Source organism: Amphiura filiformis, chromosome 18 (assembly GCF_039555335.1).
Source record: "Amphiura filiformis chromosome 18, Afil_fr2py, whole genome shotgun sequence".
NCBI lineage: Eukaryota > Metazoa > Echinodermata > Ophiuroidea > Amphilepidida > Amphiuridae > Amphiura > Amphiura filiformis.
In genome coordinates this window covers 38528910-38600998 of record NC_092645.1, presented here as the reverse complement: position 1 = coordinate 38600998, position 72089 = coordinate 38528910, and the positions used below count along the sequence as shown (strand labels likewise).

Here is a 72089-nt window from a genome sequence, read left to right as displayed (position 1 = left end):
GTCTTTGCATTGCTAAATTGATCTATATTAATTTGACAAAATGCATGCCAATCCGAATGATAATGTGCACTTTCTTTTTCTGTAAAAACGTTGAAATTAAGCCCTTCAATCACAAAAGGTCCGCTTATGAGCCTGTCGCGCCCCATTGCACTTTTGCAGGGCCACAGTGTCGCCCTTCCCTCGTATCTCCCTATTTTGCTTCCTCCTGTCCCCCTCTCCCCATGATCAGGCTCCCCACTCCCTCACCGGTCCCTACTCTCTCCTCTTGAGCTTTCTTTTTCTAGCCTTTCCGTCTCTCCCTCTCCTCTCTTTCTTCCTCACCCCCTCCCACTCTCACTTGTTCAGTCTCAAGTATCTCCCTTCCTCCATCCCCCTCCTTTGCGAAATTTATCAGTATGATCCATGACTGAAAATAAGTTCTGCAAAAATAAACATTTAAAATAAACCCGAGTCATGCATATAGGCCCAACCAATTGAATATATGAATACAAAACCCACCCAAGTCCATACGTTGGCCAAATTGAGTTAAGCATGGGAACTTGTTGCTATACATAGGCCTGTCATATGTATGAAAGAACAACTCAAATTCATCATCTGTGTCTATTGAGCATGTGAGAAATAGCATGTATGAAAGAACCACCCAATTCCATGATTTGAGTCTTGTAACACATTGATTGAAATCCAGTATGTATAAAAGTCCACTTGTAAAACATTCATTGCTGGAGAGTGACTGTTGGAAAATAAAATGGGTTTAATAAAGGAACGTGTGTGGTTTATATTACATGGCAGAATGCTTATCAACATTATACATACCTGTGTGCTTTATTTTGTATTATCTTACTAGTGGTAATCTCATTCCAACGTTGCTAACCTTGTATATGATTCAAACAAATACCCAAGTCCAAAATTTAAAATGAACCCTACGAAGTCCCTGAAATGCTAATCGTTATACTTTATACAGTTTAACCCACTCATTTGCACGTAAAACTTACCATATTGACCAGGTAAATATAACTGAAGGAATTAAAATGATACACATGTTTTTCTCTCAAAATCACTTCCCATGGACTTGGGTGGGTTTTGTATTCATGTATTCAATTATCAGATTAGCTTGCCATTGGTACGAATAACTAGAATACATTATCTTTGCTCCAATGCAATTCTTTTGTATTGCATTTCAATATAAAACATCATTACCAAATCACCACTTGTACGCGCCTCATTGGGAGATATTTGACTATTTCAGACGCTCGTTTCATCGCCAATAAGAAAGACTTTTGCTTATAACTTGGCAACATGGTTAGTATATATTTCAATGCAAGACAATTTTTACGAGCCACTTACGTCTAGGCGTAAGTGCATATACACCAAACACAAGTCAATTGAAGCCGTACAATTTACCGCGAATTTAGGACCGTAAAAGTTAGACTCTTCTTTTGTCTAGATTAGCACCCAACCGCACATCTCAAGGTTTTACGTAAAAAATCAATATAACTTACCAAAACGAAAACTGAAATTCACGAGCTTCAAATTTTCAGTAACTAACAAAAGGCTAGAATAAAAGATTGGTCACATCTGGGAGACTAACACTTCAGAATAACAATGACTTACAAAAACGGATACGGATACGGAAACAGAAACTGAAAAGATAAAACGACGGCATGATTCATTGGGAGAGGATTCAAAAGATAACCTCTGCCCCAATAATCCCAAGCTATTGTCTGAAATTGTATTTGTAATACTTACACATGTTCTAACTTAAATCTATGAGCAAACTGTCAAATTCGCCCTATTTGTAGTAAAACGGGATGATTTTCTGTTGGTCCGACATAAAATCATATTTTTTACGCTCCCTCCACATGTGGAGGGAGCGTAACCAAACTGGCCGCGTAGGAGACTAACTCTGAGATCGCGCTCGCTGTCCTAATCCAAATAGTGCGAGATGTTTCGAGTGATAGAGGTGAAGTTTATGATTTTTTATTTTTTTTATTTTGACGAGTTGTCAGGCATAAGCCTTTATTATACATATTACGAAAATCACATATTATACATATTTAAATCATTAAATCACACATTTTCAGAACACACAGATTATTGCATTACACTATATAAAATATACAAGTATAAGAAATTAAATTGAACAATTAGATATATTGCGAATTTTGAGTTCATTATCAAACAAAAAGAGAAGATTGGGGTGGTTACCATATCTATATTTGTTAATACAAAGCTTGGCAATTACAATTACATAGTTGACAAACAAGTTGTCTTTGCTGTGTGAACCATGTTCACCAAACATGACATTTTTAACATTGAGAGAGATGTTATGTTGGATATTCAAAGATATCACTGTTTTGACTTTATCCCAAATGGGATTGATTTTTTGCAATAGTAAAAGAAATGATCAACATGATCAATAACATTACAGGTTTCACACATATTAGAATTTTCTTTGCCCATTTTATACAACATTGTTTTTGTGGGGTATATGTTGTGAAGTATCTTCCAATTAAGAGAAATCAGACGAGCTTCTTTAGTGCATTGGGGACATTATTCCAAATAGAATTCCAGTTAAAATGATACCTGGGGAATTTGTTCGCCCAGAATTTGTAACACGTTAGTTGTATACATCGACCTGATTTTAATTTCTTTAAAATCTTTAGCGATGCATTTTTGAATAGGGATTTTATTAAACAAGATGTCAGAGCGTTCTTCACAAGGCTTAGGATGAGTTTTCCAATCTTTAGGAAGAGCATTATGAACAACAAAGTAATCAATGAAGACTCTTGGATTTTGAGGGATACGACGCTGAATATCTTGAACAGAAAACATAGACCCTTGATTGTCAAAGAGATCGTTAACTCTTATGAAGCCTGCTCTGATCCAGTCATGCATAAAAAGTGATTTACTGTTAAGTTGAATAGCATTGTTGTTCCATATTATTTCAGTACTAGGCATATCAATATCCTGTTTGTAAACAACAGGTTTTGTGTTAAACCAATTATTTGATTACAGATGAGTAAAACTTGGGTAACTTATCAATGATATTGACACAATCAATGCCCATGGTTTTAACAGAGCAGTTACATTTAAAAAGGTCTGTATTAAGACCAATCTTAGACACATGATATAAAGCAATATTTTTCCACACAGCAACCTCATTATTGACGAGTTTCTTTATCCAAGACAACGTCAATGATTCAAAAAAGATGTTACATGAAACATTTTTATTCCTCCCATATCAAAGTCAGAAATGATTGTTCTGCGTTTTACCGCTTCAGCTCTATTCCAAACAAATTTTATAAACATGTTGTTGATTTTTGTCACCACTTTGTCTGGAATAATAATCGTGGAAGCAATATTATGTGAGCTGTGATGCTAAAAGAGACTTGACAATTAAGTTTCTACCAGTCATTGATAATCCTCTCATTTGCCATGCACGGATAGAACTCTCGATTTTTTTCATTTTTTCATCCCAGTTACAATTGAGTTTTTCAAGAGGAACGTTTGGGCTAAAGGTAATACCAAGGATTTTAATAGTATTATCTGGAGAAAGCTTCCAAATAACATTACCAATTTTAAAATCGTTGTTTTTGAGAGAACCAATCCAGATGGCGTCACATTTATTGTAATTCAAACAGAGACCAGATAGAAGCGCAAACTTATCAAGAATGACTAGAGTATTTTGGAGTGCCTCAGCAGAATTGATAAAAATTGTTGTATCATCAGCAAAGGCTGAAATTTTGACTTCGTTGCGTTTATGATGTTGTTTTTTGCAAATTCCCAATGTTTTTTCGCGTCCAAATGTATTGGGAACTTACATAATGATTGCATATTATCATTTTGGAAGAAAAAAAAACATCTAACAATTTAAAAAGATCGTACATTAAGGCTTTAAGAGTAGAGATAATAGAATTTTTTTACCAAAGTAACATAATTATTCTTGTTTATACCATGATATTGTTGTATCTCAATACTATCACAACTTCAGCTGTGTAACTTACCTAAAAAGTGGTTCTTTTAATTAAAAATACAATAAATAAAATCACTCTGCGCTTTTAGTATTGACCAGACTATAGTAATATTGTTTTGTGTGTGCACACGATACAATATTATGCAATACTAGCAGCTAATATTAATCATGCTTCAGTGGATGGGCAAGTACCTCTAACTGGTATTGAAATTTGTCTTGTCCGGGGGAAGCTCAGTGGCGTTATTTTCTATGGTTTATGGTGAAGGTGACTGATGCGTAGTAGGCCTATGTAGGGCTGTAAAAAGCCTGTTCAGTGATTTCAACCGGAGAATGTAGAAATCCATGAATCAGCAAAATTTAGATTTTAGCACCTTGCCCAGCACCTTTGTTAGTGTCGATGTGCAAACATTAAGCCCTGCATTAAAGACAAAATAAGTTATTTTACATTTTTCTCAGTAGAGAAATTAGCTATATACATGCATTTAAACGGGGCTTCAACTTTATCAATAGGGCCTACTGCTGCTTTCCTCGGTTCTTGCCAAAACGTTTTAAAATATCTAATGACAATTTTAATGATTTATCCTTCACTTTTGGGCATTTTATATACAATTTAAATTTGTTTTACCATTTTATACTTTCGCTGGGATCACCGAATAACCCTTAAATTAAGACCCCCCCCCACATTCGCCATCACCCAGAACACATGGTTTGCCATCCACCACCCCTCTCCCCCACCCCCACACACACTTTTTTCCCATTAGATCTATCGTCATCCTGATTCAGACGCTTTCATTGTTTCATTTACAACTTTTATTATATTTATCATTGATGATGTTGCCGAATAGTCTTTTGAAATTAGTAGGCCTCATTTATTTGGTAGATCTCATATAATTGAAGTGCTCCCCCGAATAGCAAGATAATGACACGCTTATGCTTAGTTTTGACATGTAAGAATACAAAATGATTTCCTGAGTTCTTAATGGGGAGTTATAAGCTCCATTGCAAAGTGAAAGCAGAGCGAGGTGTGTGGATGTGAGGGGCATGTGTTGTGTTTATGGCCCGGGGTTAATGGGGGAGGGGTGGGTGATAACGGCTGCCTGGTATCATTCAACATTTCTGATACTGTTACGGCTTGAAATTTGTGATGGCAGCGGGACATAAGATACTCTCAGGAACAACTTTTACCACCTGATGAACAATCTCAAATACTCTACTTTGCACCAACATGACAGTATAGATTAGGCCCATGAAAGTCTATCGTCACTTTTTTTTCCAGGTTGGTGAGGTGACTTTTTCATTTTTCATTATTTCATCAGATTTCATTATTGACCTGAAATGCGTGTTGATTTAAACCCAAACTCATACATGTGATTTATAAACATGTTTTTATATGGGTAAGGACTAGAAAAGTTAGAAAAGAGCATGGTTTTGCTTCCAAGTTATGAATATATGTTTTACAAAGGAAAATATATATTTCCAATTGCTAAAAATGGTGAAAACACTGATACTTTGGAAAAATTGAATTATTTATTAGGCATTTTTGAAAATTTGACGCGGGTATTTTTTTTTTTTATAAAGTGCCGCGGGCGGGGGACGATAAACTCGGAATCGACTTTCACGCGCCTTATAGGAAATATATTCCATCAGTTAATGGTTTTATAGTATTATTTCGGTTTACCAAAAATGAAGAAATAATATCAGTAATAACTGTAAAAAATGGTTTATGTCCAAAATAATGGGATGAATTAAAAATAAAACGCACTATACTATATCTTGGAGCTGTGCATAGCGATATTCCTAAACCAACAAACCTATAACTCACGATAATAAACTCTCTTTATTTCCCACTCATTTATCTAATGTAAATAACAAAGAGACGCTTATTATACGCCAGACTGAGCACAGCTGTTGCAAAATTGATCAAGATCCAGGTGGTGGTCGCCGTGCATTCTCTAAATTCAGTAAATTTCCATCGTCAACCGTGTAATTGAATGGGATTATTTTGAAATTTTAAAACGCTTGAAATATCACAAACAAATAGGCCTATGTTAATAAATAATATAAATACATGCTAAAACCGTTGGGATTCGATAAGAACCCCACAAAACTAACCGAGTATATGGAAAATACCATACGGCCGGGCGGTTTCACAAGTTGCCGGCTCTATCTATCATGCCACTCGCCGCCTGTCAAGATCCAAAACTTCTGAACACATTACCAAGGGGTGACACTAAATTCACGGTTGTTCTATTAGCAACGCAAAATCTTTGAAAAAATCAGCTGGTTTACTAGCTAGAAAGTGAGGCCAGTTATCGATCCGTTATAGCTCGTCATGAATAATTCATGTTCGACCCCTTGGATCATGTTAATTGAGTTTGGCAAATAACAACGTTGTTAGTTTTGCGCACTTTGCCTGTTCAATGAGAGTATAGCGCGCCCCCAATACATCTGGGCACAAACCAGGCGAAAACGATCCAGTTTAATGAAATGGCGGACGTGTATTCCCATCAGGCACCAGTGATATGTTTTTTCAAAGAAAGTCTACTAATTTAATATGAAATGACATTTTGCAATAGCAAAGTCAAAATTAGGACTTGCTGTCAATAATATGAAGGAAATATGTGACAGAGGCAAGGTGTGAAATACAAGTAGTATTTAAGTTATAATAACCTTTGATACCCGACCTGACCTTCCATCATGGCGCCGTATTCGTCTTATGTATTTCTATTATGCTCTCAAGTAAAATAAAATACCAATCTGCACTGAGCAGAGAGAATGTTACTTGGCTCCCAGCATGAATTATTGATTTTATACGGAGGTAAAGAAATGCACAGTGTATGTGCAAGCCGTACACCAAAGGCAACAATACTCCAAATATTTACGGTAAATCTGAATAGTGGTCACATGTTGACATATCATGTGGTCGGGAAATCACGTGGCAACATTTTAAGATTTCAGGATTGTTTACTAGTTAATTGCCATTTGTACTCTTTATTATTTATCTTTGTTAATTAACATATATTTTACATGCTGATAAATCGTGGTTGGCTGCCCATGATATCTGTTAAATTCAATGTTTTATGAATATAAATCTACCACACAGAGGGGGTCACGCCGCAGAATTTCACATCACCTGACTTAGCTAGATTTCGAAGCTCTGCTGTTCAAATTCATGTAAATTTCAAAGTTTATACATTTAATATATTTAATATGATACTAATTTTTTGTTATAACCAACTGGTACACGAAATATACTAGCTTATTACCTATACAGAAAGGTAATTATCAGCCTTCACTCAGCAAATTGACATGCCCGGCATATGCAGCCATTCTCCGTCTGGATAACATGACTGTCGCCCTCAATACGTCTGGGCACAAATTTAAATAACAATACGCTATTTACATATCAATGTGGCCTCATGCTAATTAAAGCTGCCCCATCCAGGAGTTCATCTATGACATTACCACAGACATTACAGTAGGATCAAGGACGCTGGTTCGAATCAATTGTTTAAAATCAATCAATATGGGAAAGAAATAGAATTCCAATACGCTCACTGCATTCTGTCAGAATCGGAAAGGACAACATATGACACGTTAACGTATGGCTGGTGGAGTGCTCACTTTTGCAATATTTTCGCCATTTTACAAAATACAAATATGCTCATAAGTTGCCAATAGCAAAGATCAAGGATCTGGAATAAGTCATAGTCAAACCGGAATATATTTGCCAACTATGTTCTACGTTGGAGGTAAGTTCATAATGTTCTTCATAGCAAGAACAGAAAAACCACTGGCAAAAATGCAACTTTTTACTAAAACGCCATATTCCGCGATAGTCCATATTTACATGACTTTGGCGAACACTTTTGGTTCTCGTTTAAATTCTACCGATAGCACAGTCGATCTAATGTTATCTGCGGTTAGAGGACAGTTTAGAGAACTCTTTTATCTGGATTCAAGCAGGCGACCCGCATGGTGTGCAAAAGACGTTGCAAATTGTCAATGAAAGAGCTTATAAATTAAAATCACGGACATTAAGCTCCAAAATAGGCATCTACATTCCAAGCGGAAACGCTTTTCAGAAACATACCCATCTTTTTCAGCAATCGCTGAAACCTAACAATGCAATACCAGGCGATGTGTAAAAAATAGCGTCAGCATATTTGACTATGAACTTGGGACACCGAAATAAATATTTGCATTTGTGCCAGACCTATTATAATGATACGATAATTAGGCCACCAATAATGGCTTTCATTTTAACCGTTATTTATTAAACTGAGATTTTTACTTTTTGAGAAATTAATGAATTTATCGAAAAACTTTTCGGAGATCGTCACCTTAGTTGCACCATCCCTTAACTACCATAGCAATAGGTGAAAACAATTTTTGAATATGCCGCACTGCACTGGTACGTGGTACCTCTGCATTGAACCATGTCATGCTGAAACTCGCACCTGTAAGATTAGTATCTTTGAAAAGACCAGTGTTGTATTCTCCCTACGATTGCAGACATCCACAGGTGATGAATTCAACCTGCTTGTAGTGCAGCGCGATATATTCAAAATTGTTTTCACCTATTGCTATGGTCCCCGATTTATTACGTAACTTCGCCAGCGTATACAACAACCAATAGATAAATGACTGACTATCATTGAATACTGAGTGTTGCGATTATTATCATTATGTGAATTGAGTTCTGAACCAGGATCATTGGTAACTGGATCACGCACCTTTTGGAATTGGTAGTACATGACATACACTTTGTGTTGCGATCATTTTGATCGTGGTGCAGAACTCATAAGCGTGATCCAGATGACATAGTGATAATCAGATTACACGTAACACTTCGTTTGCGAATAATCGCGATACAAAGAGAGCTTGATTCCGATACCACGGAGTTACGTAATCACTTCATGATCTATAATGGTTATATGATCATAGAGCGTGTTTATAGTGAGACAATCTTTCCGTTATTTAGCTGAACTACCGCGTAGTCTAGATTTGCAATGGTTAGTAAAACATAAACAAATATAGACTGCGTGGCAGTCCAGCTAAATACCGCATAATCTGGCTCACTATAAACACGCTCAATGGTCTGATCTACTTTGGTTCGATCCTTTTAATAAAAGGAAAAAAAATCAGCTGAGCATTTATAATGCATAAATGAATCAAGTAATGTAGTTACATAATTTGAAACATTGAGGTAACTGATGCCGTTCTATTTTTCAAGGGTCATGGTCATTTAACTGTTATATGCAGTGGACTATGTCACGCATTGATCGGTAGCAGGTGGAGCAAATGTTGTCCTACCGCGGTTTTTGTTGCCGTTTAGAATGATAATATTTAGTCCCTATTTATGTTTAAAAAATGTGAACATTAAAATAAGATTTAAAAACAAATCACAATATTCATGCCAAAAATAGGGACACAACCCAAACACATTTTTTTGACGTTTCTTCACATAATAGTGGGGCAGTAATCAAGATTTGAACTAGTACCCTTCATCATTCAAGGCGTACGCTCTGCCCACTGAGCTAACGCGTCAGACAGCAGAACGGTGTAATTTTGAAATGAAGACTATTCACAAAATAGGAAGAAAATGTTAGAATGATTTGCCAAAATGAGTCTATAGCGCCATTAGGCGTATACTGCAGTTACTGTCCGTTTTCCTATACACAATACACAGTGCTCTTTCCCATTGACGCGTGACCTCTACAAATAGCCCTACGTTAAAAGTATGGGGATATGACTAGTTAACGTCGCTGTGTGAAAATAACCGGCCAATATGTCCTAAATTTTTAGCTAATTTAGATGTTTGGAAATATTCGTACCTTGGTGTTTTAGTTAATGTTATAGGTAATAGTACATTGCCTAGTTAACAATATAGTTTTGTAACATGTCCTAAAATTTTAGCTAATTTAGGTGTTTGGAGAGGGTCGTACTTTTGTGTTTTAGGAAGGATATGTAAACGACAGATAACACCAAAAATATGAAGAAATTATTTCCAAACCGTGTTAAGTCAACAATCACTATGTTGCTCATTTTCAAGAATGCTGGTTTACAAAAAGCACGCCATTGTCTCATTTCGTGAACAAAAGCACACATACCATTGTTTCCTTTCGTTTCCTTTATAATCGGTTACCCAACTGAAGCTATGATACAAACTTTATTGCGATATCGCACATGAAAACAGTCACATGTGCACAGCCAGAGAAGATCCGATTTAATCAGTTGAGCTGTTTCAATGAGTGTTATCTTGGTTTAATAGCTTTTAATGGGGTTAAGTCCTGCAAAGGTCGAGATGAATTCTACTGTAGACATGACTGCATCATGGAACGTTTACGGCATGTGTCTTCATGGTCTTTTTAGGCTTGAATAACGTGCAAGTTAACGTTTTCTCTTTTCTTCCTTTCTCTTCTCTTTTCTCTCCTTTTTCATGTTTTTTTTTTTTTTTGGGGGGCGTATCCGCGCCTGCATTAACTAATTTATATAGTATACCTTCAACAGGTCTTGCTCCAGTATCAACGTTAGGGTAAAGCCAGGGGGTAAAGTGATGTAAACCTTGATCTTATGATGTTTATTTTTCCATAAAATTTGCAGAGATCTTTCACGCAATACCATTTCAAGGCTAACAAGTCACGCCTTTCGAGGTTTACCACAGTTGAAAGTATTGTAAGTCATACGCTTGTATCATAGTTAACTTTTAGGAACATTTGAAATGTAAAGTTTTACTAAAGTTTGAGCAACATAGAAATGGGGAAGTGGATTTGAAATGTATCGAACTCCATTGTCCGCCACAATGTATTCTTTTCGAAATGTCATATGTAGATTGTTGCCTGATGTTTCCTATTTCAATCAATATTACGGAAAACAATAACTATTACTCAAAGTTGAAATTTGCTCACCTGAGAGCTTTCGGAGTGTAACACTATTTCCTTGTTAACTCGGTTGATGGACTGGTGAAAAGAGACTGTCGGACCGTGACGTAAGTCACGTGACATGCTCTGACGTAGTAAGGAGTTGTTAGTTCCCGAAAGTTTCAATCATTAATACTTTCAATAATATTCCTTATTTCTGACAAAGCTCTTTAACCTGTTCTCAACCTTCAATATGAACACAATGGTTTAATATAAAATATATTATAACAATTCATCCATTTAATTATTACCACATATTTCATCAAAAGAATTGAAATGTTCACATAATTGCTTTGCAAGTTGACAACGTATTTGGATTTTAATTGAACGACGTAAACCGTAACCATAATCTGGTTATTAATATGAATTTATAATATCTAATTCCAAATGTTATTTTATCAAGCAATAGAAAGTTAAACTAACATGCGCCAAAACATTCATTTCAGATACTTGTCGGATGTCCCAATATCTACGATTCAAACCAACACATTTATTGATACTACTAAACTTGAGATTTTGTAAGTGTAAACATTTCAATCTGCAGTTAAAGTATTGTCAAGAAGTTGTTTTCCCGGTTTTAAAAGTTTTATGTTAAACAGGGATAGTCCCGATTTTTGGCGGGAAACCTCTTTTGTTCAGGGCAAATTCTGATTGGTAGCCAAAATCCTCTGGATTGATCAATCTTTTGTTCAGAGCAAATCATAGGCCTGATTGGTCACGGAAATCCTGTACCAATCGATTAGGGCTGTTCCGTTTTGTGTCCAAACTCCCTGGCCAGGTTGTTCGTGTTCATTTTTTTTATTCATGTACGGGAACAAGTGATATTGACGAATGTCCTTTCCTCTAAATATTGAGTCAGTGGAACTTGCCCTTTCACAAATAGGGAGGGAGTAAAGTGGAAGTAAGAGCGACGAAATCGCCGAGACATCCGGTCGGAACCAGAGCAGATGAGTTCTGTTGGGTCGTTCGTGGGCGAAGGGCATGCCTCTGGTTTTGCTTTAAAAAATGTTTCAATTTGTTTTATAGGTTTTTCATCAACAATTTAGTGTGAGAATAACTCCACCTTGAGAGTGAATTCCCAAAAATTTAAGCTCGATCAACGTCGAGAAAGCAAAAAGAAATGCGTTTTAAAATATAAACACGTGTGAAATTTTGAGATAAAAAAATGGCGTCCAACATGTCCAAGGCATTTCGCTACATACAGAATTGATGGCTTGGTAAGTGTCGTAAACCTTAAAATCTGTTCCACTGACTGACTGCCCCTCCATTTATCCATGTTTGAAAATATTATCCGAGATGTGTGAGGAATTATATTGGCGTTCTATTACGGGACACAAATAGAAAATGGGGGAAAAGTTGTTGTTTTGCGAGAAATTAAGACACCGTTGCCTCAAATTTTAAAAAGTCCACGGCGTTGTGGTATGCTGTGGCATCTTCATTCGGTGATACCGAAAATTGACTTGCGCATATTTTGATTGTTTGAATTTATTGATGTCATATTTTCGTTAAGCTTAAGAATTGCACTTTTTGTATTTGCCTCAAAATTAAAAAAGTCCACGGCGTTTCGAATGCTGTGGCTTCTTTATTCGGAATTCCGAAAATTAATTTGTGTATTATTTGGATGTTCTGAATTGATTGGTGATATATTTTTGGTAAGATTAAGATTTGCATTTTTTTGTATTTGTACCATCCGCGGAAGCACATACAAATTATTTTGTGGTCATTTCGATGTGAAGTGACACTTTGGTTGAAAAATTTAGTTGCGCAAATTCAATTTGAATAATCAACAATGTCATGATGTCTTCATGAATGTTGGTGTCTGGTTTTCTCGAGAAACAAATTAACCTCGGGTGCTGAAAATTTTAGCACATGAGTTTGTGGCCGTCACAAATTTGGGTAGACAAGAAAAAATGGTTTTGTAAGCTTAAACTTTGTTTAAATTGAAAATTGATTGATGAATAATTTTCATTAATCAAGTTTCATCCAAATTTTTGAAAGGGAATTGATCGATTCAATTGATCGGTCGGGTTGATTGATTTTATTGGCAAGGTATTTACCGATCACTTGATCGGATTGATAATTAGAAATTGATTGATCAATAATTTTTATTACTCAACTTTCATCCAAATTTTTGAAAGGGAATTGATCGATTCAATTGATCGGTCGGGTTGATTGATTTTATTGGCAAGGTATTTACCGATCACTTGATCGGATTGATTATTAGAAATTGATTGATCAATAATTTTTATTAATCAACTTTCATCCACATTTTTGAAAGGGACTTGATCGATTCAATTGATCGGTCGGGTTGATTGATTTTATTGGCAAGGTATTTACCGATCACTTGATCGGATTGATTGTTAGAAATTGATTGATCAATAATTTTTATTAATCAACTTTCATCCACATTTTTGAAAGGCAATTGATCTATTCAATTGATCGGTCGGGTTTATTGATTTTATTGGCAAGGTATTTACCGATCACTTGATCGGATTGATTGTTAGAAATTGATAGATCAATAATTTTTATTAATCAACTTTCATCCAAATTTTTGAAAGGGAATTGATCGATTCAATTGATCGGTCGGGTTAAAAAATCATTTTATGGCAAATTTAGATGCCCTGTACATATTACACGTACAAAATCTGTAACAAACCCGTCAATTTGTGAACTTTGACCTAACAAATGGGCGATTGCTCTGGTTCGGACCAAGTTGCACATACCCAGCAAGTCTGAAGGTCATGCGACCTGTTAGATATTATATGGATTTTCTGCCCCCCTGTTTTTGTCCTGGTTCAGCCACCCCCCGTTAGTAATAATTAACAGCCCCTAAGAAATGTTAGTTTGAGAGATAACATCATGTGTGGGTAATGTGATGTATATAGTTGAAGATGTGATGACAATAATATGAGGTACTCTTACAGTTTAAATTCAGAACAACATGACAATGTTACAATATACATAACTTTATCTTGACTTCTTTTAGTGACACTATACAGTAAGTAAAACAATTAAGGTAACTGTATATCTTAAACAAAGACATATATGTCAAAATTGGAACCAGTAGGCAATAGCTGCATCTATTAGCTTGTATGTAAGACTCTATTTTTTGAAATTGTTAAAATATTAAAGACACAATGATCAAGCGCAGACCCCTCTTTACCTGAAGAAGGTAATTTTTATAACAATTCAAAATTACGTACGGAGTGAGTGGTAAGCCGGAACGCATGTTTATTTTATACAGCCATAGTGTGCCCCAGTGCTCTAAACCTCACATTAACTGTGGACCCTAAACCCTAACCCTAATGGAATATTATGGTTGCAGAAAGATATTCAGCAGCCGATACACGCGACTAATCAAAACAACCCCGGTACTTGGGGAGTATAAAACCACAAAGGTCAGTCGAGGTTAAAGGTCAGGTAAAATTTCAAGTTGCTCTGATTGGGCTGTAACTCAGGGAAAATAATTCCCGGTACTTGGGAAGTAAAAAACCAAAAAGGTCAAGGGTCAGGTCAAATTTAAATTCCTTCAAGGTCAGAACTAATCCAAAGTTACTCCGATTGGGCTGTAGCTCAGGGAAACACAACACACCGCCACAACCCTACCATCTCTACACACACCCCACGTACCCTCACCACAGTCCACCACCAAAATCGAACACACCAACACACCCCTACATATCAATAAATTAACAATGCTGATGATCGGTCTCAAATCATAATTATACGAAGCTAATCACAGCAAACCCCCTGTAATTAGTGAACCATGATGCAATATAGTTGCTCTAATACCAACAGGACTGAATGAATATTTTTCTCGTTTTAGAGTATTGATACGAGAGAACGGATTGGATACACCAGTAGTTGTTGAAAAAGGAGGGTTTCGCGGTCTGAACGGTTTGAAACAGCTGTAAGTGAATCCCTATTATTTACTTTAGTGGTCAAGTGAGCTGATTCAAGGGAAAATTGTATCGAATTATTGTTTCTTCACACGAAGAATCAGAAAGCATATAGTTAGCCATATTTACAATGTAAATATGGTAATAAAACTATTATAGGTCAAATGTCAACCACTATAAGTCAAAATACGCAGAGATACATTCTGCTTCCAACGCATTTTACAGATTTATAATACAATAGCCCCTTTTTGAATAATGGTCATTATTCAGGGGGGGGGGGCGGTTAGTTACTTTTTGAGATGTTTATTAAGATATGGTATAAAAAAGAATAATGTTCTTTTAGTCAATATTTCTATGTCTATAACCTTAACAGGTACGTTGATGATCGTTTTTTGTGCTGTCACTTTGATAGCTTGGAAGAATGTGTCATCCTGAAACAGCAGCCTCCACTTTTCAAGTGTGGAAGTCTCATGCAGAATATCTTCCTTCGTGTCTCCATGTGGGTGTTTGGAATCAGTGCTCTTATTGGTAACGTATATGTTGTTGCAGTGAGAGTTAGGGAAAAGAAAACATCAGACATTCAAGCTAAGCAGTCTTTCTTGATTGGCAATTTGGCAGTTTCAGATTGCCAAATGGGAATATACATGCTAATTTTGGCGTCTGTTGATTTGTATTATGGCGATGAATATTTCGTGTATTCAGATCAATGGCGTTCATCCAAATTATGTAAATTTGCGAGTTTTTTATCCCTTCTCTCGAGTGAAGCTTCTGTTTTCTTCATAGCATTGATATCACTTGATAGGTTTATTTGCATTGTATTTCCCTTTGGTAAATTCAAGTTTCGTAGCGTGTCCACCAAAGTAGCCACAGTAATCATATGGGCAATAGCCTTCGTATTAGGTTTAGTCCCTACTTTGCAAGCGGGACCCCAGTCTGATTTTTACGATCTATCGGATGTCTGTATCGGCCTTCCGTTGATTACCCGACCGTCAAGTTACAGCATTCAATCAAGCGACGTTGGTGGTCCTGGTTCTGGTCGATCATTTGATCTTCCTGTTCCAGACAAATTTAAACCCGCTTGGTATTATTCCATTGCAATTTTCCTAGGCATCAACCTCGTTTGCTTTTTGGCAATATTTGTATGTTATGTTGTTATGTTTATCTCTGTGAAAATGTCCAGCAAAAAAGTTCAGAAAAGTCAGTCACAACGGGATGATATCAGAGTTGCAATAAAAATGGCGGCGATAGTTGGTACGGATTTCATATGTTGGATGCCGGTGATTATTATGGGTGTCCTCTCACAAACGGGGGCCGCTGTGATTCCTCTAGAGATGTATACGTGGTCTGTGGTATTTATTCTCCCTATAAATTCATCTCTTAATCCGTATTTGTACACAATCGCATCGCGGATAGCCGATATGCGACAGAAAAAACAAACACGACCATCGACCCCGAAAACAGATAGTACCAACCCATCAAACACAGAAAGATCAGAAACCAACATATAAAGCTAGCCATCCAAATATATTAATGATTTGATAACAGCCGCTTGAGTTGGGCCAACTAAAAAATTATATCAAAAGCGATATTGATTGATTCCGTGGACTCTGACACAGACAAATTAGGCAGATTATTTTAAAATGTTTTTTTTTTTGAATAATTTTCGTGATATCATACATTTTCATGTCTTTTGGAAGAAAATGATATGCATTATTTTGGTAAACTGCAAAAAAAAGAAAGAAAAAGACACACCCAAAAATGTTCATTTGCATGAAGGCATTATTGACAAAAAAAGTCTTAATACACATTTGTTCCAAATAAACATCACATTTTTATAATCAATTTCAAGAAACTTAAATCTTATTATGTTAGTTGAGACATTTGACTACCAGAAAATTACCATCAGTTGTAATTTAAAAGTTGTAAAATCCACCCAAAATCACGATTAGCTTAAATAGAACATGGATTAAGAATCTATACCCTCCCCCATCTGAAATAAATTGCAGGATTTTTACAAAGGCTTGGTGAATGGTACTGCCTTAGCACAACTTTTGGCTTTTAATATGTCAGGATCCAGTCAATCAGGATACCATCAAGTAATGGCGTAACCCAGATATTTTCAGGGATGAAATGGAAACGGCAATTTTTTTTCAAGATAAATTGGATCAGTTAAAATACACTAGCTATCTATTAAACACGGTTTTTATACCAGGAGGTGATTGGCTGTCTGTAGAACTGGGCCGTGTTTTATTTTTGTTTTGCTAAACCTAAAAGAGGTCCGTTCATAAACCTTTCACCGGCAATGAACAACATACCAATCCAGGTTACCCTGTAAAATTAATAAAAATGCTGCAAAGTATTTTTATGATTTCCGTTAATTTGAGAAAAGATCAATTTGACACGCTGTAAATGAGAGCAGATCATTTTCCAATATTCATTTTAAATTATTGTGGTTATGATAAGGTGTGTATTGATAAGAATGAATGAGCCTAAATTTAGCCATTGGCTAATATCATGTACTTCGTTTGCATTTTCGATACATAATATTATAAGAACAGGAATATGTATTCCGAGTGGCCGACAGGATTATGAATGTTAACTAACTGTTCATCATGAATGTATGTTTACATAATACAATAACAATCAAATCAAAATTAAGTGAAATAAATGACTGAAAGACATTTTAATCCACTCAATCCAAAGTCGGAAATATTCAGTGATAATTGATCTCTTTCTATTTCTAGCCTGCTCAGTACCTGTGGTTTCTAGTGTTGAAATCCACATATATTTATATGTTCATTTTATATGTTTGTTATAGTTTTTTGTTCGTTATCTTTGCCTGTATCTCATCTTTAAGCTTCTTTACCAACTTTGGTCTGATTGGATGAGATCGTGTCACCGGTATTCATTTACTGCACACCTGTTCCATGTTAAAAAATACACATTGCCCTAAAATATTGTGTATATTATGTTTGTACTATTAGCGAAATAATAATAAGATAACCTTTGTCATGAACTCTCTACAGCCTGTTTAAAAATATTGTGCAAGTGAAAAGCGCCCTCTTTGGCAATTAGAAAATACCGGTGTGACATAATGCTTACATCAACGTCAAGGGCGTAGTCTTAGCTCTCAAATGCCGTTTTAATTGCCAAAGAGGGCGCTTTTCACTTGCACAATTTTTTTGAGACAGGCTGTATAATGAAAAAAAAGTTTATAACTTTATTCATAATAGATACATTCTTGCAAAGATTTTAATTCTTTCAGACCAAACATTTTCCATGCATATAGCTTTGCAATAAATGTGGCCGACAGGAATGTAAATGTTCATGATTTTTACCAAAACATACAAATAAAATTAGTAGAGATGTTTGTTCCTCTTCAATGAAATGTTTATGTACACAATAAGATGTAAGGCACTGTGTTCTTTTACCTAATGTATTCCATGTTATAACATGTAAATTACTTTAAAAGATTGCGTCTATATAATTTGTGTACTCAGAATTAATCATTTGTTAAATTGTGTGTGTAAGTGTAATATGGCACTGGTGATCATCCATACGTAATAATATCAAAACAACAGCCATTGTCACGATTCTTCAAGAACATATTATTTAAATTTGCTTGTGTGGTTTATGTACGGTAATTCCAAATATCTACACGCAGGGGTCACTTAAATAAGATTGTGATACATTTCACAACTTCTGTGAGCGCCCCCTCGGGCCTTACGTTTTTTACATACATAATGAATGCGCATGCATTAGGTAGGATGAAGATTTCTGACAGTGACTTTTAGTATATTAGTATAACCTATTCAAAATTTGTAAAAAAATATTTCAATGTCTAATTAACGCTTAAGAAGGAAACAAAGAAAGTCTAGACGATGCGTAGTTGGTATTAATGGCATTACTGAGAGAAATTATCTTGCAAAGATTGTAATGCTTTCTGGCATACATTTTGAGAAACCAACAATAAATTATGATCCAGTATTTATTCCTCAGAAGCATAGCTATATAGTGATGCCAGGTAAATTCGCATACTATTTTCATTTGGTAGAGATATCTGTATCAGCAAATCATTTAAAAGGTAAAAAGTAATTTGAATGGTTATGTACAAGATGGCCGAACTAGCGCCTCTGAAGTATAGCAGTATTGCCATTTGCATGACTTTAAAGGAGACTTAATTTGGACCCACTTCTAACCTTTTTTTTTTTTTTTTTTGTGATTGTTTGCAAGAAGATTATATCCACTTCGATGTATTAGATAATGAAACCTTCTATGTAAAATGACTATTATATAAACGACTTTACTCTTTCAAATATTTATAATATTACGGTATATATTATTACGATATATCGTCACCCGTCTACGATAATTGCCTAACTCACTTTTCAGCCGAATTAAGATTTCTGCCGTAATCATGTCTCTATGAGCATGTGCACCTGTTGTAATAATGCCATTGACATTGACCAATCATAAAGGAGATTTTGGGGTAAGTTTTTACAAGTGACAAATTGTGAGTTGGAATTTTAACACCAGAATTTATAACTTTTGATTCTGATTTTGTTCTGATTTTGCTTAAGTCATAGGCCAAAGTCACTGAAAGTCACATGTATCAGTTATGTAATCACTCTAATCGTTTCGGATGATTCCTTTTATTTGTCTCATTATCATTTGTTCGAAAGAATGGTGAATACACATGTTTATATGTGTGCGTGAATCATATATTGGTACTTTTTCTCAAAACTACCAAAAAAATGAGTTATTAATCGCAATTATCGCAGCAGGGTCCGTGACGGTATACTGTTTTCGGAATTGCGCTAATATTAAGTAATGCTTACTCGACGTTAACTACAGTGTGGGCCAAAAACAACTTTACCCAATTTAAAAGGTTCATATCTCAAAACTAAAAAGTCTGCTGCAAATTATTTTCACATATTCGTAAAGAACATCTTCTTTAGAGTATTTGGTGAAAAAACTATCCAAAAATGTATTAAATTAAAAACGTGACGCTAGTTTTAAATCAAATAGTCAAAATTAACTTTGTCCACGCGAAGGCCTACTAGCTGTCGCGTCGCATCACTTAATGGTGAGTTCGATATAGAATGAGAACCACTCAGTATACGCACAAATTTGTTCAGCAATTTTATATAACACAATCAAATAAATCAAACATGAACAACTTAAATTTCAAGCTAAGATATTTCATCATGATATGCAGCTTTCATGCTGCAAAGACAAACGCAATTCCATTCAAATATGTGCAAAGCAATTGTAACCTCAGACCTGATTTTTTGTCATTACGAAATGTTATCTACAAGAAAGTTTAAGTAATTGAATTTAATGCGTTCGTGGTATGTTCGGCAAATTGTTGCGTCGACAACTGACTCTGGGGTTAGCTGCAAGTTCCCTTTGAAGCGCTGCAATATTAGCAGCTGAACGAACAGTTCTTGGACGTCCGCTCCGTGCTTTGCATCTATTCATCACACTTCCGAGGTTGTGAAAGTTGTTCGTATTTAGAGTTATGGTAGATTTCGGTGGGATCTTACGTTCGGGAAACGAATCCAAAATTGACGCTGCACTACCAAAAAGCTTTCTGTACTTAATTAAGTATACCTCTGCCATAAAAGTCATCTCTTGTGTCGTGAATTGCCTTATCTTGACACCTTGCAAACCTATTTAGAAATAAGCCACACAGTCACAAAATGCACGAAGGCCTATTTAAAATTCAAACATTACGCCAGATAAAACCTTTGTAATTGTGTAATTTTTATGCTAATTGTTGGTCAATGACAGGAGTGAAGTTCAGTACATGACAAGTAAATGGGGTTAAAATCGATTGTATTTGTTTCATGCATGTAAAACAATCATCACTTTTCAAAGACAAGCCAAACGTGTTTACCAATTACATGTATGCCTAACGCATATGTATGCCGTACTCTTAGCATCGGACACATACCATTGAATTACGTGTGACAAAGTGATTTTTGACCCTCGGACGTAAAACTAGCACCATTTTGTTAATTTAGCTTCTTTTGCTTTCATTTCTTCATCATTCATATTTTTGGAAATATATACATTTAGAATATGTAACAATATTATGAATAGCTCTTCTACAATTCGAGCAACCACCCTCTGAAATTGGGTAAAGTTGTTTTTGGCCCACACTGTATATCATATTGCACTAATTATAATATTGCACTACACTATTACACTAACGAAAATATTTACATGTAATAGTATAGTTTCTGTCTCAATTACTATCTAAACACGTCATAATATTTTGTAGAGAGTTTAATATTAGCATAAATTGAAATTCGATGTTCAATGTTTGTTTCCTAAAACAATCATCAAGCATCGATTTTGTTTATTGCAAGTTATAAACCATTGTTCTTCTAATTATGTTATTAGTTAATGGCATATGTATGGCATTAATGATGGCACATGTATCAGTAATAAAGAGTTCTTACAGTGGCTTCGAACTATATACACATTTTCAATTTCTAATTAGCGATTTAGAAGGAAACAAGAAGGAAGAGTCAAGGTGGTGCAGAGTTGACAATCACAGCCGAAATTCTTGCAAATATTTTAAGGGGTCTAAAATGAGCGTTAATTGCGTTTCGATAGTATTTTTTGTGGCACATGAGAGCACCTCAGACCTATCGAATTGTATTCTGAATACGAAGCATGTCTTTCTGATATCAAATAATTTTCATTTTTTTGAAAATCACAATATAATACAAATTTTATGACAAATTATAAAAATTTGATATTTTTCAAATTTTTGATATATAACAGTCCTCGAAGTAAATTATATAAATATAATGATATATTCTTAAAGTGTATGTAGCAGGGAGGAAAAGCCGACGGTCAATTGAAAATTTTGACCTTTCATATTGAAGATATGGATTTTTTCCCAAAAAGACCTAATTTTGTTTGGTGTTTTGGGAAAAAAAATCCATATCTTCATTACGAAAGATCAAAATTTTCAATTGATCGTCGGCTTTACAACCCACCTACATACACTTTAAGTATAAATCATCAGATATATAAAGTTTACTTCAAGTACTGTTAAATATCAAAAATATCAATTTTCAATGATATTTGATATCAGAATGACATTCTTCGTATTCAGAAAGCAATTCGATATGTCTGATGTGCTCTAATGTCCCAAAATAAATACTGTCCAAACGTTCATACCCCAGCCCTTAATACTTTCAGGCATTAATTTTGAGAATCCAACAGTTCAATTTTAATACAGTAATTATTTTCTAGAATAATAATCTATTGGGTTATGTCATGTATACTCAAATACTATTTTCTCCGTTGCAAGATATTTCTTTATCAGCAAATCATTTAAAAGCTAGGAAGACATTTGAATGGTTGCGTACAAGCTTCATGCAAAGAGATTTAATTTGGATACATTTCTAACTTTTTCTAGAAATTCATGAGACTGCATAGGTTTATATCCACTTTGATACGCAGATAATTAGACTTCTATGTAAAATTGCATACATTCATAAAAACGGTTAGTTAAGTATACTCTTTCAATTGTTCATATGAAGCCATAATGTGTGATTTGCATAAAGAATAGATTCCCGTTTACATGTTTGTTTTCACTGATCACATTGCCCCTTTTAATTTCGAGCCAAACAAATGAGGTTAAACGAAGAAAATTGCTTTTTCATTCGTGTAGTTCGCCGATCGTATTGTTATCATGAATATAGGCGTACCTTCACACAGCTAGGACGAACAAATAAGATAAATTAGGCATATAACAAATAGCGACATGCACCGTCGTGAAACGTAAGACGAATAGCGCTTTTCCCACAGTTTATACGTCACTGCTTTAATGATTCAATAATTCACATGCGCGCAATAAAACCAGAGACCTCCGATTTTATTAAAAAACTTAAAAGTAATAAAAGCAATTCAAACTTAGTACACCATGACATTACAATTAATCAAAAATTGAGGGCGTCGCTTTGGAGCAAATAATACATTATGGCTTTAAATATATTACGGTACTGTTTTCCGAGTTAGAGTAATATTAGAGAATTTGCGGAATGAAGTTTGAAAATTTACTTTATCTGGAACGGTAATTTCAGAAATATCGATTGGATTTCTTGCTCAAATTTACTCCAACGCAAACGTATGGTTGGTTACTACAACAACAGCGTCTTGTCGCTTAAACTCGAGACATGTGTATCAATGTGCGTTCAAAAGAAGGGCATGTGTAAGAGCTTGTAACCGACTACATCCAAATGTCTCTCTTTTGTTTAGTCAAGTGGTTATTAGTCCCAAAGAGCTTTTAAATAGAAATAGAGTCGCAATAGATTATATAATCTTTTGTTCGTTTGATGCCGATTAGAAGTTGCGACATGCTATTCAGTATCGAAGTTACGTAATGTTACTATGTCAACGGGATCACGCGCTAGAGTAATGAACCACGATCGAAATGATCACCACATAAAGTATATGGCACTCGAAGGCATACCAAAGTAGCGTGATCCGGTAACCAAGAGAATTACGTAACCACTTCGATGCTGAATTCTTAAAAGTGGTACCATTGTTTCGAATAAAGGGGTTCCGCCATTAAATTGGTCACTGATCCGGCATCATATTAACGCTCTACACAACAGGCGAGTATCAATAAGTGACCACACTACAGTCATGTGTAAGGGCAGTCATGTGTAAAGTGGTACCATTGTACTCAATGTATCCCAAATGTGTGCTTGTGTGGGTCTGAAGACTATAAGGAGGCTTTAGCTGTCGATGCAATCATCTTTACCACCCACCTGACGATAGGTGTTTCATTTAAATAAATTGAATGCTCTTGGTGATCGATTACACATTAGAATGTATGAAGGCTGCCATTTCCATATATCTATATTACACTATAATGGTAATCGCTATACGTATACATGTAAGTATAAGTATAGGCCTATAAAGGTTGTTTTTAATAAATTTCCATTTAATGTTATTTTAAGAAGGAGATTGGTATAGAAATAGTGGCGTACCCAAAGAGGGGAGGGGGTTGGGGAGGGACAGATTCACCTCTGTGAGAAGTCTTGGGAGGGGGGAGAGGGGAGGAGGGGATATGGAGAATGAGAGAGGGCTGGAGGAAAGGCAAGTAGATACATAGAAATATAAGGAAAATTATGGGAATGAGAGAGGGAGGGTGAGAGGGGACAATGAGAGCGAGGGAGTGATAAAATGTAGGCCTAGGAAAAACTAAGTACAGAGAAGGGAAAAGAAAGGAATGATGAATACATTTAATTATTAGGCCTATATAATAACTAAACACATAACAGCACTGGGCAGCCATTCGACGATGTCAATGCCTTTATTCGTTACGTAATTAAAACGCCCAGTCAGATGTATTTCACACCTACCAAACACAACTCACCCAATTTCGCAAACTGGACGTTGAATGTACACTCTCATGAATATTGCTTGGCAACATTTTCCAATATGTCAGCGCTCTAATCGGAAACAATAGAACAATAGACCCTGCAGAGCGTTGATTAGTCCCACTTCAAGACAAAAGACTCTACCTTAAGAGCTTCGTTTGAGTAAACATGAATGAACTCGCGATACCACTCAACATGGATCATGTCGGGACCCAGCGTTAATCATCTTATCATATTATTTTGAAACTAGCTATACGTTTCAATTAATATTCTTACGATAGTTATAGGCCTATAATATATAATATTATTTAATAAAGGCTCGTCAGCTTTGTCAATTTCATATTCCAATTGAGGGCTCAATATAAAAACGACCTATCCCACATTTTGGTAAAAATAGAGGGCGCTGCTGAAAAATATAAAGGTCACCAAAGGTCATTATTACAAACATGAATCATCATGAATGTAACTTGGTAAATTTGTTTAATCAGTGTTTTAAGATGTGAAATTGTTATGTATTGTATTGAAAATTCGCACACAAAAGTCCTGTTTTCTCAAAATAACCCAAATGTGGGATAGGTCGTTTTTATATTGAGCCCCTCAATTTACATGCATATTCTTTATTTCTTTCCCCTCCTGAATCTCTCTCCCCTTCCCCTCATGTTTCCCCTTCCCTACATTCTCCTTATTTTCCCTCCTTCTCCCTCTATCTGTACTCGCTCTCTCAAACTTGACCTCTCCTATAATTACCCACTGCACTCCTGTTTCCCCCTCCCAGTGATTTTGTCAGGGTTTTTCTGTTAGGAGGGCGTGGGCCGATTCTCAAAGGGAAACGTTTTTACAAAAATGGGATTACAATGGCAGGACAAGGCCTAAAAGCGTAAAATATCACGGCGGCCATCATCCAAAAGGGGAGGGTTAAGAAGGAAGACAAGATGTCCCACGAGGGAGCCCCCCCCCTGGCTACCAGCAAAGCACCTCCCTGTCCACTTCCAATGCCCTCCCTCTCCTCCTCCCTACCCCCTCTCTTACCAGGCACAACCTATGACACGTTATATAATTATAAAAATGTTATGCACCTGCTTTACTCTTCCAGAAGTATCATATACTGCTGGCTCAAGTAAAACCAGACCATTTTACGGGAATTTAATCCCCTTGGCGTTGAAGTCAACCTAAAAACTTGGTTCCGCAAACTGATTTAGTGTGCGCCATGAGCACACACAAAAGTATATATCAAGTGTGACGTTTGGAACAAAAATTATTTTGATCTAATTCAATCAATAATTTTCAGCAACATGTAGCATGTTTTTTACCCAAACCAAATTAGATTTCCAATAATTGGTCTATTAACCCTAACTCCCTAGGGCTTTTTGGCGACGGGAAGGGAAAGAAGGAAAGAATGAAGAGAGAAAAAAAAAGAAGTTGTTTGCTGTGGGTGGGATTCGAACCCGAGACCCCTCGCATGCCAAGCACTCGGTCGGCGACACCTTGCCTATATATCACTTACGGCGATTGCGTCATCACACCACGTGGGATGCACGCACGAACAGCGCATATATCAAGTAGTATTTTGTAGTATGATACAGGCGGGTTAGGGTTAAAGGAAAATACATTTTTTTATGTTCTTCTGTAGTTTTATGGGTAGAAATTGTCGCGTTTTCTTTTGAACGAATGTTGAATCTGAACTTTGGTAGTATTCGCTTCGTGTCACCAAAGTTTACTAGGACGAGGCTGGTGGCACGAATTTCGCTGGTTTCAAAATCGGGGTACCGTTACAGCGTAATAAAAATACATCGGGTATCAATATTGCAGCCACCATGGATCGCAAACTCACCGCTAATCGTCGTAAGGAATTATGAATTTGGACGTATATAAGCTTGGGACTTTTACTGTTTGTAGTTTTTATTATTGCTCCAACTATATAGCCATTGATTAGTTTATGGTACAGATTCCCTTTAAGGGCTGAGGTATGAGCGACCTTGAAGTACAGGTATCTGGAGAAGGGAAGCAACGAGTTACCCCAAATCACAGCGACAGGTAGTGACTGGGCCGCCGAGTGCTAATATATGTTTATTTTGGAAGGTTCGTGTTTGTTTTAAATTTTGGGGCGTTTTTCCAAAATTTCATATATTTAACGATATTTCAAAAAAGCGACATGCCAAAGACAAATCTTTTGCACATACTTTGTTATTGCTAATACAACTCTTTTCTGCATACATACGTTACAATTCGTTGTGGTGATTTAGTAATATTTACAATTTTGTGACTGCATTATGACGTTTTCGATGCGATTTTAGGCTTACCGTGATTTAACGTTGATATCTGGTCTTGCTCCTTTTATAATTTTACTTTGACCGTCGGCTTTTGTAAATAACAGAATGTAGATTGGCTCTGAATAAGTATCGTAGTCCTCTTGGTGGGTTTTTTCATGATATAATTAGTTTGTAGTTGCATGTAACAACCCAAAATCGACCTCTTATTTTTCCAGCGTAGGGCCTAGAAAAACTAATTTATAATTTCTTTTTGTATTATTTATTTATTTATTTATTTATTTATTTATTTATTTATTTATTTATTTATTTATTTATTTATTTATTTATTTATATTTGTTTATATTTATTTATTTTATTTATTTATTTAATGATGTTTTGGGGCTCGAGAGAACGGACACGTTTATTAATTAATTAATTAAATATTAATTAATTAAATATTAATTAATTAATTAATTAATTAATTAAATTAATTAATTAATTAAATAATTTTAATTAATTAATTATTTATTTATTTATTTATTTATTTATTTATTTATTTATTTATTTATTTATTTATTTATTTATTTATTTATTTATTTTATTTATTTATTTATTTATTTATTTATTTATTTAATTTAATTTATTTATTTATTTAATGAGGTTTTGGGGCTCGAGAGAACGGACACATTTATTTATTTATTTATTTATTTATTTATTTATTTTTCGATTGATTATTTGATGATTGAGTGAGCAGATTTATCGATTGCTACTTTAGTTGTGGGACTTCTATTTGAGTTTGAATGACATCGTACATTAGTATTGATTTTTCCGTTAAACATTATCAAGAATTAATATCACAGGTTTTATTGCAGATAGGAAGTTGGCTTAGTGATATTATCTGTTGATTCAGAACCGGAAGGTGCCGGGTTCGATTCCCACCTATGTCTATTTTTTTAAAGACTTGGAAAATTACTGTAGTAAGTTTATCTGGCGATCTCAGTTATTCATTTTCTGATGGCTGTGCCTCTTACAGGCACCCTCCCTCTGGAATCCAAACAACGGTTCGCTCATAACACCTCCCTTAAGGAAGCATATATTGAGTTTCGATAGTGGTAACCTAACCCTAACCCCCTAAGGTCCGTATGCACAAAAGAGTTAGACCGGGTCTAAAGTTAGACCTGGTCTAAGTGGAATTTAATACCAGGAGAAAGGACATTTTCCTTTACATTTTCTTAAGTTCTTTTGTATTATTTTTGAACTTTGCATTTAAATCTTTAAAATTTGCTAGCTACTTAGGAAAGAAATAAGAGTAAAGGTCCATTCCTGGTGGAACTAAATTCTGCTTAAACCAGGTCTAACTTTAGACCCGGTCTAACTCTTTTGTGCATACGGACCTAAGGGCTTTTAGGCTTCGCTGGCCAGCGAAACCGTGCCTATATATGTGTCTATGAGGAAATATGCAAACTATTGTTCTAAATTATGACGTATTTCATCATAATTTACGGCACGCTAAATATTCTCGCGTTAACTTTAACTTCAAGCGGCTTTAATGGCAGAGTGGTTTTGAATACATAATCCTCTTTTATCCTCTAGACGTTAAAGTTTGTGGTTTCTAACTTCATTTCGCAAGGTCTCTATTAGGTAATATTTACGTGAAGTTAACTCTATCATATTGCACTAATATTGCACTACACCATTGCACTTAAAACAAATTACAGGTAATGGTATCTTCACATATTTTGGTTTAATATTTAATAATGATCAACTTCCAACTCCCAGCTGGTATCAATGAATTGTTAAAAACGAATCAATCACTTTGGTTTTAGTGACTAATACGTACTAGTTATTGCAATTAATATAATTATAGTAGTCATCACATGTTTGCCTCTGCCCAGCTTTAGACTACTCAATGGCAACCTGTCGCATCGCACCCATGGATACCCTTTCAGATAAGGCCAAGAAAAAAATGGTTGTCTGTGACCGACAGACCCTTATTTGAAAATCCTTCCCCTCCTTTTTCTCCTTCTCTTCTTCTTCTCCTTCTTTTCTGACATCTTTAATTATAACACATACAGTTGTTGAACAGGTTATCCACATTTATAGTTCTAAAATTTTTGACTGAAGTGATACAAGCATACAATTTCCGAATTCACACATTATATGACTATTTGGTTAGATAGTGGTGCAAGTTGTAGACTTGATTTTATTAAAGGTTTTCGGAATGACCCAACCTACTCAAGAAAAAGTTGTGGCGGACAAACATTTTTTCTTGCCCTAGCGTAACGGAAGCTAATGGGTTGCAAGTTGCAGACACATCATGGGTGCATTATACAAATTTATAGGAGCAGACACCTTTATGTTACTGGTATATTTTACTTACTCATTGAGCTTCTTGAATGCTCCAGAAGCACTAAACTTCGGCTTATTCTAAAAATTGACCAAGATAACTAGTCAATTTGGTAACAAGCTATTGAGGGAATGTCATATACGCTCACATACTAGTGAATATCCACTGTGATATTCAGATAATATTACATTCATTTAAAGGGCATATATATTGCGGAATGAAGTTGAACTCTTTTGAAGGAAAATAATTATGACATTACTAGTTGACACTTGTTGCAATTTTTTATTCGTATATTTCCTGGAAAAAAAGACCAACTATCCCAGCAAACACAAAACGTTTTCGACATCATTCGCAAAAGGTTATAAAAGGTTGTCAGAAAACGTTTAAATGTCGGGTTATATAAAGGGTATAAAAACGTTTTAATAACATTCCAAAAACATTCTTGAAAACTTGATACTAAACATTCTAAACAGAATGTTATTTTGGGGTTGAAAAAAATTTTGCGAAAAATGTTTGCCCAAAATATTTTCAATAACGTTTTACAAACGTTTTCATGACCTTTATATAACCCGACATTTAAATGTTATTAAAAGGTTTTGAAAAAACATTTCAAGAACATTTCTGTGTTTGCTGGGTTAAAATATTTTAACATAATGTTATTTAAGTATTGACACAATATTTGGCAAAATGTTTGCAAACATAGTTTGCAATAGCATTTTTTGAAAACATTTAAACATATTGTTGTAGTGTGTTTTCATACAAAACGTTTTAAAACGTTATCATGACCTTTATATAACCCGACATTTTAATGTTATTAAAACGTTTTTACCTAATACAAAAGCCAAAATATAACTTATTTAAATGTTTATGAAACGTTTTTGTGTTTGCTGGGATGTTGGTCAAATTCTCGCTCGTACGGCCCCTTTTCAACGTTCGAAGCAACACATTGATTTCCAATGCAACAGACTGATGACGTCATTATATTTCACATAACGGGGATAGGGATGTAGTCCAATCACTAAAAAAACCTTGACAAATTAACAAGTGTCAAGCTCCACTAAATGAATAAATGTTTATGTGAAGAGTTCAAATGTTGGGAAGCAATTCATCAAAGAAGTATAAGAAGAAAACACGCAATTGAGCAAGAATCGTAGCCTCCACATCAGCCTATAGTTGCGTAGCAACTAAACCCTACTATTGTTATAAACGCCCTTGCTTCAAACCTTGTGTCGGAACAGTATATGCTAGCTGCTCGCGTTTGCTAATATTCGAATATAAAATTTCCGTGATCTAAATTTGAACTTGACCCGACTTGGGCAAAGTTTTTTTTTTTTAAAAGGTCATACACACTAAGAAATGGCAATGAAAAACACGGCACAAACCACATCAGATCACGAAACGACTCGACTTCAAGTGAAGTATGAATTAATTTTGAAACGTGGCAAGCTGAACGCGCTTTTAGCTACAAACTGACCAGCTATTGCTAAAACTTTGATTCGCAACGCTGGCCGTGTTCATATCATGACGTTACTGTAGTTTAAAGTACAAATCGTCCGTAGAAACTCACTCGCTTACAGTTCGATTTTCATTGTCCTCATAATATTACTTTTCCAATGATATGATGTTGGCCGAGCAATATATATGACCTTTAACTGAAGTCTGCACAAAACTATTGTTATAAATACGTCTATAGCTTCAGAAATAATATTTGTTGAACAAAATATTTCTACATAGAAAGAAGGATGATTTATTTATTCGCATGTTGATACCCCATTTGTCAAATGTCGTTCAATATTAACATCACAGTAGTGCTTTTAAAGAAAAATACTCGAGTTTAATAGTTGCAGTTTACAGCGATCAATGGTTATTACGCAAGCATTGTGGCACGTAAAACCCTCTTTATCTTCGCACTGACTTCAATCCAATACAAATAGCAGCAACTTTTAAATTGATGTATTTTTCTTTAAAAACACTGCTGTGTTGTTAATATTGAACGAAATTGGACAAATGAGGTATCAAAATGCGCGTAAATAAATCATCCTTCTTTCTATGTTCCTGACGCAATATGCGTATTTATAACAGCTGCGTTACTTTTGTGCAGTATTTATGTTATATCTCTCAAATATTCATTATACTATATATATATAGTACCGATAAATAATGTTGTCAGTGTCCAAAAAGACACAAAAATGTTCTTAAATCGTATATTCAAAATGTATTAATAACATTCGGGTTATATAAAGGTTATGAAAACGTTTTAAAATCGTTATTGTGAAATATATTGGGCAAACATTAATTTTGCAAAATAGTTTGCCAACACTTAAACAACATTCTGCTTAGAATGTTTTGCATCAAGTTTTCAAAAATGTTTTTGAATGTTATTAAAACGTTTTAACTTTTGGAGTTTGCTGTGTGTCGCTAATATTAAGAAATATATACCCTCAACTTACCTATCATATTGCACCTTACTTGAGCACAAAGTACAAAATAATATAATTTACAGATAATGATAGTATTTGTCTTAAATTAATTAATATCTGAACATGAAATATCATTTTACAGACAGTATAATAATCAGTATAAGTTCCATTTCAATGTACAATAGTTGACTAAATTATAATTCTATAATTCAACTGGACTTACTATTTATGATGGCTACGGTATCACGTCATATCCATGACGCATCATAAATAGTAAGTCCAGTTGAATATAATTATAATTTAGTCAACTATTTGATCTACCTGGACGATCGATAATATTCATAAATACTTCAATGTACAATGTTTGTTGTCTAAAAGCTTATATCAAGAGCCAGATATTGTCCTTCTAATCATGTTACTTTTCTTATTGGCCAAGTGAGATATACATTTGGGAACTAAGAACAATGTTGTCAGTGTCCAAGCAGACACAAAAATGTTCTTAAATCGTATATTCAAAAGGTATTAATAACATTTAACTATCGGGTTATATAAAGGTTATGAAAACGTTTTAAAATCGTTATTGTGAAATATATTGGGCAAACATTAATTTTGCAAAATAGTTTGCCAACACTTAAATAACATTCTGCTTAGAATGTTTTGCATCAAGTTTTCAAAAATGTTTTTGAATGTTATTAAAACGTTTTAACTTTTGGAGTTTGCTGTGTGTCGCTAATATTAAGAAACATATACCCTCAACTTACCTATCATATTGCACCTTACTTGAGCACAAAGTACAAAATAATATAATTTACAGATAATGATAGTATTTGTTTAAATTAATTAATATCTGAACATGAAATATCATTTTACAGACAGTATAATAATCAGTATAAGTTCCATTTCAATGTACAATAGTTGACTAAATTATAATTCTATAATTCAACTGGACTTACTATTTATGATGGCTACGGTATCACGTCATATCCATGACGCATCATAAATAGTAAGTCCAGTTGAATATAATTATAATTTAGTCAACTATTTGATCTACCTGGACGAACGATAATATTCATAAATACTTCAATGTACAATGTTTGTTGTCTGAAAGCTTATATCAAGAGCCAGATATTGTCCTTCAAATCATGTTACTTTTCTTATTGGCCAAGTGAGATATACATTTGGGAACTAAGAACAATAATATTGATACTAATAAATTTGAGACAACGAGTTATATACGAGTTATTGTTGCAATAATCACTGAGTAATATCAAATAGATTTATGTCGTCGAGTGACATGTGATAGACCATACGCATGCAATTTTATTAGAATAGACTTTTTAAAATTATAATCTTCATGAAACTTATTCAAACCCGCTCTGGCCAATTTTAAGAATTTTTTAAAATTTTCATGAAAGTTATTCAAAACTTTTCTAGCCTATTTTTATTCAACAATGGAATCCATCGTCTGAAAATCTTGTTATACACTAATAAAATAACATATTTTGGCCTGATAATGGTCACCTTTCCCGACTTCCTATCCATAAGAAGTAATGCAGTGCTGGTATCAATTAATTGTTGAATGCGAATTAATCAATTTGGTATTACTGACTGATAATAGTTATTCAATTATTTCAACCGTAGTTATCACAATTTTGCCTCTGCCCAGCTTTAGACTGCTCAATGGAAACCTGTCGCATAACACCCATGGTTACTCTTACAGATATGACCAAAAGAAAACTGGTTGCCTTTCAACTACAGATCCTTTTGAAAATTCCAAATCTCTTCTTCTTTTCTGACATCCTTAATTACAACACATACAGTTTTCGAACTGTTTCTCCACACTTTTAAAATGTTTTACTGAAACGATACAAGAATACAATATCCCAATTCACACAATCTATGACTATGGTTAGATTGTGCTCGTTTTTGGCCATGAGGTTTTCGGACTGACCCACGCTACCCAAGAAAAGATTGTGGCGGACAAACAGTTTTATTGCTCCAGCGTATTGGAAGCTAATGGGTTGAAAGTTGCAGACACATCATGGGCACAGCACAGGGTGCAAATTTGAGATATATTATTGGAGCATTAGTATACTACTGGGGCATTTGACATACTCGTTGAGCTTCTTGAATGCCCTAGAAGCACTCAACTTTGGCTTGTGCTAAAGCTTGACCAAGGTAACTAGTCAATACTTTATTGTCTGTATATTATTTTTAATAAAATAAAAGTTAAATGCACTCACATTATGGTGTCAAAAGCGTTGTTATTTGTCTCATTTCATGTGTGAATCATGATCCTGAGTCTGCTGATAGACGGGTTAGAATTGTGCTTATTTAAGCGTCATTTGGCAAGTATGGGTAAAAGAAGTTGGCAACAGACTTATTGCTGTTAATTCGGGTATGCCAAACTCGAATATTTTATCTGCCAAGCTGTGTCATCCTACAAAAATAACGACCCCCAAAATGCCCCTATACGGGAGCAAAAATTAAACACACTCCTAGTTCACTGAAAAACATATTATGTCTGGTCATGTAACATTTGTGTACGTGCTAGTCTGACACTGAAAGCCACTCCGCTGGTCCGAATCTAAAAATACTGCACTACATAGGACGGGGGCATTAACGCCAGATTGAGAAATGTGTAAAACCTTTACATGTATTTTTTCATTAAAGATTTAACAATGTATTTCCACCCCCCCCACTGTACCTCATATTAGGTCCTTCGTTGCCTCTTGTGAAAGCACAACTTGTACGTCACACGACGTTTTGTTGGCCAACACGCGCTAAGTATTGCAAACGGGTGCTTTTTACAGGAAGACTCACTGCGGCCATGGCCACATTTTTCAGTAGTATGCGGGCAACTACCCTCGCTGACGTTTTTCCGCTTTCCAAAAATATTCTTGCTCAACCTCGTGATTTTGATCCGCTGTTGCCCATGGTTGATGAAATATCATATACCCACGGTTGTTTGATGTGATAATTTATTAAATTTTCTAACAAAACAGTATTATGTTCTATTCTAGACCTGGACAATATAACAGCTATCATACTAGGGGTGGGCACTGACCCAAATTTTTTTCAGGAAGCAGTTTTTCTATGGCCAAATTTCATCAGGAAAAAGAATCTGTCAAAAAAAAATTCACCAGATGAAGTCTTATATCGGGTTTTGACGAAAATTCAAAATGGCCGCCAAAATAGGTGTTTTTTAGGGATTTTACCACTATTAGTATAGTTTTAGGCCAAAAGCACCAAGTAATATGTCTTTCTATATGTTTTTGAGGCTGCTGATTCCATATCTGCCATTAATATAATGGCCATATGAATATCTAGATGGCTAAAATTCAAAATGGCCGCCAAAATAGGTGTTTTTCAAGATTTTGCCACTTTTGTATAGGTTTAGGCCAGAAGCACCAAGTAATATGTCTTCCTATATGTTTTCGAGGCTGCTAATTCCAAATCTACCATTTCTATAATGGCCAAATGAATATTTAGGTTAGATAATAGTACAAATTCAAAATGGCCGCCAAAATCACCTTTTTAAAAAAGACTTTCTGCGGACAGTGAGCCATTTATATTGATATATTGACTAATGTGTCTTTTTAGGTGTTTTCATTTCGCAGCCTATGAATCTCTACTTTATAAGCGATATGATTAATAGTGGCAATAATCACCTCAGATAATACATTTTATAATGGTACACGAGGCACCATTATGTTAAATGTACCGCACCAAGGCATTTGTTTTTTATATTATTGGTAGGCACGACTGTATATGGTGTCAATTGTGTCATTTCAGCTTCATAACAGCTCACCATATAACAGCGGAAAAGCAAATATGAAGCCATAATATCGCTAAAGTGTTGCTGGATCACCGGGTAGTTCAGCTCTACAGCGAGGAATGCATGGTTAAGGCTTTCGCTAATCTAAGAAATGGATCCTTTGGGATCGGTAGAATAATATTTCAGTGTCCAAGGGCTAAGGGGAACAATATGGTGCCAGCCAAATTGAGGCAAGTGAAATGACAGAGGACTGGATCAAGAAGAGTGTCTAATGACAGCATAATCTCTGGGCAAAAGAATCCTCGCTGACTATGACCAATTCAAATCTCTACTCAAAAATCTGAAGATTGGTTTGATAAAGTCGGGCAATTCAATTGGGATATGAACGAAAATATTTAGGACATACACTGACATACGTGCAAAAACAGATACCTTCTAAAAGAAATAGAAGCAGAATTTGATGTCAAAAATGACTATAAAGGACGAAAATTACATGGACAATTGCATCGGGGAATACTTTTTACAAAGCTGCTTTCAATGCTACTGTTTCTAACTCATGGATCCGAAAGAATAAACAAGGAGCATCCAAAACCGAATCGGCTGAAGGGCTACATGTAGAGCATGTAGAGAAAAATGCGAGAATCAGAAAGAGAGCGAGAGAGAGAGAGGAAGGTGTTGGTAAGAGACTGCAGATGTAAGCCTTGAATTTTCGACATAGCCATTAGCCAGTGGTCATTGTATTTCTTGCTACGCTACGCCTAGACCCATCGACCATGTGGTCACTTACCTATCATGGCATTGAGCTTGTGACCAGCAGCTTTTGTGTATCGTTAAGTTCTGCGGTGACAACATTGTCTGCTCTATCGAGCGAGTGTTGGAGATTGAGATAATGTCACCCAAGTAGCGGTTCATGGCTCAGCGACTTGAAAATACATATGTGTTAGGTCTCCATTTGACCTCCATTGTTTGCAAGTGGAAGCAATATCAGCTCTGTTTGGCCCAGGCTCTGCATCATCACTGTCAATAAAGTGTCACTTGTAAAATCAACATTTTCTTGTTCCTCCTTACCAAAGACAATGTGTGAAATATGATGCTAGTGCTAGATCATCCAGACTGACTTCATAGTCTGGTAGGCATGACCATCTATCTGGATTTGATTTACCAAAGCTTAACAGAGCTCGGAGTACTTAATGGCATGCTTCTTGTAGTCTAATTGCTAGTGTATAGGCATTCAAAGTGCTCAACTCTGACAAAATATTGAAGTCAGGGTATACCAACTTGTTTATTGGATTCAAGGCATGCATCCTGCATCTGCAGGCTCTTAGCAACACTTTCTTCTTGAATCAGTCCTCTGTTAGTTCACTTGTCACAATTTGGCTGACATTGATTATTTGCGAATATTAGCTACTGTCTCTTTGACACTGAAATATCACTCTACCGATCACAATTCAAGCATCCATTTCTTAAATTAGCGATACACTTGAACTTGCATTCCTCATTGTAGGGCTGATCTACCCGCTAACTCAGCAAGACTTAAATAGCGATATTGTGGCTTCATGTTTGTTTTTGAGCTGCTATGGTGAACCTGAAATTACACAATTGACATACAGTTGTGCGTACTAAAAAACCTTGGTGCAGTACATTTGCCATAATGGTGCCTCTTGTACCATTATGAATATATTATCAGATATTGCCACAATCATTAATCAAATGTGATTATTATCAAGTAGAGATTCATAGTCTGCGACATGAAAACACCTAAAAGACATATTTTTATTACTCAATATAAATGGGTCCCTGTCAGCAAATTCTTTAAAAAAGGTGATCTTTTTGGCGGCCATTTAAAATTTGTGCCATATTTGATCTAGATATTCATATGACCATTATATAAATTATATGGAATCAGCGGCGTCAAAAACATATGGAAAGACATATTACTTGGTGCTTTTGGCCTAAAACTATACAAAAAGTAGCATAAACTTGAAAAACAACACCTATTTTGGGGCCATTTTGAATTTTAGCCATCTAGATATACATATGGCCATTATATTAATGGCAGATTTGGAATCAGCGGCCTCAAAAACATATATAAAGACACATTACTTGGTGCATTTGACCTAAAACTATACAGAAAGTGGCAAAATCTTGAAAAAACACCTATTTTGGCGGCCATTTTGAATTTTAGCCATCTAGATATTCATATGGCCATTATATTAATGGCAGATATGGAATCAGCAGCCTCAAAAACATATAGAAAGACATATTACTTGGTGCTTTTGGCCTAAAACTATACTAATAGTGGTAAAATCCCTAAAAAACACCTATTTTGGCGGCCATTTTGAATTTTCGTCAAAACCCGATATAAGACTTCATCTGGTGAAATTTTTTTTGACAGATTCTTTTTCCTGATGCAATTTGGCCATAGAAAAACTGGTTCCTGTGTAATTTTGCAGAAAAAAGTCCTTGTGTGCCCACCCCTAATCATACTAACATACACATATATTTTTAGCTATTTTAAACATATGTCGTATCTATATAAACTTATTCATATTTGTCTGCTCTTTTGTTGTAATTTGTATTCTATAAACTGTGGGCGCTATTTACATATATTTCTTTTTTTATTTAGCCAAATAATATAAGTTAACCTTACAACTTATGATAAAAAAGGGTTTTGAAAATGTCTTTGTTATTAATTTGTTACTATACTCCGTGTAAAGAGGAGAGGAAAGCAGGATGATATGATAAATAGCGCCATCAGTGTTCACCTTTTGTTAAAACCGACTACAATGTACATTGCATCAAAAAGCCGTATATCCGATCCACATTCTTGATGCTTATGGAGTGAGATATGACTCGGTCATATTTACGGTCCAACCAAGTCTTAGCAATATAGCACCAGAAATGGAAGACATGGCTCGTATCCTGTTTTAATTACGCGCCATGACCACGAATAAGATATCTAGTATTTGTGTTAAGTTACAGATAACGTGTAAAAGTTGATTATATGGAAAATAATGAAGCCTGAAAATGCCCAAAGTAGCCGGAAAATGTATAAAATGCGTATCACATTCACGAAAATGGTCATATCCTATTAAAGCAATAAAAGCACAGGATTCAAAAATGGTTGTCATGTTATATATATATAATAACTAATGTTAGCTTGCCTACAAATTCCATGAAATTTGGTTGGTATATATTCCTAGTCGTATATTGAACATGTTGAAATGTTGGCTTTCAAAGCATCTTTGTGCGTGAAAATCGTTGTTTGAACACTTGACGTTGTTCTTTTATCATCAAATAAATTAATAAACGCCTCTTAGAAAATATAAAAATCTGCACAAATTTGGTCAAGTAATTTTAAAATAACAACCATTGTTAGGAAGTTAGATTGTTTTACATTGATTTACTTCGTAACTCAAATAAGTACAACACGACTCATTAATATGGTAAAATGATCTATCTTGTGATAGGTTGTTTTGCTGTGTATCCCGTCTTACGTTGTGAATATACCACAATCGTACACTTGTGAATATAACACAATTCAGTACAGTGCCCTCTGTTGCATGCAATTAAATGCTGTTGAATGCTATTTCATTAAGGTTACATCCTGTTATATGAATGGTAGTTGCAAGCTACTGTCTATGTTGCAAGTCATTACTATTTTCAGTCAGCGATTAGAATTAGGGTTAAGGTTAATGTTAGCGACTAGGGATTAGGGTTAGGAATTAGGGTTATACTCTAAATTACAGGGATTTAAATTCAAATCCAAAAGATTAACTTTCAAAACTTTCAGAGACTGTAGTTAATTAAAAAATAAAACTTTCAGATTTAAAGTTTAAATTTACAAAGAGCAAATGTTAATACTTCAAAGACTTATTTTTAAGTCTAAGAGATTTAATTTTTAAATCCAAGGCGGACTGTAATTAGTGACAAAACCTTTGGATTAAAAATAAGACTATCCTTAGAATTAAAATTTCAAATCCTTGAAGAAGATTAAAAATGCAAGTCCATTGGATTTAATATTCAAGTCCTTTAAGATTTACTTTTAAGCATATCTGGGATTTATTTCAAATAATATAAATCTTTATGGGGATTTAAATATCGATATTAAATACAAGTCTGTGTGACTTCTTATCAAGAAATACGTCTGTTCACGCAGTAATACCAAGTCAGGACTACTTCTTTCATAAAGTTCAAGCAATAGTCTGCAGTGCCAGTGATAATTCCAGTGTCACTGCAGTGGCCGAGTGTGATCCTTCATGGGAATAAGCTTACCCATTTATAAATTATAGTATGTGTATAGGTAAGCTTATACAACAGAAGCACAGACTACTACCTAGCTCGGCAATTGAAGATAATGTTCACATTGGCCCTTCGTGAACAGCAATGTAAGCTTTTTCATGGAAGTTATAGTCACTGACATTGGCAATTACAGCATCTGGGATGCCATTTAAATTTTAGATCTACAAATAGCAAATGTTAATACTTCAAAGACTTATTTTTAAGTCTAAAAGATTTAATTTTTAAATCCAAGGCGGACTGTAATTAGTGACAAAACCTTTGGGTTAAAAAATAAGACTATCCTTAGAATTAAAATTTCAAATCCTTGAGAGATTAAAAATGCAAGTTTCATTGGATTTAATATTCAAGTCCTTTAAGATTTACTTTTAAGCATATCTGGGATTTATTTCAAAATAATATAAATCTTTATGGGGATTTAAATATCGATATTAAATACAAGTCTGTGTGACTTCTTATCAAGCAATACGTCTGTTCACGCAGTAATACCAAGTCAAGACTACTTCTTTCATAAAGTTCAAGCAATAGTCTGCAGTGCCAGTGATAATTCCAGTGTCACTGCAGTGGCCGAGTGTGATCCTTCATGGAAATAAGCTTACCCATTAATAAATTATAGTATGTGTATAGGTAAGCTTATACAACAGAAGCACAGACTACTACCTCGGCGATTGAAGATAATGTTCACATTGGCCCTTCGTGCACAACAATGTAAGCTTTTTCATGGAAGTTAGAGTCACTGACATTGGCAATTACAGCATCTGGGATGCCATTCTACAATACAAATTCGTCCATATCACTTCATTCATTCGCTCGCCACCACACGAAATCGCAAAAGAAAGATGGCGGCTGAGCAGTCCAGGAAAACGTTTCGATTTGATCACGTGCACGCACCATCGCGTTGTGATTTGTTTAATGTTGAAGTCTTTCGAAAGATTTAGAAATAGATTTTCTTTTCCCGCGTAAATATATCTTAAAGACTTAACAATTTACAAGTCTCAACTAAGATTTAAATTTTAAGTCTTTCTAATTTAGAGTGTAGGGGTTACTGATAAGAGGCTATACATTGGGTAAGGGATTAAGGTTACGGACTAGGGTTAGGGTTTAGGATTAAGGTTAGGGATTAGGACTAGGGGTTAGGAATTAAGGTTAGGGATTAGGGTTAGGGATTAGGGATTAGGGTTGTGATTAGGGATTAGGGTTAGGTTTAGAATTTAATAGTAATGACTAACCTTAATATAACAGCATGAAAGCATGGTGAACGTAACCTTAATGGGTTATTTCCCCATAAATGTCCGTTAATAACCTTAATATTTACCCCATAATTCGCCAGTGAAGTGTTACGTGTAATCCGTTTATCACTACGTCAACTGGATCACGCTTTTGTTAATTGTTCATTGTTGGTTATTTACCTTTGAAAAAAATACTCCCAATGTTGAAATAATTTAAAAGTCAGCATAAAGGTTGGTATTTCATCTATTTGGATGATATTAATTCATGTAAACTAGCATACACGAGTGAGCCACTGAGTGAGAATAACATTGCTTTTAAACACCGAATCTATCGAACCACTTGTATGGCTTAGTGGTAAATCTTCGGACGCCCCAACTATGGACACTGTGAGCAGGTGCCTGACCGTGAGAACGGTTCAAACCCCGCTAGAGCACTTCTATTTTACTTTTACTTTGATTTGAACTCGGTTGTATATTTTTGTTAAAGCCATAATATACGATTTCGGTAACATTTCAGTTTACTTATTCTTTGCCAAAAATTAAGAACATATTTATAATAATAATAAACAGCTGTCAGGAATGAGGTAAATTGAAAGAAAACACTTACTATAATAACCGTTGGTGTTCTATTGGGGGGGTAATGCCGTTCTAATACATCAAAGTTGATCCAGACAATACATTTAGCTGATTCCAATTAGGTGTAAGCCGAGGGTGTAAGTTGACACATGTGTAAAAAATGACAAATTTGCCAAAAAAAGTCAGGTTTGAAAAAAACAAATCCCTCATTAGTGCATTTGAATGATTGTTGCTGTCTATTGAGTTGCATTAGGATAGAATTCTGGAGGCTCTACTTTAAACGCAAGTGTCAAAGTTCATACCAATGATTGATGGCAAGTGATTGTTTATCAATGATACAATTAAAAATGCCGAAATAGTATTGTTCATTTCGTACAAATCAGTTTTTCCATCAACTATTTGTCAACTGGACTGTCTACGTGCTGTCATTTGTATTCAAATTGCAGGCAAACAAGGGTCTGGGAAATATTTTTGCTATAGTTAGTTTGTAATTACTTTGGATCCATATCTTATTATTTTATATCTGTGGATTTAACCCGAAGACAGCCTATATCACTAAAGCTTCACAAGATCGTATAAATTCTGCTGGCACCAGGGTTGTCCACCTATGGCAGTGGATTTGTTTGAAATAGATGACGTGGCCAGTGCTGCTTTTTATTTATTTTATTTTCAAATATCCAATCTTCCAAACAGTGAGTAGGCCCTCCATTTTCCCCTTATATTTTTCTCCTTATTTCCATATTAAATCTGCATTTGTCATCATGTCCTGCTTTGTTACACTTCCCAGCAAACAAAACGTTTTCGACATCATTCACAAAAGGTTATAAAAGGTTGTCAGAAAACGTTTAAATGTCGGGTTATATAAAGGGTACATTAAGGGTATAAAAAGTTTTCATAGCATTAAAAAACATTTGTTATAATCTACTGCCCAGCAAACACAAAATGTTTTACAGAAAAGGTTAAATGTCGAGTTATATAAAGGGTATAAAAACGTTTTAATAACATTCCAAAAACATTTTTGAAAACTTCATACAGAACATTCTAAACAGAATGTTATTTTGGGGTTGAAAAATGTTTGCCCAAAATATTTGCAATAACGTTTTAAAACGTTTCCATGACCTTTATATAACCCGACATTTAAATGTTATTAAAACGTTTTGAAAAAAACATTTTAAGAACATTTTTCTGTTTGCTGGGTGCAAATATTTTAACAATGTTATTTAAGTGTTGACAAAATATTTGGCAAAAAATGTTTGCAAAAATAGTTTACAATATTATTTCGAAAGATTATAAAAATATTGTTGTAGTGTGTTTTCATACAAAACGTTTTAAAACGATTTCACGACCTTTATATAACCCGACATTTTTGTTATTAAAACGTTTTTACCTAAACCAAAACCCAAAATATAACTTATTTTAAACGTTTTTAAAACGTTTTTGTGTTTGCTGGGTTATTATAACTACCAAAAATCCTTCCTGTTTGGCTTTTCACCTTTTTTTAAACTCGGTTCCATTTAGTAAAATCGTAATAACATGAAGAACGGTTCATTATTTTTGTATGCAACAATTTGCACTTACAGTTTTAAAACTGTTCGAAAGCGGAGCAATATGACGTAGGCTATGTATTAACAAAAACATTTGAAGGTTTATATTTTATATTTTATTATATTGCGTGTTCATAAATAGTAGTAGTGTATCATATATTTAGAAAATCGACTGTCTGTCAAGCTGTTGCATATAGGCCTAGGCCCCGGGGGGGGGGGGGTACTCAGTACAAATGACCATGACCATACGGGGACGTGCCGCAAACATGGGTAGCATTTTCAGCCTTCTGGTATATCAATGACCCCTTTTTCAAAGCCTATTTTGGTATATGAATGGGTCCTTTTTTCAAAATGTTGTCAATTTTACGGAAAACAGCCCAATTTTTCCTTAATCTAGCAAAAAAAATCAAAATTTTCCCAAAATTTCGAGAAAATTTGTAAAAACTAAGACAATTTTGGGTAAATTCGGCCGAAAATTTTGACTTTTGGTATATCAATGGGTCCAAAGTTCTTGAAAAATTGGTATATTTATGGGTCTACTTCCAAAATCTCAGCGGCACGTCCCTACCAAAACCAAACTTGAGTACCCCCCCCCCCCCTACGGGGCCTATGCCGTACATCTGTACGTAAGGCGCAGAATCCAACATGACGATGAAGAATTTAACAAAGTGAGTATTTGCTACTTTTTCTTAAATCAAAATACATATAACATCTATACGGAAAAAACTTAAATCACGCACGAACATTAATTCATTAACTCTACGAAATAAACACTGACAACTAAGAAAACTTACAAGTAGCCTATAGATGACTTTGTATGGGTCTTTAGAAACTTTCATAAATGGGACCAAGTTTAAAAAGGGTAAAAAGCCACACAGGTAATATTTTTAAAATTATGGCCCCTTTTACGTTTTAAAACGTTTTTGGTAGATATTGATGTTTTTTTTAGTTGGATATCCATATTGCGCGGTTAGTGAATCTTTAGAGCCATGCGAGGCAAACTAGTTGGATATTTATATTTCGCGGTGAGCATGGTGAGTGGTTTTTTGAAGCTCTGCAGGGCCTAGGGCAAACTATATAGTTCGATATCCTCAATCAATATTAATACATTCATGCACTGCCCGAGTTTAATTTCTAATGGTATTTTATTTTATTTTTTGTGGTTCTTTTTGTTCCCACTGAGCGAAGTTGTGAAAGGGGGCTATAAAATGAGCTCCGATGTCTGTGTGTATGTGCAGAAAATGTTAAACATAGGTCAAAACATATTAGCCCGTGGCTTCTTTTGTTCATTTCACGCACATGCTTTGATGGATTTTAATGGGATTTGAAGTCATGACCCTTGTGTACATTGATATACCGTAAAGATTCGCCTAATGGCACATATGGAATTGACTTGAATTTTAGGTACACTGACACCAAAAGTGCCCTTAGTTTAGTTTGGGAGGAAGGCCTAGCGTACACCCCCGGAAATATACTTCCAATCAACGTTTTTTCTAATCAGAAAACATGCGTAGACAAAGATAAGCTATGTTAAAAAAACCCTCAAAAAGTGTCCCTAGGCGTCAACAGGGGGTCAAATGTCACAACGGTGTTGAAATTTCAAAATTACTTCTGGTCATAACGATTCAGAAAATGTATACCGTTCTTGAGTTCTATAAAGATCAAAATTGGAGGTGGTCAGTTTTTTTTGGTCAAAAGCTAAACGTGCTGAATCAAAATGGTCTCAAATTGTTCGAAATATAAAATGAACTCATCATGCTCATAGGAATAGTTCTCACCTTTTAGGATGTTTCGTTACCTAGGAAACATCATAAAATAGGTCATGGTCAACAGGGGTTGACATTGCTGGATCTTGGCAATAAAAAGGCATTTTAGAAAGTGCAAACTATTCCTTATTTGAGTTTATTTTACATTTTTGGCCAAATCTGAGCAAGTTTAAAATTTCAACCCTGTTGTATGAAATTTGACCCCTGTTGACAACTGAGGACACATTTTGAATTTTTTAACATAGCTTATCTTTTTCTATGCATATTTTCTCGCTATGTGTGTACGCTAGGCCCTCCTTCGAACTAAGCTCCCTCCCTAAAATTCTTTTTGAGATTTTCAGAGGGAGCTCTCTTTTTGTACGTTAAACAATTTCCTAACCAAGGAACCCATGTGCGCAATTAGGCGAATATTAATGGTATGTGGTCAACAGGTGTAAGGTCAAATGTCATGCAGGGGTCATTTAAGTTCATTTTGCAAGTATTCGGACATTTTTCATATTCGGACTAGCGAACCTCAGGACTAGCGAACCTCAGGACTAGCGAACCTCAGGACTAGCGAACCTTAGGACTAGCGAACCTTTGGACTAGCGAACCTTAGGACTAGCGAACCTCAGGAATAGCAAACATTAGGACTAGTGAACCAACTAGCGAACCTTCGGACTAGCGGCCAGTCCCCATATTTCCAGCTTAAATTACAAATCGCTAATGATTTCTTTATCATTAATGTTCAGCAACATTCTGTAGATTAATCGGGAAAAAATGAAATAAAAATGAAATGAAATAATTATGGCAACAGAGAAATGAGCGAAGAACAGAGAAAACAAGTGAATATAGACTTGTCACAATTTAATGCAGCTTTTATTTAGAGAATAAATGATAGGAATTTTTATCAAACACAAATTAGTTTCATAAAAGTTTAATCTGGGTATAAAGTATGACCTTTTCACTTTAGGTACTTGTTTAAGTGCACTTTTTCTCCAGGGGAGGGGCACTCCAGACATGCACTGAAAACATGCATGACCGAAACAGCGAGTAAAATGTGAATTTTTTTGAGACCAGGCAAATAATGTTACATATTTTTATGAGTTGTAAAGCGATATTTTTTTTAAACACCTTTTCCAAAATGTTTATTAATTGAGTCCTAAAACTAAATTGGTTTTTGGAGTGAAACTCCCTTAAATGTGTGTCCATAAAACAATAGGTCACGCATGCACTACACTGCAAAAACAGCAGAGCAACACTTAATAAACACTTAACACTTCATAAACACTTGTTTGTACAATAAAGGTATAGGGATGTTAATTCATAAACACCAAAACACATTTGAAAATATGACGATGCTTATGTTTTTTAACACTAGATAGTGTTTAAAAACATATTTTAAACACTATCTTTATGAAGTGTTAAAGTGTTTATTAACTGTTGCTCGACTGTTTTTGCAGTGTATCATATACTTGAAACAGCGGGTTTCTGCTCCTCCTTTCGTCACTTCATCACTAGCAAAATAAATGACGTACGAGATGGACCAGGGAGGTGGCGCGAACAAGTTTAATATTTTTTTAAATTACAATTCTTGCTCTACTAAGTAGAGACTGCCTTTTAAATTTGTATTTCGCTGAAAATGAAACTCAAATGAGTAGTTTTATACATGAGTTGACCTATGATGTCACATGTTTACATTCAGACCGCCCTCTGTTGTTTCAGCCCAGGCAAAATAACACAGGAGTGTCTATGACAGTCACAGACCACGTAAATCTCTTTAAAACTCAAATTTTAAAAACCTTTTGAAGTTTTGTGTGAATGTGATATTATGTATATAGCTTGATGCATTTATAAACGAGATTGATAACATTTTTAGTATTATTTGCTTTGAAACCACAAATTGTATCAACGCGATATAATCAATCATCCCCATCCAAAGCAGTACAACTGTATATCTCAACACTCTCGAGTGTCACATTGTACTCTGCGGCAGTCATCGGGATAACCATCACTAAGGCTGTAACCGTACGAGATACCTTAGTACAGGAACATCCATATCCTCCGCATTCAAGCCTAGAGCGCATGCATTCCTCGTTGAACACACTAGTTTGGACTTGGTCGGCCATCTAAAATAGAATTATATATAAAAGAAACATATTGTTAGAACTCAGACTATGTCTCAATACATTGCCGTTCATTATAGCTTAGTCGGGGGGGATGGCACTCGACTTTGGAAATGACGGGGATGTGCGGACAGCAACTAGGGGTCTTTCGGTGATAGCCTAGCCCTAGACACCAAAAAACAGGGGTCTTTCAAAATGTTCAACAAATTCATCAAAATTTGCAATTTTTGTTAAAATTTTTGAAGAAAATTTGGAGAAAAATAATGACAAATATGGGGTCACTCAAATTCCCGATTTCTTTGAAAAAAGGGGGTCATTGGGTGAGAGGGAGTTCCGTTAAACAAAAACGGGGGGTCTTTGGCTGCGATGGAGTTAAAAAATGGTGGTCAATGTGGCCGCACATCCCCATCACCCATTTTCAGTGAGTGCCCCCCACGGGTGCTTAGTGAATAGCAAGGCTCATAAACCCAATACGGAATAAATCGCAATCAATCCTCGGGTGTAGCCTCACATTAACTAGAAACATCATGTTACACCTGAGACAAATATAACTATATTCGTCTCCGAGTTACACCTTACAGCTATATTTTCATTATTGACACGCTGTTCTTGAAGAGGAATATTAATAATGAAAGACAGAGATGAATAAAAATTCCCTTTAAAGGGAAAGCCAGCTTCAATGCAGAAGATGCCTTGTAATAAGTTTGGGTGGTGGCATTTTTAGGATCACTCTTTTTTATGATCCATCATGTTTCATGACAGTCCACCAAACCATCAATGATGAGAACATGCACACAGAAACAGCAAACCAAACAACTCCTATAACTTCCTGTCAATTAATTACTCCAAATTGTTTTGTCTTTTTGGCTTTTCTGCCTTTTAGGCTACCCTTAGCTCATTATTAATATAAAGAAATGCAGTTTTTAGTTAATTGGCTAAAAACTGCCATCCTACTTGCCTTATACATGCACATTAATTTTATATTAATTCGCAATTTATACTTAATATAGCACATTATAAAATGTATAAAGACTGATATTGTTCAATTATAATAGGCCTACATGTATATAAATTATACCCATATCAAAAATAGGCCCTGAAATTGGATCGAATTTTTCCCGTTGAAAAGACAAAACTGATGTTTAAGATAAATTATTTCATAAATGACATTTTGAGTCATTTTTATCCATAAAACGATACAGGATATAGGATATTTTTACTTTGACTTTTACGTCCATAAAGGTTTTAATCATGTTATCAATACACTCACATCTCATGCTGTGCTGATCTCCAGGAGGTCTGCTAATGTAAATCTAAGAACGCCTGATAACAAGGATTCTATAATTTTCTTTCGTTGATATGCTGTGGAAACTATTATAGGCCTGGCATGAACTTTTAATGTCATATTTCCTTCAAACCATAACTTTTGAAATTCTCACTCGTTTTCATTCGTTGAAACGGCAAAACATACTTTCTTTTTCTTACAAATCCAATAACAGGTCTATTATATATTTTCACCATAAAAAGTTCCGCAAAGTAATTCAAACCAATGCTAGTACCCCGTAATCTCTTTAGCAAACAAAGACGATCTCCGAATTAGATCATAGCCAGCTAACGCTGGCGAAAAGACTAAATCGCGTCTGACGTGGATTTTAAATGGAATAGCCCATTTAGAGAGTAGACTTACCCTGGCAACTTGCGCAATCTGGCGGTCAGTGTTGCCTTGTACCGCCACTAAATTAGCAGGTCTAGGTTCGTCAACTGGACATACCCTGGACATATGGCTATTCCGTCTTTTGCGACTAGTCTGCTCAAACTCACTTATTGGCCGAAAGATACCCGCACCGACGCAACTGAAAAGAAAGAATCGACGGTTTCATCAATCAAAACGATTTTCGTCATGACACTCAAAAAAGCAATGGATGTGAAATTTAAATTTTTGGTGATCATGCTGATTGTTGGCCTATAGATGCCATACCGACATTGTAGCTGATCATGCTGATTGTTGTCCTATAGGTGCCATGCCGACATTGTAGCTGATCATGCTGATTGTTGGCCTATAATAGGTGCCATGCCGACATTTTAGCTAATCATGCTGATTGTTGCCCTATAGGTGCCATACCGACATTGTAGCTGATCATGCTGATTGTTGGCCTATATGTGCCATACCGACATTGTAGCTGATCATGCTGATTGTTGGCCTATAGGGGCCGTGCTATTAACATTAGAGACCTTGCGAAATGAAGTTAGAAACCACAAACTTTAACGTCTAGAGGATTATAGAGGAGTATGTATTCAAAACCACGCTGCCATTAAAGCCGCTTGAAGTTAAAGTTAACGCGGGAATCTATAGTGTGCCGTAAATTATGATGAAATACGTCATAATTTAGAACAATAGTTTGCCTATTTCCTCATAGACTACATAATTACCACTTATGTATTATCCAGTTAATAGAGCAATTATTGGAAATCTAATTTGGTTTGGGTTGCAGTAACCAACCATACGTTCGCGTTGGAGTAAATTTGAGCAAGAAATCCAAACGATATTTCTGAAGTTGCCGTTCCAGATAAATTAAATTTTCAAACTTCATTCCGCAAAGTCTCTATTGTAGCTGATCATACGGCCATACCGACATTGTAGCTGATCATGCTGATTGTTGGCCTATATATTCAAAGGATGGTCAGTGTTTTTGCCCACTCATGGGGTTGAGAAACTAACAGTGCTCCGATTTAAACGAAAACTGTCTTAAATTTCCCGTCATGTAAAAAAGTCAAATAAGGAATAGGCCTAGTTCTCATCATCTTCATGTTTCGTAAGAAACATCGCAATGTAGATCATGTTAAATGGGCCCTAGAGGCTGTATGGGGGCTCAAACCCCTCTTGTGTGCTGTGCATATATAGACAGGCCTATTCTAAAGGAATTCTAGAGAACTCAATGGGAATACCGACCCACCCGGGGAGTAGACTTCTCCGTAGTCCACTTGCCAACTGTGTATACTCTGGCTATACTGCATTTAAGCTTAGAACTCTGATTCAATTAATTTGTGCACAATTGATAGATTTTCACATCTGATCTTTTCAGTCACCCTACTCCCTCTGTTTGTTAGCTTCCCAAGTGGACTACTGACTTCGGATTGCGGTTTACATGCTTAACATGGCTGTCTATGGATTAGATTGTCGGATTTCTGGCCTACTAAAATTGACCATGATGTAATGCATCTTTAAATGGATCTGGCTTGTGATTGGTCGCCCAGATCTCGTCATGGTTTAAATCCTCCGGGCACGCGCCAACACAAAGGGCGGTATAGTTGTGTACCATGTAGTTATTACAAGCTCTGAGAGTTTAAAAACTCTCAGAGCTTCTCAGTATGTAGAGTAGGTGCATAAGCGCGTCTTGTATTTGCTTGCGGTTTAATTGGATTGATAAACAAGTATGATTGACAGTGTGAGTGTTAGGGACTTTTCCCGTTCAAAGTCCCGTTTGTAATGGAAAATTGAAAGTCCATAGTCGATTTTTAACTCGGGCTTTAGCGATTAATAAACTTGGAGATTCTAAAATTAGAATGGTTCAGTATTGAAGTAGCATTATAGTTAATATGCCATTATAATATGTTGCATTCAATAATATACTAGTAAGCCTACGTATACTTTACTTTTACTGACACAAATATAATTATATAAACTTTTTCATAACCATTTTATACTAAATATCAGTATAATTTCGAGTTCAACTGAATGCGTTCATCATGAATAATAACATATTTTTATTTATCAAAAATCGACTATGGCATAGTCTACCCGGGGAGTAACCCCGTTTCATTACGGTACCTGTTTAAAATATCTTGCTCCTGGGGTTCAGTAAAAGTGACCAAAGTTCGACTGTAAAACTCCTCTTCAGCTAAGCGCGTTACGTCGAGTTGACCTCCCATGTCAGCAATCAAATTATCAAGGTTTGTTTGTAGCTCCTGGACCTGTTGAGAGTCCGTAATCATCATATTTATCATATCAGATTGGACACATCATAGACAAGATAGCAGCAGCCATCAGTTGCGTATCCCCCTTTCAGAACTTTTCAGCTCATGATATTTGAAATACGCACCTACACAAAGAGAACACCACACATCCAATACACACCACACATACACACACCAGTCCGACGGCGAACCCGCTAAAAAACCCACTAAATTGTTATGAATACCCGTCGTAAAAGCCTATCCCACAAATAGTAAAAACAAACATGAAAGCGATCTACTATTAATAGATTATAAGTAGGCTGGCAGATTTGTTTATTATCAGACGACATTTAAACATAAGCATCACAGCAATAATGGTAAATAATTATTGCAAAATGTCAAACTAAGTTCATTGTTAGACACCGATTAATATATGCGAGGATCGGAAATAAACGATGCAAGCCCGAGAAATTATGATTAAAATGACATGTTTGGGGCTCGGGCAAACATATTTGGCCGCTGAGACACAATGAGAGAGTTATCATGGGGACTTAAGTTGAGATTGCCCGAGTACCGACTGCAGTAGTGCAGTGGTGCACCACGGATTATGGAAGGGGACCCACACCGGGAATCCAGCGACCGGGCTTCAATCCCCGCTGAGTCCTGATTTTTTTTTCTCTCAAAATTTTCACATGTCAGTTTGCCAGAGCCCCAAACACATCATTTAAGTTCATTGTTAATATGAAGTATATATCAATGTATCATTGTTTGTCGATTTCTATGTTCAGGGTTGTAAAGGAAAAGATCAAACTAAAAGACCGAATTTATTTTTAGATTTTCAAAAGAAGATTGAACAACATGCCAAGTTGAAGCTCATCATTCATGTAGACAATTATGGACATGTTGAATAGACATCGCGTGATGGTGGCACATTGCCATTTACGTCTCAATTATTGCAAATTATAGATTTTTTTGTCCAATGTGTATGAATGAAATAAATTCGTGATTTGCTTGCTTCTAATTAACCACAAGTTTTATTTTCTTAAAGTTGGCTACTTGCTTTGGTCTTCAAAAACCAATGTTCCTCTATACAATGTCTTTTGTTTTCTATTTAATGGGTTGTATTTTTTACAGTGCGCTGGCTACTTTATACTCACTTTGTGGGAGCAGGTGCTTGTGAAACCTCGAAATGTATATTTACATTATTTTTTTCGTACATTTTATTCCATGTACTTGAAGCTGGTGGTTTGAAAGAAAATATACAATATGGATGCATCGGCTCCCACAACATATCTTACATTGTCAATTATCATAAATTTACCGAATTTTTTAAAAGAAGAAAGAAAGAACACAAACAACATAGAACAAATAAGGTTAACAAATGAATTATTTCATGGCGGGTGATATAAGGGTTATTTCATGACGGGTGATATAAGGGTTATTTGAAAATGTTTACCCAACCTTCACCAAGTTTATTGAAAATTTGCGTTTTTAAATTGCAAGAAACCGCACAATTTGGCGTATTATAATAATGCTTCAATTCTTGTTAACAATAATCAAATCTGGTTTCTTTTCATTCGATCATTTTTGATTTGTATATGTGAAATTTTCCTAAAACAATAATTGGATTCCTCAGATAATTATCATATTTACCAAACATAATATCTAGTGGGGTCAATGTAACAAAATTAATAGAAGTGTTTTCTGTTATATATTTTTGTACTTCAGTCCAAAAACATGATGAAAAGGACATAGGTGGGATAACGTCTCCTTCTCTTCATTACAAAATGTACATAGATCATTTTGCCGTTCATTCATTTCATAAAAAAGTTTTTTAACTTCATTCATTATCTTCTCCAGTGAATTTTATAGTACTCCATTTACCTTTTCTAAATTACGCATTTGCTTATTGATGTAATTTCTTTTTTCCAGGTTACAAAAATTAAAAATATTTGGTCGGTTTTTCACCTTGTTCAATCCATAGAGCTTTCGAGCTTTGTTATCTGCAATGCGGCGCGAAAGCAAAACACAGAAAGAAAAAAAAGGATATAATATATACGAGTGGATTTTCATACGTAGTGGTAGATAAAATGATTAAAGAGTTTAATTTCAACACTACACTATTTTTCGCTCACCTGGAACGTTTTCACTAGTCCGACTAGCGTCTTCAGCAGATGGTGATGCTGTGACGATATTTTGTCTACGATCGGGATAACCTTCACTGATGACGTCATATGATTGACAGAATGATGTCATAGGATGTTATGATGTAGTGCCGCCCCCTGGGCATCAGCAGGTTGTCCCAGACAGTGAGGGTTATCCCGATCGTAGACAAGATATCATCACAGCATCACCATCTGCTGAAGACGCTAGTCGAACTAGTGAAAATGTTCCAGGTGAGCGAAAAATAGTGTAGTGTTGAAGTTAAACTCTTTAATCAAAGGATATAATATAGTTTATACCACCACCAACATGACCATGTACACCTATTATACTTCCACCAACAAAACCATCGCCGCTTTTATATATTTGCCCCAACCTCGGAAGTTTTATTTGGAAGCCCACTGGGCATACTGGGCTAGGTTATTGTAGCAACCCAATAGCTTCCCATTACAACAATACTTTGCTGGTCCAACCCCCCGATTCCACTCCCCTCCCCGATCTCTTAAAGAAATGCCATTTAGAGAAAAAAGTTTTAATATTTATTGCAAACTAAACCTATGTAAACTTATTTATAACTAACAATGTATAAAGTGTATTGATGTAAAGGATCCTAGCATCCCCTTTTATGACATTTTTCAGTACCACTAAAAAGCTTATTCCCAAAATTTCGATTTTGCGAGTTATGTATGAATATGTGTATTAGACTGCTCCATAAACAATGTGTTGTAATTTTGTTCTGGTATACCAGAACGTAATTCAAATTTCTCGCTATTATTGCAAAACGAATTAATCTACAGGAAATATTTTGTACATACACATTATGTTGCCAGAGGTTTCCAGTGGTATAAAAATCTCAACTTTTTTTTTTATTATGGAGGCGCATATCTTGCTCAATTCTTATTCTATTTTCGCTAACAGGGTGTCAAATGAGAAAGCAAAGTCCAATTAACAACATGTATATTTCAGAATAATCAAAAATTATCAGGATGTTGAACAGCAAAGATGAATATAACTGGTGAGTTTCTTTTTGTGCCTGGTGTATATAGCAATATAATTGTGCAGACCAGAAAGACTTATCTCAATGTTTGGCCAAATTGAGTTCGGGCTAGAAAGCCTCAACTCAGAGACTGAGTTCAGGCTTTCTGGTTAACTGCAATTGGCTATACTGAGATGTGGCTAAGTAGAATTGTGCTATCATCTGCAATATGAAGTTTGATTGGGTTAAAGTTTTATGATTGGAAGAATATGTGGGTACTGATAATTACATTGGTACCAAAATCTCAATATGGCCTAAAAGTGAGTTAGGACTTTCTGGTTCTGAACCCTCGATTACTACATGTACTATTACCATCATTAGTCATGCTCATGTCCGCTCATGGGTCTTCCAAATGGGCCATTCCATTTAAAATCCACACTACCCTTGTGGAAGACTGTGGTGAATTTCAGATGGAATTAACACATTAGCAGCTCCATTTGAAACTCATTCTCCCCAACATTCAGATTGAATCTTTCTCAGAGGGTATATGATATTCAAATGGAGCTGCCTAATGAGCTCATTAAAGTTGAAATTCATGCTCCCCCTGTGGCAGATATTTCCAAAATCTTCCACAGAGGGAGTGTGGATTTTAAATGGAATAGCCCAATACTTCCACTTGACCCTGCATATTAATAAAGTCTGTCAAGATTTCATCATTATATTACCTGTGAATCCTCCAACTGTCCTAGCGAACAGTCTGTCAACAATTAAGTGAAACATATTATGAGTAAAATTACTACCCACAACAATCGCGTAGGTCTATTGATGAACCAGGGGGCCACTTCCAATTCCAAGTTGTATATCAGCGCTTATGCTGGTTTCATACTTTCCTGCCGCTTGCCGCTTTGCCGCTCTGAAGATGATTTCGCTTTACCCCGCAGTCGCACCAGAAACGCTAGCGGTGACCAGCGGCAAGCCGATATATCGATCACTCCACCGCTTTGCCGCGGCGGCAGCACCGCAGGGAGTTGAATTCAAGTCAACTCAGAGCGGGTCCGCTCTGACGTACATGAGAACAAAATACAATTTTGGAGCGGTGCTGAGCGGCAAGAGTGGATTTCAGAGTCATGCCGCTGCCTCTCAGCGGTGTGCCGCTCCGCTTGAAGATATGACTTGTGCAAGCGACATGATCAAGCGTCACGCCGCTCAGCGGCAAGCGGCAGAAACTATGAAACTAACATTAGGGTATCAAAAGAATGGTACCTTAATCTCACAGATTGTACTCTAATAAAAGGGTAACTATACCCGACATCAATATGCCGACAAAAATCAGTTAAAAATAAAGGTTAAATCTTGGGTGAAACTGTACTGAAACTTTGAAGCGAAATGGACTATTTTATGTGAGGCGACATTTCTGCAAAATTTCATGTCGTTGATGAATTATACTACAGTTTGTCCACTCTGAAGTACAAAGTGACAATGCGCGCGTATACAGCGAGTAAACAGTGCGCAGTGCCGCGTCTCTGCTGCAGATATGCGTGCCTTCAAAGTCGGCACAATGTATCCGTCCTCGTCGGTACTTTGTACTTCAGAGTAGACTGACTGTACAGTTTGTCCACTTTGAAGTACGGAGTAAGGTACACGTATTTTGCGTAAGCGTATCGTGCATTGCGTATTAAGACGCTCATGCTGTTGTGTGCGCCGCGCCTAGCAGTGTGTTAATTCCTTTTGACATTACGGTGGACAGAAACTGCGTAATTTACTGCATACCTTAATTCGTACTTCCAAGTGGACAAACTGAATAGAAATGAAGAACATAAAGATTAGACAAATAATTTAAGTGAGTATCATTAATCTACCTTGTTCACAGCGGCTACCGACATATCCTCGTGGGCAATTACATGTGCAACATTCTTCGGAAGCACATGTTCCGCCATTTTGACACCCGCCTACGCAGCTTATTCTTTCTATTATTAAAAACAAAAGAAAGGAGAAGGTAGATATTTTTCTTATGTTAGTGGAGCTATCCTATTTGATTTGATACTGTTTACATCTTGGTTGAATGACGTATCGAAAAATACCCTGCAACCGGGAACACTTTAATATGCATTAAGTGACAGGGATGATCAGTCAGAACTGCAAAGTATAAAGTGCAATCGGTGATAGATTTTTTTGATGAAATGGGGGTCAATCGGCGAATGAGAATGGTACGAATGGTACAAAAGCAGAGGCGTAGCCAGCTTTCTTAGTCGGGGGGGGGGGCAAAATAAAATGTCGGTTGCAAAATTTCAGTTGCATCATACAATACATAGATACTGTGTCTTTGAGCTTCCCAAAAAGGCCTTATTGTGATGATGTGCGCGCGTAGTGCGAACAAGAAAATGGTATTTTACACTGTTTTCGCCCATTATCCGGCTGAAAAGGCTTTATTGTTACAATTTGTGTGTTTTACACTATTTTGGCCCTGAATTTTGCTAGAAAAGAGGCTCCTTGCCCTTTTTCTTTTCCTTTGCCCTCCTCAGTTTCTCTTTCATTTTTTATCAGAGGGGCACTTTTTCTTTCATTTTTTTTTGTCAGGAGGGGCACTCTGCCCCACCTGCACCCCCCCCCCACGCTGGCTACACTACTGTACAAAAGTGGGTGTCAATCCCACATTTTGTTTATCAAAAAAGACATTCAGGAAGAGCGGTTGCTTTTCAACTGTTCCTCTTCCTTTTTAGAAATATGCATTTGGTGAGATAAATCTCAATTATGAAAAGGAGGTGACTTTTCTTGTAATGGCAAAATCATATGGGGTGCTGAGCATGCGCATATCGTAAAAACGTGTAGAATAGAAACTCTGTGGTATCTCATATCGTGTAAATGATATGCTTAGCCTGAATCGCTCGGCCTATCTCGAACAAAATCGCCATGCGTAGCTGTTGATAAACGAGTGGATTCGCCGTACTATCACGGCAATTTTTGACACGATGATAATTATAGGGATGATGACGCTGTGTGGGTGGTCGGGTGTATGGGTAGGTAGGTAGGTGGGTACCCAGCAAACACAAAACGTTTTCGACATCATTCGCAAAAGGTTATAAAAGGTTGTCAGAAAACGTTTTATCGGGTTATATAAAGGGTACATTAATGGTATAAAACGTTTTCATAACATTAAATAACATTTGTTGGTAATTTACTGCACAGCAAAGACAAATGTTTTACAGAAAACATTTAAATGTCGGATTATATAAAGGGTATAAAAACGTTTTAATAACATTCCAAAAACATTTTTGAAAACTTGGTACAAATCATTCTAAACAGAATGTTATGTTGGGGTTAAAAAAATATTTTGCAATGTTTGCCCAAAATATTTACAATAACGTTTTAAAAATCTTTTTACGACCTTTATATAACCCGACATTTAAATGTTATTAAAACGTTTTGTAAAAAACATTTTCAGAACATTTCTGTGTTTCCTGGGTGCAAATATTTTAACATAATGTTATTTAAGTGTTGACAAAATATTTGGTCAAAAGTGTTTGCAAAAATAGTTTACAATGGCATTTCGAAAACATTTTAAAAATATTGTTGTAGTGTGTTTTCATACAAAACGTTTTAAAACGATTTCATGACCTTTATATAACCCGACATGTTAATGTTATTAAAACGTTTTTACCTAAACCAAAACCCAAAATATAACTTATTTAAAACGTTTTAAAAACGTTTTTGTGTTTGCTGGGTAAGTAGGTAGGTAGGTAGGTAGGTGGGTAGATCCATATCCTTCGTTCCAAAGGTTTCTCTTCCATACTCCTTACCAGTTCCGATAAATTGTGTTCACGAGGTTTTTTTTTCATTCATGTTGACGAAAATCAAATGGAATTTGAATTCCGCCCTCCACCAAGTCTTATCACAAAACGCCTTACCGGTTTCGAGAAATCGCGTTCACAAGCTCGGATGGACGGACGGACGGATTGACTGGCGGATAACTAGCTGAATAGGAAACATAATGTCTTCAGTGGAGGGAAGAAATAAATAAATTGGTTTCCTTTCTTACCGATTTCACAGTTGGCGCCTTCAAATCCAGGTGGGCAAGAACATTCATAAGCATGACAACATCCTTGAACACGTGAACATTGACCTCCGTTTACACATGGACGGTTGGTGCACGGGTCTGGAATAGCTGAAATGATATCAATATAAACCAATGAGGTAGAATCAAATAGTACCAACTTCACCATGTTTGTGTGTCGCTCATGGAGGCAACTTAATGTACCTCCGGATTATTTCTCTACGAGCCCGTCAAACTTCCAGTCAAAGTGCGCGACTACAACAGACTTAATGGACATAAATTATTTGACTTTCGTATTGCTGTAAAGCATTATTGTATGAGTGATACGATACCAAGATGACCGGACATGCTGGATGTGGATGTTATCTGTTTGTGTTAATCTTTATACTTTTATAATTAGTATTATTAGCCCCCCAAAAAAAAAATTATTGTGCGCATTTGAATTTTTTTCACTTACAAAGAAAAAAGAAAAGAAAAAAAATAGCAAAAAAAAATACACATTACACAACAAACGAGCATAGTGAAAAACTACTGCAGGTTGAAAGGGGGACATAAATATTCTTGAATATGAAGAAATATGATTTTTTTTTTTTTGTGTATTTTTTATATCATAGGAAAGCTCTGGCTACATAATGTTTATATACAAAAAATGTCTTGCATATTAATTCGTTTAGCAAAAATATCGTAACATTTGAATTACGTTCTGGTGTACCAGAACGAAATTACACACAGTGGGCTATGGAGCAGTGTAATTAACCATGCAAAACTCAAAAACAGAAAATCGAAAATTTTGTGAATAAGCTTTTTTTGTGTGGATATCTACTGATAAATGTCATAAAAAGAGGATGCTAGAATCACAAAATACTCCTTTAAATCTTTGCTGTAAAACGTTGTGTGTTTTCTGGGTATGCAGATGCACATGCGCATGCTTAATTCGATCTTCATTAAAGCAATAATGTGTGATTTGCATAAAGAATAGATCCTTATTTAAATGTTTGTTTTCACTGATCACATTATCCCCTTTTAATTGCGAGCCAAACAAATGAGATATAACGAAGAAAATTGTGATTCATTCCAACGCCTACAATGCGTGTACTACGCTCGCCGATCGTATTACATGTAACTGCACAGAGCATCGCGCTCGACGTGTGTACATACAAGCTGACATCCACGGTACATGTTAGCAAGTACTCGATCGTTGAACTCTCAATAAAACCTCGTCGACCCGGTTTTAATACAAAAAGTTAAATGTCACTGTTAGTAAAGCATTTCAGCATTATAATTATGTAAAAAGTAGAAATCCGAGTAAAATTGAGGGCGTCGCTGTGAAGCAAATCACACATTATGGCTTTAAGTTACGCTAGGTGTGGACGGGACTCTTATCTTCGTTTGATCTTAAGCACAGTCGTATGCTTAACTTATTAAGATTAACTAGCTAACAGTCATTGAAAGGTATTTGCTGGTGAGAACGGGTTTATGCTATGTTGTGTCAATAATGTAATTATCTTTAATAGTTTCTTGAATATTGAGAGTAATATTAAGAGATCAAACTACATGTATTTGATCATTGTTTTCTTGCATACTTAATGGTTAAGACTTGCTTGCTCACTTGATTGACTACTTACTGTAACGGCAAAATTCGCCTTCAAAACATCCATTGCAGACACACATATAATCAGTGCAACTATTTTGCACCCGTTGGCAGATAGCGCCATTTCTACATTTATGGTTCAGGCATTGATCAATCCCTACACAGAAAATAGAGGTCAAATTTTAAAAGATCATGTTAAAAAATTTGCTATGAACAAGTAGAAAACATATACTTACACAAACTTATGAAGCTATGCTATCATTTTTTCTCATTGATACATGTACATCATTTGGCTAACCTAGAGGTTACATCGGGAGATAATGAGATTCCCAGGAGGGCATTTTTGCATTACTCAAGTTCCATAGTTGGCCCTCTCCTGGACAGAATATTGAACCATGAGCAATTCGCCGTAGAACACTTAGAACGCTAGTGTCCTGCTGGCTTATGTTATTTATTTATTTATTTATTTTTGAGGACGAACGAGTTTATATGTTTTAAGGTCAAAAGTCAAGGACGGGGTCAAGTTCAATTGAAGTCTAATTTCAAACACTTTGAATGGCAAATCTAGTCATGCCATTGTGTTGACCTTGGACTATCAAACAAAAGTTTCTACGGTGACCTTTTCATCAGACCTAAGGTTAAGAGGTCATAGGTCAAGAACCCTTGACCCTTAAGAATTCTTAAGGTGCTGGGTTAAAATAATTATCAGTAAGCGCAAAAGATGGATCTACGATTAGCTTAGGTCGTTTGGGCGTAAACACGCACCTTTTGTTTATGACGGATAAAAATCGTAGGGGGTGGTAGAACCCCAACCCATTGGTAGTTCTAGGGTTAAAATATTATTACGTTAAAATAGTAATTCTACTTACGGCGTTCACAGAATCTTCCATAGTTACACGGTGCACATGAACACTCATACTGAAACAATGATCCGGGGTAAGCCACACACTGGCCACCGTTCTGACACCTATGATTGGCGCATGGATTTTGAGCTGTTTTAACAATAAAATATAATATGATAAGAAATTATTAATTTATTCTATGAGGGTGAAAAACCGAAATGCAGCCATAGAAATTGAATACAATTTAAATATTATTTAAACACACCTATATTTAAATGAAAACGGTCGAGTCACAAGTCTTAAGGTTGACTCCGAGTCACAATACCTTTTCCACCCCCCCCCAAAAAAAACCCCAAACAACCAAAAAGCTAAATGTCGAGTTATAAAGGTTATAAATTCTAACAGTAACGTTTTAAAATCATTTTTATTTTTGCTGGGGAGTCGAGTCGAATCATTGAAGTATCAGGTTGAGTCTCCAATCGAATAGAGTCTATAGATGCTCGAGTCATAAAGGTTTGAGTCCGAGTCATTGAGATTTGATACTCGAAATCTGTAATGTCGAGTCTATGCAATTGTTTCGGAAAACAATTTAAGAAATATTTATTGATTCAAACTAGCTTGGTTGTAATTTCATGTACATGCTTCTTTAGAGCGATTAATGTCTTAATTTATCTACAGATTTTTGTATGCTAATTCTATGTTTATACATTAATGCTTAAGTCATTTCATTGATGCTAATTCCCCACGTATGCTACAGTCTTACTCCTCCTATTTAAGCAAATCAGGGGAAGGGTTTTATTGATGGCTTGGTCGAATTTAAGAATTGTGCACTCTTATTTCAAAAGATATAAAATAAATCTGAAAGATTCCAAATCAATAGTAGTCAGGCTCATATCACACATTATAGGTGGCGCTATTCGTCCATAGGGAAGTGGAATGTGCCTGTACGGTCCAAAAATGGATTTACTGTGGGGCTCAATGGAAAAACCACCAAAACCTAAGTGATGTTGACTTATGTTGGTACTGGCATAATAATGGATTCATAAGCTATCACATAGTGCAATCTATGTTCCACCAAGTGGACACTCGTTAAAGCGCAAAAGCAATTTGTGTGTAAATCAAGACCATCCAAAACAGCTTTCTTACAGTAAAGAATAGGAGGTCATCTGGGGTCAAATACAGTAGTGTACATTGTACATGTGCCTGCTGTCACAATTTCACACACAACATTTTGGACAATTTGGTGACACTATTTTTGTCTGTAACTTCAAAAGTATATGCACTAGAAACATGATTGACCCCTTATTGTTTAGGTAATTTGATTCTCTTTCAAATGAAAGAACTTTCAGCTAAAAATATTGAACTTCAAAATTTTATGAACATACCTATCAATAGTTAAGTTTAAGTTTAAAACTGGATTGCTCAGTAATCTGTCTTTTGGGATTTATCATAAATATACGAAAGAGTTAACATGTTAAGCAATATTATTCTAATATATATAAACAAGGTAGAACCCCCCCCCCCCAAAAAAGGGGAAAACAACAAAATAAACAAAAACCCTCATACATAAGTTCTAAATGTTGTTGAGTATGACGTAAGAACAGCAAATAAAATTTTCTGGGATTTACCGGATCTAGTCGTGAGAGCATTTAGCATCTTTAGGATGTAATACAAGGGGGAGGGTACACTCAACTTATTAATATACAATGGCGTAGATTACTTTTTGACATGGGTGGAAGAAATTCTTAAAGCATAATGAATCCAGCACCTTTTGGCAACATAATAAGTTTATGGTACAAATGTGAGTGAAGCGCGCGAAACATTTTGGCACATTGAAGCTAAAATGGTGAAACATAGGTCTACCGACGTCGGAAGTTATAGTTACAACAAAATTAAAAATAGTTGTCATTGGGTATGAAATTTTGAACAAAGGGGTTCATTGGTGTAAAGCTTAAAAAAGGTCATCGGACAAGTAGAAAAGAAAAGCGATCCGCCCAGGAATCGAATCCACGACCTCAAGTTTACAAGGCCGGTGCTTTGACCACCAAGCTTCATTAATTAAGCTGACTGAAATTCGAACCCATAAACACTCACTTAAACTTTTCTACTCCCCGCAAATGGCCCTGTAGAGAAAATATAACATGGAAAAACATGGAAATATAACATAAACATGATTTTTCTCCAAGTTCGCCGATAAATTTAATAAAGTGACCGCTTATGGGTTCGAATTTCAGCCAACCTAATCATGAAGCTCCAGTGGCTAAGTGCTTGATCTACTGTCACAACCAGTACCACCACTATCACCAACAACAATAACACTACGTTTATCTTACCGATTGTAGCTGTAGGAGCGATTGACGCAATTGCAAGCGTCACAATTAATAGTATTATCATCATTACTGCAACAGCTCTGTTGTATTGGGCTTAATGCGCAAATATGAAAATGTCTCGTTTTCTTTGTGTCGCAAAGTCAAGATAATTCCTCAGTAAGTTGTTACTACGATAAAAAACTATGTTCCAGCTCCAGTGACACTTCATAACATAAATGAACACCGTGATATTGTGCTCAGCTGCAAATCCAGAAATATCACCGACACTTTCTCAGCATTGAGAAACTCATTTCCATGCACTTTGTGTTATTTGTACATGTACACACAGTAAATGAATGGTGTAAATGATCCTGGGCTTTAACCGCAGGTTAAGTGTTAATAATACCTAGCACTGACATTGAATTTGCTAAGTAAAATGGTAGTACCTACTGCGACGCATACACAATCAATTATGATTTATCTATTAAATTCGTGTGGAGTGTAAATTCCAGTGCACAATGGTAGATTTTGTATCTACTCTTGTATCTAGGGTCCCAAATATCAATAATTTGACAATAAAGGTCGTGTATGGGCCGCATTTAAAGGTCTACAATACACACACAGGTTCAAGGAAAGGTAACACGGAAAAGATAATTATAACATAAATGGTAATATTGCTGGCGCGCACCGCGATGATGAACCCGAGCAGTCTAGTTTAGGTCTCTGTTCATTTGACATTGTATTAAACCACTTATGCACACGTGTAGAATCTATGACGTTATTTATGTATTTATTTTGCAGCAAACATTTACCCCAGAGGATGATTTAAGCACTTCCCACCACGCCACTGTGTTGACTTGCGGTTAGCACAGCTGTGTGAGTGAACATGACACCACTGCTGGCACATTGCATTGACGGCCATGGTTAAATTTGAATTTGGACTGATATATTTACAATACAAACGCATTCAAAATGCCAGTCGATTTCACATTTTATGTTACCTACAGAAGGTGTGACTTATCTTTCATGCATACATCACTTTAGATCTGATATCGACCAAGTAATAATGACACACGCACAATTCTTAAACAACATATTTTGCACAGAATTCAATGGGATTTGAAAAGTAAAGTGGCAGTTGAAACTCTGGTGATAACACGTTTGCAGTGCATGATGGGGCTTCCTTAAATCATCCTCTGCATTTACCCGGGGTTCAGGAATTATGGTATAGCGATATGCGATACCCCCGCACATGGGTTTTGACAGACAATGCGTCAAAATCTGCAAATCATATACTTTGAAAACTTGCTTAATTTATTGTTGTTAATGAGTTATGTACGGAAACAGAAGTGCTGTTGTATCAGCCCTCTTTACAACATAAGAACCACGGGACCTACAAAAGTAAATCTGTTATATTTGAATTCGTCTACACACTCGCTATGCAATGATCAATGGAATTTTTGCCAAAGCTTACTACCATTCGCAAGATGCTGTCAACTACCAAATCGCAACAGTTTAAAATAGTTACAAACCTTAAACAGGAAAGACAGAGAGTTCCCACGTCTAGTGAAGGAAGCCATAAAAGTCAGAAAACATTCACCGCAACGCAACCGTGACCAGGACCTCGAGATTCTATTCATATAGCCACGTTAATGCATTTTGTCATTTCACAAAATTTGGCAAGTAATTTGTCATACCAATTATTTAAATGCAATCTATTGAAATACTAAGTATTTTGTCTTTTTTGACAGTTACCTTTGAATATAATTTTCCCTATAACAAATCTGGCCATTAAACACGCATTTAGCGCGTGATCTATTGAGAGGGATTTTGTTTTTGACATTGATTTACCTAATTGTGATGAATCATGGGCTAGATAAGTAAGTAATTTCAATGGATAGATTTAGAATGGTGGGAGATATTATAATAATTATTATAGTATGGGTATTTTGGGGTGAAGGTTGAGGTAAAAATCACACACACACACACAACATGCTTTTTCAACTTGTCTGTCTACGCTCTTATTTCAAATGATTTAAAATAAATCTCAAATGACTAGTAATCCAATTTTGGATATAAATTTAAAATCTAGAGATTTTATTCTAAACATCTAACAATTTTGAACAATAACTACCACAACCACTTCCACAATTGCAAACGTCACAATTAAATAGTCTTATCATCATTACTGCAGCTGCTCTGCGGTTGAAGTGAATTGTGTTGGATTTGTGCAGACATGAAAATGTAATACTTTTATTTCTTTTCTGAAAATTATTAATTTAAACTTCAACACTACTTGTTTATTTCGCTTACCGGTATAAACAAGTAGGGTTGAAGTTTAAATTAATAATTTTCATTGTTATTAATACCCTATACGTATGAATCTGCAATTCTATACTTCTATATTTCTCGTTTCAAAGAGTAAGATAATTCGCCGGAGAAGTAAAGCTGTTCCAGCTCAGACACCTTATAACATAATTTACACCGGCATACTGCGCACAGTTGCCAATCCAGAAATGTCACCGACAACACTCAGTGGCAGCCAATCAGGAACTCGTTTTCATGCAGTTAGGGATTGACTTATGTCAATAACCCGAAGATTGTTACCCTGGTCCGTCACGGCATAAGCATATGAGAGTCAAACAAAAATCTGAACAACAACCAACTTTTATTTGCACGACGTAAAGTATGCGTGAAACCAATTCACTATGGACCACAATGGCCTCATCCAAATGGCATAGTTCAATAACCTCAATTAAACAATCATAGTGCAAAATATGACCTGAAGTTGCAGAGTATGAGTTGTCGTACCCATATTTTCAAAGGTCATTCAATGAATGTACAAATGTATTGGGGTTAAAGAACTGTGCCCTGACATATGAGCATGTTGTGGAACTTATGTTGTAATACAGGCTGATTCAAAAAGAAGTGCACTCTTGTTTGTGGTGCTTTTGTCAGAAATTTATAAGGAATCCGCTGAGAAATATAAAACTGTGTTGCCTGCTTGTGACCAATGTTTTGAAAGAGGTAATGATATCCAAAAATGAAAAATACAGATCAGACACTCTCAGCTCATGACACTTGTTGCAGATAAAGCTATGGACGATGAAGCACCCGGATTGTCTTTGGGATGTTTTTCCACAATCGGGGTGCTGCGACGGCGAAAGCCCGATCACCGTACTTGGTCTTAGAAGCCCGGGTCTGAAGAGGAGCTGAGAAGATTTACTGCCGGAGTATAGCCGGACCATGGCGGACATTGTAAGCGGTGAGTAGGATCTTGAAGCATATGCGATCCTGGATCGGAAGCCAATGAAGCTGACGCAGTATTGTTATTATGTGCTCTCCGCGTCTGGTCAAAGTCACAAGTTTTGCTGCCTCGTTATGCACACGTTGCAATGATGCAATCTGAACAGCTGGAACACCATGCATGCAACTGGCTATTGTTACAGTCCAGTCTTGACGTGACGAATGCATGGACTAAACGCTCAATGGCAGGTCTATCAAGATATTTACGTATCTTTACAATTTTGTGAATACCGATGGAAGCAGCACGGCAGATGGTGCGGACGTGTTGCTTCAGAAGTAATGTACTGTTTAACACATCTAGCAGAATCAGATGGTTTGATTTTGGCATCACCAATATAATTATACTGGAGGAAGAGAGCTTTTCTGTGTTGAGAATGAAAATGCACAATTTCAGTCTTCGCATCATTCAACATATTGCTAGTGATAGCCCAAGCTCTTACATCGGCGACACACATTTCAAGTTTATTTGCAGCCTCTGGATGTTCAGATGATTTCAGAACCATATACACCTGTACTGAAAGAGAAAAAGACGATAAACAAACACTTCACGACGACTCTTAGTTTCATGAAACCTTGTTATAGAGGTGCCATATCGTATTTGGCCTGTTTGTTTGTGCAATATGGTACAATTGAAATAAAAAATAACTCTACCGGACCGTCTTGAGGCCGTAATGTACCCTGATAGGCATTATGGATCAAACCACATCTGCCACATAATTTTATTTTGCATTTGAATATCACGCCATACCAGTCAATACAATACCGCGATATAAATGCATGAAAAGTGAAACCCTGTGCAGCTTCAAAAAATGGGTGGTTTATTAAAATTAAATTGAGTATAATTCATGTTTGGTATAGGTAAATACATCAATTCTTTTTAACCTAGACGTTCCAATGATATTTTCATTTACAGCGGATTCCTTCAAGTTTTTTGCGGGGATGATCCTGTACTAACTTGATCAAGAGTAATTACGGGTCGTCCAACATTTTCATATACGTACGGGGTTTTGTAATTAATAGAGAGTTTGCGGAAAGAAGTTACTTTAACTGGAACGGCAACTTCAGAAATATCGATTGGATTTCTTGCTCAAATTTACTCCAACGCGAACGTATGGTTGGTTACTGCAACAACAGCGTCTTGTCGCTTAAACTCGGGACATGTGTATCAATGTGCGTTCAAAAGAAGGGCATGTGTAAGAGCTTGTAACCGAATACATCCAAATGTCTCTCTTTTGTTTAGTCAAGTGGTTATTAGTCCCACTTCAAGACAAAAGACTCTACCTTAAGAGCTTCGTTTGAGTAAACATGAATGAACTCGCGATACCACTCAACATGGATTATGTCGGGACCCAGCGTTAATCTCCTTATCATATTATTTTGAAACTAACTAGGCCCTATACGTTTCAATTAATATTCTTACGATAGTTATAGGCCTATATATATAATATTATTTAATAAAGGCTCGTCAGCTTTGTCAATTTCATATTCCAATTTACTTCGCAAAGCCTAATGAAATACATATTCTTTATTTCTTTCCCTCCTTCTGAATCTCTCTCCCCTTCCCTCCTGCTTCCCCTTCCCTACATTCTCCTTATTTTCCCTCCTTCTCCCCTCTATCTGTACTCGCTCTCTCAAACTTGACCCCCTATAATTACCCACTCGCACTCCTGTTTCCCCCTCCACAGTGATTTTGTCAGGGTTTTTCTGTTAGGAGGGCGTGGGCCGATTCTCAAAGGGAAACGTTTTTTACAAAAATGGGCTTAAAATGGCAGAAAAGGACCTAAAAGCGTAAAATATCACGGCGGTCAGCATCCAAAAGGGAAGGGTCAAGAAGGAAGACAAGATGTCCCACGGGGGAGCCCCCCCCCCCCCTTGGCTACCAGCAAAGCACTTCCCTGTCCACTTCCAATGCCCTCATTCTCCTCCTCCCTACCCCCTCTCTTACCAGGCACAACCTATGACATGTTATATATAAAAATGTTATGCACCTGCTTTACTCTTCCAGAAGTATCGTATACTGCTGGCTCAAGTAAAACCAGACCATTTTACGGGAACTTAATCCCCTTGGCGTTGAAGTCAAGCTAAAAACTTGGTTCCGCAAGCTGATTTGGTGTAAGCCATCAGCACACACAAAATTATATATCAAGTGTGACGTTTGGAACAAAAATTATTTTGATCTAATTCAATCAATAATTTTCAGCAACATGTCGCATGTTTTTTACCCAACCAAATTAGATTTCCAATAATTGGTCTATTAACTGGATAATACATAAGTGGTAATTATGTAGTCTATGGGGAAATAGACAAACTATTGTTCTAAATTATGACGTATTTCATCATAATTTACGGCACACTATAGATTCTCGCGTTAACTTTAACTTCAAGCGGCTTTAATGGCAGAGTGGTTTTGAATACATAATCCTCTATAATCCTCTAGACGTTAAAGTTAAAGTTAAAGTAACTTCATTCCGCAAGGTCTCTAATAACCGAGAAACCTTCAATATGGAAAGTTTTGCTTCAATTTCAAAATAATATACTTGGTTTATCCGTGGTAACACTGTACGTATATATTTGTACCTGTTGCGTCTTGTTCATACATAGGCCAAACAGTCAGCATTCAATATAGCACGAACATCATTCCATCAAAATGGCATGAATATAAGCTCATAATTCAATTCTAATTATTATTGATCATTAGCAGCTTATTTTATGATATCAAGAAATATGATCGATATCAATGTTATCGATGACAATAATTCTTGAACAATTGATTAAAATTGTCATGGATTATATTTAACAATTGCACATTATGTTACCTATTATCATAATTGACATGGATAGAAAGTAGGTTACAAGTCAATTAGTTTTATTATCAACTTCATTGCTTCTGAATCCGATAATTGAACCTTCCTGCATTTTAAGCAAATCAAATGTGAGTAAAAACCACTTGCGTTTTTACATTAATAGTAGAAAGTTTTATATAGAAAACCGTAAGCAATATCAGTAGCTAATTAGATGGCGTTGCAAAGGGGCTATAATTTTATAAGTGGTTCTTCAACCTAAATGATAAGCTCTTCAAGTACCATCGCCGTATCAAAAACTAGATTTATGCAATGGCTATAAAGGAGAAAAATCACATTTAAATAAATTACTTTGTTTTCAAAAATTAAGCTGATTTGAAGAACTTGGCAACATGCCAAAAACATGCCGTGTGTATAGTCTATGGGGTTTTCCAATCACAAAAAAAAATACATAAGTCAAAAATGCTCTTTTGGAAAAAATTAAAAATTGGCAGGTGAGTTTTTCTCACACATCTCCACATTCTGTCTAATTTTCAAGCAAATCTGAGCATGACGCCGTTCATAATACTTTACTTTACCACTGTGCCTGTGCCAAAATTGGTGCAATTTTGTCATTGTACACAGATAGGGGCGTATTTTTTATGCCTCCCCAGCAAACACTAAAACGTTTTTAAAACATTTAAAACATGTTATATTTTGGGTTTTGGTTTAGATAAAAACGTTTTAATAACATTAAATGTCGGGTTTAAAGGTCATGAAAACGTTTTTTTTTTTTTTTTTAAAACACACTGCAACAAAATCACACTGTATCAATAATTTGAAAATGTTTACAAAATGTTATTGTAAAATATTCTTTGCAAACATTTTTGCCAAATATTTTATCAACACTTAAGGGATCTGGAATGAGCGTTTTGAGCGTTCGACAGTATTTTTTGTTAGATATTAGAGCACATCAGCACACAAAGTATTTTTTGTGGGACATTAGAGCACATCATAGTATCATGATGACATTTGAGCTCATCATGATACTATAAAACTACCTGCCAAGTTGCATGATTATAGTTCAGATTAATGTCTAAATTTTCCTAACCATAATCATAAGCACGATAGCAAGTTGATACTTGTTTTCTTAATTAGCATCATTACTATTATTACCACTTTAATATGTAATTACCTGCCGATTTGCATGGTTATAAATCACTTCGGTGACGTTTTAAATATTCCCCACCACTTAATACCGCATTTAATTAAATTATCCTTACATTCAACATCTGATACTATTTTTATAATTACATTTTCGAGTGATATACAGCTACATAATAATGTCTCGAGTTTTCCCCTTCAAATTCTCATCGTTTTAAGAGAATTGCATTTATTTTTGTGGCGGTTCGTAACTTTGCGCACAATTTCAAATTACCATTATAAATGTGTGTGCCCCTCCCCCTATTTTGGAGGTAAGTGCACGAAGCCAACCCATCGACCTCTGCTTATTTTACAGATTTTCGCTGACCAATAAGGCACAAGACACATCGAAACCAGGATCCATAAATAGTCCTGACTTTGTTACTGTGATAACATGACAAGGAGGAGGGCACATCACACTGGTGATTTAATCAATATAAAACATAAGGATTTTATACAGTACTACATTATTAACTTATTCAGTTCTCATTAAGAATGCCATTACCAATGGTTTCATAATGACAGATTCGTAATGTTCATTACTGATTTGACTGATAATGTGGTTTTAATTTAACGGAATTTTTCATCCATATGCGAGCGATTACTTGTTTGAATGAACAGGGTGGGGTTGAAAAAAAACCCAGGAAAGGTAATATTTTGATAGCCAAACTATAGAAGTAAATAAAGCATAATAAAGCAAGCCTACAGTCAATAAAATGTTAATTGCATGTTTACGTGACGGTTTGAACTGGCCAACTATAATGAAAGACGTTTTCGCCTCTGACGTCACCTGTCAATCAAACTCGAGCACGGTTTGTTTACAAGTGTCGTGATGATGACTTGCTGAACGCGGCGGTATAACCGGGCGCCTTTTTGTTAATTTTTCACCTTCAAACATGCAAACCGTCACAAAAGGTAGGTCTTTATAGTAGGAAACTTTCTTTCGCGAAGGTACCATGTCAACAATGCCTAGAAAAGTGCTTTTTGCCTTGTAAAAGTACGTAATTTTTCGTAATTTTCTGCTATTCCTTTTCTCCGATCGGCACCAGATAAATCGACCTTCCTTTTACGTGCTATTAACATGTGTAAAACAATCAAGGATCGTAATTGACAGTGTCATCAGACGCGATAAATTCTTTTTATCTCTGTCTTTCATTATATTTAAATCTTAAATTACATCGTGCCAATATTACTTTGGTTACACGCACACCCCAGAGGATGATTTATGGACTTCCCATCATGCACTGTAAAAGTGTTATCATCAGAGGTTCGACTCTTTTCATATCCCATTGAATTCTGTGCAAAAGATATTGTTTTAAAATTGTGTGTGTGTCATTATTACTTGGTTGATTTCAGAACAAAATTGATGTGTGTATAAAGGATAATTCACACTTTCTGAAGATAACATAAAATCTGAAATCGTATTGTAAATATAACTTTACAAATTCCAATTTAATCAGTCACTTCTATGCAGTATCCTCTGCGCACACCCACACAACTCAATAACCCCACATCCACACATCATATAAAAGGCTGTTTCTTTAAAATGGGGCTTCCTTTCATTTTGTGCATTTTGATGAAAAATACTCTATGCGAAATTATATCACCTTTGAATGAAGTTTAGAGGCGCTTTTTTTGCCAGCAAGTTCAAGATGGGCTTCAAATGCGAAAAAACTCAAAATGCTTGCTCAGGGAGTGCAAATATTAAAGAGCAATTAGAGCATTGTCATTACCAATATTGTTGCTTGAAAGTAAAGCTTAAGTGGCTGCTGCATGAACTGCTGTGCCCCAGTTGAAACAATTTCTATAGAATTTAGAGTTTAATTTCATTTCTAGTTTATAATTGTTTTAAAAGCCTCTACCTTTCATCTGTGTAACCAATAAACGCTAATTAAATCCAAGCATCCAACCCTTTATTGGCGCCATAATACTAATAGTATTATACTTGTATTTTCCATGCCATTAAGGTCAAATAAGATCAATTTATGCTGCAATTAATTTGCGACAACAACCTCTCGTGCATAATGTTTTCATATCCAACTTTCCTCGGCTAAGTGGCATGTTAAGTCCAATGCTTTATGTGTATAACATCCGAGGGTATAGATGTCGTTAGGTCTGAACTAACCTACTGAATTATTATTGTCTACCCAGGATTTCAAGAAACTCTTAATAAGTATTGAGGTTTTAGGAGAAGGTGGAGTCTCGTCTGCACTTGAGGTCTGCAATAGAAAATGGTTGTCGACGGAGAACTGCGCCCATTCATGTGGTGCGTGTGCTTCGTGGGTTTTCTGTGTTTCCTGTTTCCTCCAGGAGTTTACGGACAAGAAGGTAAGGTATCCAACAAACAATCGACATAATATATTCATTCGATTAAAAAAGGGTCAGCGGACAATTTC

The 72089-nt window shown here is 35.7% G+C and overlaps 1 protein-coding gene across 1 annotated transcript; it reads right to left on the bottom strand.

Annotated features, from left to right (window-relative positions):
- Positions 1 to 45244: 45244 nt before the first annotated feature.
- Positions 45245 to 62845, bottom strand: LOC140138669 (uncharacterized). The gene is made up of 9 exons (XM_072160410.1): positions 62429 to 62845; positions 60123 to 60245; positions 59288 to 59410; positions 57648 to 57773; positions 55471 to 55578; positions 54337 to 54368; positions 50348 to 50490; positions 48206 to 48371; positions 45245 to 46521 (listed from the first exon to the last, which is right to left on the bottom strand). The coding sequence occupies exons 1-9, from the start codon at positions 62490 to 62492 to the stop codon at positions 46315 to 46317; spliced, it is 1092 nt and encodes a 363-aa protein (XP_072016511.1). The 5' UTR covers positions 62493 to 62845; the 3' UTR covers positions 45245 to 46314.
- Between the last annotated feature and the right edge of the window lie 9244 nt (positions 62846 to 72089).

Bases quoted from the DNA above. Each gene is read 5' to 3' on its own strand.
- LOC140138669 (XM_072160410.1), bottom strand. From the start codon at position 62,492: ATGATGATAATACTATTAATTGTGACGCTTGCAATTGCGTCAATCGCT. The intron at 48,372-50,347 runs GTACCGTAATGA...CTTTCTTTTCAG, and splicing joins GAGCAAGATATTTTAAACAG to TTGCGTCGGTGCGGGTATCT. The intron at 46,522-48,205 runs GTAAGTCTACTC...ATTCTATTTTAG, and splicing joins AGATTGCGCAAGTTGCCAGG to ATGGCCGACCAAGTCCAAAC.